The sequence below is a fragment of the Biomphalaria glabrata genome, chromosome 6 (assembly GCF_947242115.1).
Source record: "Biomphalaria glabrata chromosome 6, xgBioGlab47.1, whole genome shotgun sequence".
Lineage (NCBI taxonomy): Eukaryota > Metazoa > Mollusca > Gastropoda > Planorbidae > Biomphalaria > Biomphalaria glabrata.
Window position 1 is genome coordinate 27,133,342 of NC_074716.1, and position 60,948 is coordinate 27,194,289.

Sequence of the window (60,948 nt, forward strand, 5' to 3'; positions counted from 1 at the left end):
GTTTCAATCTTTGGATAACTGTTTTAACATGGTTCAGGAAGACAATCTGATTGTTCTGCGTACACGGGTGGTTTACTAGCGTGGTAACTGCTACCTCTTGTTCTACCCGTCATGCTCTTTGGCTGTCAGCTGCAATGGACTTATATATTTTGCTCTGTTGTACATGTCGCGGGTGATCCTTCCGAATTGAAGAGGATTACATTCTAACCCAAACCTCCTGCAGGATGGCAGAAGAGAGGGTTCGAACCCTGGACCTTCCAGACGAAGAGACGACCACCCAGAGCGCATATCACACGATCAGGCATTGATGGGCTCATGGGGCATATATATAAAGGCCAACTTTCCATGGCCGAGGGCTAACATGGGTGGTCATGGGGGCAAGACAACGACTCGCAGCCTATACTTCCCAGGCCCGATAGATTATCTCAATTTACGTATCATGTAATGCTTCCTACGTAATTAAGTTAAGATCAATTAAAACTCGATACTATAAAGTAAAGTTCCCAATTGAGCGCCCACCTGATCAAAATATCCCGCCTTTCGATCGACTCTTCAAATCCAGGTCCGGTAATTCCAATAAGTGTGAGTCCGCCATTACTACCCAGGTGTTAAAAGATTTCGGGAAACGGATAAGGACTGGGCTATTGGTCGCGCTGTGCAAATTAGCCTTTCTCAGTTCAAGTAGTAGCCTCAAACAAGACCCCCAAATTAGCCCTGAATGGCCTGCTTGTGATGGCGCTGTTTCTCCCCGCTCACACCTTGAAACATTTTCTCCCTAACAATTCAGGGTATCAGCTATACTCTGCAGTGGGGCTAAGCAAATAGGAGCCGGTGAAGAGGCGTTATTTTAAGGGGGAAACGCGTTTTTTTTTTCGAGATGGATGGTGGAGAGGGGGGGGGGGGAGTCTGAGCAGATGGCTTCAGGGAAATCTGCTTTCACCTCAAGTATGGGGACCAAAAAATAAAGGAAAGGGGGGGGGGCGATGTATGTATCATGACGACAACAGACATTGAATGTGCAAGGTGGGGGGGGGCGCAGGATGTACGTCGACATCGAGGCTCTAAGATGAAACACAAGTTTGTTGAAAACTTGAAGAAACAAGGAACGCCGAGGATTCAAAATTGAGTACATTACAGATATATGAAATCTCGACTTGCCTAATGCTACAGAAAAATGTCATTAAAAATAGTTTGAACGCTCAAAAATTTTGCCAGAAAAATGGAAACTTTAATTAGCACACCTTCATTTATTTATAGTTATTTATAAACTGCTTGCAAGAATCATAACGGTTGCTCCTATTAGATGGGGAAATTAGGCTACTAGAAGTACTAAAAATAACAATAAACTTGTAAGGTTGAGATCTAAATGAATAAAAGCTCCATTATGATATGCTAGCGTCAACAGACTTAGGACTAGCGCTATGAAATACGTAACGACCGGGAGGAAATACAGATATATTTGGACGGCACCGTACAGATGCGAGAGAGAGGGAGGTGGGAGGGAGGGGGAGAGACAGAGAGAGAGAGGGGGTGGAAGGGAGGGGAAGAGACAGAGAGAGAGAGAGAGGGGGGAAGGGAGGGGGAGAGACAGAGAGAGAGAGGGGGGGAAGGGAGTGGGAGAGACAGAGAGAGACAGAGGGGGGGGGAAGGGAGAGAGATGTGCCCATTTCGGTTGAAAAGACTAAAGGGCAAGTGACATACTGGGCGAGATATAAGAACGTACTCTATTCCTAACACTACCATGAAATAGAAAAAAGATGGCGCCTAATTCTTACAACATCAGTATAGGGCACATCTATTTATTTGTGTTCTAATGACTACTTAGAGAAGTAGAAGAAGGACACACAGAGGTGCGTGACTAACAACTTGAACACAACGTATTGAACTACCTCAGACACCATCAATGTTACTCGGTCTCCTGGCAATAGATATTGTTAGGTGTCTGTAGTGCCTTGTGGTATCACTTCAGACTGTCGTTACGGTAATCCCGAGTTCAAATCCTGCCCAATGTTATAACTTGCACTCCTGCAGATGGTCTGGGCTAGGACGTAATCATGTCTGATGAGACAGAATTGTTCTGGACATGAAGTCTGTACACAGTTTGACCATTTTCTGTTTCGATTCCAATCTTATTAAGACTGTGTTTAGAAAGGAAGTTTCTTGACCTTTCAGCAAGGGAGAGTGCGATAGAATCCGGGGAGTGGTGGGCGATTGAGAGAGTGTGGGAAATAGTGAGAGTGGTTGAGAGAGAAAATGGGATAAAGAGACTAAGAGAGTGTGTGTGTGTGTGAGAGAGAGAGAGAGCTGTAGTGAGATAGTAAACAAAATAATAGTGAGAGAGAGAGAGAGAGAGAGAGCTGTGGTGAGATAGTAAACAAAATAAGAGTGAGAGAGAGAGAGAGAGCTGTGGTGAGATAGTAAACAAAATAAGAGTGAGAGAGATTGAGAGAGCTGTATTGAAATAGTAAAAAAAATAAGAGTGTGTGAGAGAGAGAGAGAGAGAGAGAGAGAGCTGTAGTGAGATAGTAAACAAAATAAGAGTGAGAGAGAGAGAGAGAGAGAGAGCTGTGGTGAGATGGTAAACAAAATAAGAGTGAGAGAGAGAGAGAGAGAGAGAGCTGTGGTGAGATAGTAAACAAAATAAGAGTGAGAGAGAGAGAGAGAGAGCTGTGGTGAGATAGTAAACAAAATAGAGTGAGAGAGAGAGAGAGAGAGAGCTGTGGTGAGATAGTAAACAAAATAAGAGTGAAAGAGAGAGAGAGCTGTGGTGAGATAGTAAACAAAATAAGAGTGTGAGAGAGAGAGAGAGACAGAGAGCTGTGGTGAGATAGTAAAAGAAATAAGAGAGAGAGAGAGACTGTGTGTACTAAAAACGAACCACTTGTATTATAATTAGTGGTTGTTCCTTATTATCATCACGTTCCCCCACCCCCCAGGTATCAACTGTTAAAAGTACATGAGGGACGACATCACAGAACGTCTCAGCAGGTTACCAAGTTGGTGTTGTTGTTGTTGTCAGTTTGTGTACACACCCACCGCCCCCTCCACATCATCAGCTTCGTGTTTGTCTTGGACGGTGAGATTGCAATGTAATAACAACCATCACGTCAAAAGTAATGGATGAATGCAATTTTTAGAACCGGCGCTAGGGCCTGGAGCAAGTCAAAATGTAGGGCCTGGGGCAAGTCAAAATGTAGGGCCTGGAGCAAGTCAAAATGTAGGGCGTTGGGCAAGTCAAAATGTAGGGCCTGGGGCAAGTCAAAATGTAGGGCGTTGGGCAAGTCAAAATGGAGGGCGTTGGGCAAGTCAAAATGTAGGGCTTTGGGCAAGTCAAAATGGAGGGCGTTGGGCAAGTCAAAATGGAGGGCGTTGGGCAAGTCAAAATGTAGGGCGTTGGGCAAGTCAAAATGGAGGGCGTTGGGCAAGTCAAAATGTAGGGCCTGGGGCAAGTCAAAATGTAGGGCGTTGGGCAAGTCAAAATGGAGGGCGTTGGGCAAGTAAAACAGTAGCGCCTTGGGCGAGTCAAACCGCTGAGCCTTATTCAAGTTGAACAGTAGGGCCTTTTGGTATTTTAGTGTCCTTATCCTATATATATAAAGAGATAGATAGACAGATAGATAGATAGATAGATAGATAGATAGATAGATAGATAGGTAGATAGATAGATAGATAGATAGATAGATAGATAGATAGATAGATAGATAGATAGATTGATAGATAGATAGATAGATAGATAGATAGATAGATAGATAGATAGATAGATAGATAGATAGAGATAATGATAGTGATAATGATATAGATATAGATATAGATATAGATCGGTAAAGGTCAGTGTCTTGTCATGCACGATGCCTGGGGCCGTTACCTCTTACCTATCACTCATTTCTCTCTCTTTCTCTCTCTCATACACACACACACTCACCAGCTCTTATTCCAACACACACAATTTCATTTTTCTTTTGTATGTCTCTCCTCCTTTCCCTTCATTCCCCTCCTCTCTCTGTCTCTGTTTCACCCACTTTCTTTCTCTCTGTCTCTGTTTCACCCACTTTCTCTCTCTCTGTCTCTGTTTCACCCCCTTTCTTTCTCTCTGTCTCTGTTTCACCCACTTTCTCTCTCTCTGTCTCTGTTTCACCCACTTTCTTTCTCTCTGTCTCTGTTTCACCCACTTTCTTTCTCTCTGTCTCTGTTTCACCCACTTTCTCTCTCTCTGTCTCTGTTTCACCCACTTTCTCTCTCTGTCTCTGTTTCACCCACTTTCTCTCTCTGTCTCTGTTTCACCCACTTTCTCACTCTCTGTCTCTGTTTCACCCACTTTCTCTCTCTCTGTCTCTGTTTCACCCACTTTCTCTCTCTCTGTCTCTGTTTCACCCACTTTCTCTCTCTGTCTCTGTTTCACCCACTTTCTCTCTCTGTCTCTGTTTCACCCACTTTCTCTCTCTGTGTCTCTGTTTCACCCACTTTCCCTCTGTCTCTGTTTAACCCACTTTCTCTCTCTGTTTCACCCACTTTCTCTCTCTGTGTCTCTGTTTCACCCACTTTCTCTCTCTGTCTCTGTTTGACCCACTTTCTCTCTCTGTTTCACCCACTTTCTCTCTCTGTCTCTGTTTCACCCACTTTCTCTCTCTGTCTCTGTTTCACCCACTTTCTCTCTCTCTGTCTCTGTTTCACCCACTTTCTCTCTCTCTGTCTCTGTTTCACCCACTTTCTCTCTCTCTGTCTCTGTTTCACCCACTTTCTCTCTCTGTCTCTGTTTCACCCACTTTCTCTCTCTGTCTCTGTTTCACCCACTTTCTCTCTCTGTGTCTCTGTTTCACCCACTTTCCCTCTGTCTCTGTTTAACCCACTTTCTCTCTCTGTTTCACCCACTTTCTCTCTCTGTGTCTCTGTTTCACCCACTTTCTCTCTCTGTCTCTGTTTAACCCACTTTCTCTCTCTGTTTCACCCACTTTCTCTCTCTGTCTCTGTTTCACCCACTTTCTCTCTCTGTCTCTGTTTCACCCACTTTCTCTCTCTCTGTCTCTGTTTCACCCACTTTCTCTCTCTCTGTCTCTGTTTCACCCACTTTCTCTCTCTCTGTCTCTGTTTCACCCACTTTCTCTCTCTCTGTCTCTGTTTCACCCACTTTCTCTCTCTGTCTCTGTTTCACCCACTTTCTCTCTCTGTCTCTGTTTCACCCACTTTCTCTCTCTGTGTCTCTGTTTCACCCACTTTCCCTCTGTCTCTGTTTAACCCACTTTCTCTCTCTGTTTCACCCACTTTCTCTCTCTGTGTCTCTGTTTCACCCACTTTCTCTCTCTGTCTCTGTTTAACCCACTTTCTCTCTCTGTTTCACCCACTTTCTCTCTCTGTCTCTGTTTCACCCACTTTCTCTCTCTGTCTCTGTTTCACCCACTTTCTCTCTCTCTCTGTCTCTGTTTCACCCACTTTCTCTCTCTCTGTCTCTGTTTCACCCACTTTCTCTCTCTCTGTCTCTGTTTCACCCACTTTCTCTCTCTGTCTCTGTTTCACCCACTTTCTCTCTCTGTCTCTGTTTCACCCACTTTCTCTCTCTCTGTCTCTGTTTCACCCACTTTCTCTCTCTCTGTCTCTGTTTCACCCACTTTCTCTCTCTCTCTGTCTCTGTTTCACCCACTTTCTCTCTCTGTCTGTTTCACCCACTTTCTCTCTCTCTGTCTCTGTTTCACCCACTTTGTCTCTCTCTGTCTCTGTTTCACCCACTTTCTCTCTCTGTCTCTGTTTCACCCACTTTCTCTCTCTCTCTGTCTCTGTTTAACCCACTTTCTCTCTCTCTGTCTCTGTTTTACCCACTTTCTCTCTCTGTTTCACCCACTTTCTCTCTCTGTTTCACCCACTTTCTCTCTCTGTTTCACCCACTTTCTCTCTCTGTTTCACCCACTTTCTCTCTCTGTTTCACCCACTTTCTCTGTTTCACCCACTTTATCTCTCTGTTTCACCCTCTTTCTCTCTCTGTTTCACCCACTTTCTCTCTCTGTTTCACCCACTTTCTCTCTCTTTTTTACCCACTTTCTCTCTCTGTTTCACCCACTTTCTCTCTCTGTTTCACCCACTTTCTCTCTCTGTTTCACCCACTTTCTCTCTCTGTTTCACCCACTTTCTCTCTCTGTTTCACCCACTTTCTCTCTCTGTTTCACCTACTTTCTCTCTATGTTTCACCCACTTTCTCTCTCTGTTTCACCCACTTTCTCTCTCTGTTTCACCCACTTTCTCTCTCTGTTTCACCCACTTTCTCTCTCTGTTTTACCCACTTTCTCTCTCTGTTTAACCCACTTTCTCTCTCTGTTTCACCCACTTTCTCTCTCTGTCTCTGTTTTCCCACTTTCTCTCTCTGTCTCTCACCTTTCCTCTCTCTCACTCTCTCACGTGCACACACAGACACACACACACACACACATTGCAAAGCTTATATCAACTCAAGTGTCTGTCTGGATGGAGTCTTGTACACGTTAGTTCTCTCACTTCCCATCATGTTGAAACTTGTGCAGTTATTCATTGTCTCTAACAATACAAGAATCAATCGAAATATTGACCAATAATTCTATCAAATAGTCATAATTAATTAATTTCATTTTGTTTTGTTTTTTCATATAGAGGCAGTACTAACTTAGGGGGAGATAAGACTTGTGTAGAGAATTAGGTCGTCGCCTAACAACTTAAAACTAAGCACTTTGCCAGCTCAGTAGCTAGTGAGTCAGCTTAAGGAGACGCGAGCTCAAATTCAAGTAAAACAACTTTTAAAAAAAATTTCTTTTAAAAAGCCATCACGGAAAATGTTTCCCCAGATACCTCACTTCTCCACCCCACCCTCAACTGGTCCACACAAGTGGTTGGATCATTGCGCATTGACCATGTAAAGCATGACATTGCACTAAACAAAAACAAATAGTAAAATATCTCAAATCGCACAGATTCATGATTGTTAGTCTAGATCTATTACAAATTTAATTACATGATAAATTTAAATTAATTCATATAATTACACTTAATATAAGCTTTTTTAGCGGCCCCTGAAAGGGGAATAGACGCTATTAGTTTGGTGTGGTCTGTCTGCATTGACAAAGAGATTTACCCTTTACAGAACAAGTAGATCGATTAGATAATTATTATGTGACATCAATTAGGCCAGGTTCACATCGAACTTCTCCTTCACTTTCACCTATCCCTTGGTCTGCTGGGCCGTTGGGGCACTACATAAGATTTCCCAATCTTCTTTCTCCATTTTTCTCTGTCGTTTGTCTTTGATAGAATTTTATTCTGATGTTCTTTCTGAAAATATTAAAACCTGCCTTTTTACCTGCTTGGACGGACCACTTGGGGGGCAGATTTTGAGTTTGTGTTTCCACACAAACTGTCTTTCTAACCTTTTTTTTTTTTTTTAAGTATTAGAATTTCCAAGCCAATAAATGCAGCTCTTTAAGGGTGAACTCTATCTGGTTTGGAGAGGACCAAAGATTTGTTTGTTTAATCCACAAGCATCCCTCGGAAATAGTCACTCAAAAGTCTATTTCCCAACTGCTATAATATACCACTAGACAACAATCCCGCCCCCGTCACTATGGTCACCTCCCCCACACATCTACCGCACACACACACACAGACAACTAAGCCTCCCCCTCCCTACAACCCACGTCTTGCTATTCAGTGGGGATACTAATTGTGAACAAATGTTAGCTAACCCAATTTCAAAGCTTTTGAACTGCTGGAAGCTGAGACTAGATGAAGTTTCGAATAAAACCCTTGAGTCTAACCAAAACATTGACAGAGCAGACAATTCCAAATACAGGGGGACTGAAAGAAAGAGAGAGAGAGAGAGGGGGGGGGATGAACAGGCAGAGAATGAGAGAGTCTGGGTGGCTACTTCTAGTTGTAGAGGCGTTGTTATGAAACAAAGTCCAAAATAACTGCTGTAAGAATTCAGGGGCGGTTCTGCAGATGTGGTGGTTTAGTGGTTAAGCGGTAAAGCGCTTGATTTCCGAAACAAGGAGTCCCAGGTTCAAATCTATGTGAAGAATAGGATTTTGAATTTCGGGATTTTTAGGACGCCCCTGAGTCCACTCAACTCTAATTACATAAATTAACTTATTTTGGGAATTAAAGGCGGTTGGTCACTGTGCTGGCCACATGACTCTCTCATTAACCGTCTGTCAAAGAAACAAATGACCTTAACATCATCTGCCCTTTCTATGGCAAGGTCTGAAAGGGTGTACTTTTGTCTTGTAAAAACATACACTTCATGTCTTGTTCTAATGTGTATAGAAGCTAAGACATCTCATTCCTTTCTTTTCGAGATTTTTGTTTTTTTTTTATTTGTTGTGTCTCATATTTTTGTTTACTGTCCCCTGACTTGCTAAACTACGTTTTGAGAGGTCTGTGAAGTCACGTGATCGTGCATCGTGCTACAACCGAAGGTTTTTGTAGGGGGGGGGGGCGAATAAATCTATTGCCCTTCCCACCTAAACCCTTTGAGGGGGGGGGCGGTCCTATTTTTACGAGAAATCATAGTTTGCGAACAAAATTAGTTGAAAATACTAAATCATTTTTATATTATGTCGCTTTCCTCTGGTATCTTGGCCGATTCGGTGGAGTGGGGTGGGGCTATTGCATCTACTGCTCTCCGAACTCTGGCCTTTTGAGTGGGGGGGGAGGGCGGTCCTATTTTTATGGAGAAATCATAGTTTGTGAACAAAATTAGTTGAGTATTTATGCAATATAAGCTACTTATTGACATTTGAACCCATTTATATATTATGTCTTGTGGTCACAAGATATTGGTCTTGCCTACAAGTGGCGACGTCGTAGGTCAATGCTGAGGTCTATAATAACGATTGGTTTCGCCAAATTCAATCATATGAACAAAATCTTTTCAATGGTTTTATATTTAGACCTACGACCTTAATGTTTGTTTTGTACCTGTTCTTTTTTTGTTTTACATTTTCTGTTCAGTTCGTGAGTGCCTCTACAGTTGCTAACAAATTAGAAATGCTTTTCCTCCTTGTCCTGGTTTCATGATGCCCTAAAGACACCAACTCCCCCCCCCCCCCCAACAAGAGGCGGAAAAAAAAAACTCTGGTTGTTGCACTAAAGGTAAACCTATTTGCTTTTTTTTTTAATGACATATTACGAGTGAACTAGAACTGAAAAAGTCATGTAATTGTATACAAGGTAAGATGACTGATAAGGTTTTCATGGCTAACAGGTTGAGCTGCACCAGACAATGGTTAGCTGACACCTTATACATCAGGCCGCTCTCAGCTGAGGTGGTCCCGAGTTGAACTGGCAGACGTCTGCGGGTTTCTTCATGAAGGTTCGATTCGGTGTTGTTTTTTTTTAATTTTTTTTTTTATTGCTTTTTTTTATTTTTTTAATTTTTTTTTTATTGTTGTGTATCTAGGGGAGGTAATAAAGTCCAAGTACAATGATGAGCAAAGTAACCGACAGTAAAGATTAAAAGGGGGGGGGGGGGATTCTAACTGTTATACAGTTGATATCTGTGTCGGTCATGTTAGGTTTAAGTAAGTCTGGCAAAACTAATCGCCTGGACATCAGTCCTCTTAGTACCTTGTTGTTGTTTTGTTTATCTCAATAAGCCAGTTTAGTCTTCTAACGCGATCAGATGGAAGCCCTATGTTAATCAGTCCCCGGATCAAGTGTACACATGGGACGACAACTTTATAGAGACGATGTCCTGAATGGAGTCACCTGTCGCAGGCAATGTTGTAGGCATAGATCTATTCAACACACAGAGAAGGGGCGGGAGAGAGAGATACGGGCTAGTACCTCAACCCTCTTTCCCTCTTGGTTGACTATCTAACACTTCTAGCCATGGGAGTATACGGGCCTTGCTCTTAACACCCTAGAGACACCTGGTGGTGGGCAAGTCAATGGGTTATGTTATGACTTTGTGGAGATCTTAAACCATAACTTGCAGGCCTGCTAATTAATATTTGCATGATTTCATCTTTCTCTTTAATTCCATTCGTTTAAAGTTGGATGAAGAAGGCAGCTGAAAAGCACGTTCTGGCTAAGGTCTAGGTTTAAAACCTAGCTCTCATCATAAAAAGAGACTTTCGATTTCAATTAAGTATTGTCATTAGTCACAACGACCACTTAGTGAGATGTGCTGGATGAGTGGCCTAACGCCTTGCTGTTGAACTGTGGGTATTGAGATTGCTACTCAAGGAGAGACTATGAATTTGAAATTCGGAATGGGTTGAACTGTTTCTGGGTCACTATCAAACAAAGGTGCACGAATACAATATAGGCTAGAGGATGACGTAGTATTTGGGAGACCAGCATGTTATAATAACTAAGGGAGACCAGCGTGCACTAGGCTTGTTATAGTAACTGAGGGAGACCAGCGTGCACTCGGCTTGTTATAGTAACTGAGGGAGACCAGCATGTTATAGTAACTGAGGGAGACCAGCGTGTACTAGGCTTGTTATAGTAACTGAGGGAAGACCAGCATGTTATAGTAACTGAGGGAGACCAGCATGTTATAGTAACTGAGGGAGACCAGCGTGTACTAGGCATGTTATAGTAACTGAGGGAGACCAGCGTGCACTAGGCTTGTTATAGTAACCGAGGGAGACCAGCGTGCACTAGGCTTGTTATAGTAACTGAGGGAGACCAGCGTGTACTAGGCTTGTTATAGTAACCGAGGGAGACCAGCGTGCACTAGGCTTGTTATAGTAACTGAGGGAGACCAGCATGTTATAGTAACTGAGGGAGACCAGCGTGTACTAGGCATGTTATAGTAACTGAGGGAGACCAGCGTGTACTAGGCATGTTATAGTAACTGAGGGAGACCAGCGTGTACTAGGCATGTTATAGTAACCGAGGGAGACCAGCGTGCACTAGGCTTGTTATAGTAACCGAGGGAGACCAGCGTGCACTAGGCTTGTTATAGTAAAAGGTGAGACGAGAGTGCACGAGGCTGTTATAGTAAAAGGTGAGACGAGAGTGCACTAGGCTTGTTATAGTAAAAGGTGAGACGAGAGTGCACTAGGCTGTTATAGTAGTTGGAAGATCAGGGTGCTTTAGACTTGCAATAGTTACACAGTGACCTGAGTGCACTTAACAAGTTAATACAAACTATCGAGAATAGTATGCTAGCCTGAAGATTGAAGGCATGAAAACGAAAGGAAGTAGAGTGATTTCAATACTTTAAATATGCGTCCAGTTTAGAGAAAAGGACATCAACATATTGATTGAGCTATTAGACATTTTGCAGCAAATGTTTTATAACTTTTAGTTACTTGACATCACTTCAATGTCCAGAAAATGTTCACTGTCTTAAAGGATAATTTAATGTGTCTTTTTTAGATTCTAAATGCTAACAAACTAATTGTCTACGTTATAATGATTGTGTTAGAGATTAAGGTTGTTGTTTTTTTTTTCAAAACAAAAACAATGCAACTATAAAGTTTCGGAAAATACTCAGAAATCAACCATCAATCTATCATTTTCAGCCTTATTTAAAAATTTTGTTTAGTTTTGTTTGTTTAAACAGATCTATGACGTAGCTGCTAAGGTGGAATATTTCAAACTGAGGATGGAAGCAGATTCTCCACGTCTGTCAGTCGAAATAACAACAACAACAAAACATGTGCCCCTCCCTCTTTTTCCTCTTTGCTTCCCATCGATCCACGCGCCGGAAGTGAGATAGCTGCGTGCCTGACTGGTAGCGAGCGGGAACGCCTAATGAAGGTGTGAACATGTCAACGAAACGAATCATTCGACGCCATGGGTGGAGGGGAAAAGTGGGGTGCCAAACTACCACTGAATACATTATCTTTGTACATAAAATGGATCTAATATTGTGAAAATGGTAATTGGCGTTGGCCGAGGCGGAGAAAGTCTACAGTTTGTGTCTTTAGCCTATGGCCAAGGCATTTGCCTTGTATCTTACATATGTACACATTTGTGGGAATACCAAATAGAACATTTATTCAACACACAAAGACAGAGAAGTTTGAGAGCACAGTTGAACAGAATATTGCTTGAGTGCAATGCTGCATGTAGTTCATCAAACCATGGTTTGACAGTTCTAGTGCTATACATTGTCTTCTGTTTGGATGAACTTTCTAACAGGGCGCAATACATCTACACCATTGGCCGATGAGAAGGATTTTTCTAAGAGGGCAGCAGTGGGCCGGGAGCTCTTCGCCCCGAGTCATTTCTGAAAGTTCCACATAGTGACTGATCATTACTGGATTGGGTCACACAATATAATGCTGACATCCGGAAATAAAAATAGCCAGGGTGCTCTGTATCATAATGTTAACAGAAAAGGATGCTCAGCAAGCTTCTGTAATGTTTTGTTTTACCTGGTTTAAGGAGGGCTTCAATCGGGATCCGGAATAATGTCTGAAAAAAACCTCTCTGGTTCAACGTGCTATTGGAATGAAGGAAATCAGTTCCTTTTGCAATGTCCAACTGAAGATCTTTCAAGTTTTTAGTTCCTATGCAAGATATTGCCTTAGCAGAAAATAGTTGATCATTTAGTCTTTTTTAATAAATATGTCTATTCATTCATACGCTACTCCAATCTCTATTTGTACAGATGTACTAAGTATTTATTTAAAAGTGAAAACGTTTCTAAATAATTCTTTTTGTAATTCAAAACTTTCTGTCAATAGAATGAAACGTCACCACCAAAAGGCAAAATACGAAAAAGTTTCTCCCGTTTCCTACTTTGCTTAGGCATTCTATCCAATAATTAGATGCATGGCAAAGTAGAATATGGCTTTTTAAAAAGAAAGATATCTATACATAAATTTAAAAAAAAACAGAATGAATAAAAATATATTTGCAGGACCATTTGTCGTCTTTAGTCTAAATTAAGTCTTATTTCAATTTTTAAATAATGAAATAACGAAACGTAATCTAAAAATAGCAATTCACATTCGAAATGCGAGGAGAAATTCAAAGATGCAGAAACAGATAGATAGATAGATAGATAGATAGATAGATAGATAGATAGATAGATAGATAGATAGATAGATAGATAGATAGATAGATAGATAGATAGATAGATTAAGTGACTCGGAACACCTAGTGTCATGCTCAGCCATGTCCGCATTATAAACTAGACAGATTGACAAACAGATTCCAAAAGCTTCTAAAGTTGAACTTAAATCATCCCTAAAAACGCTTCACAGAAAAAATTTCTTTTTAATCACTAATGTTATATTGTCTCTTGATGTTTCGACTATGTAGCAATTAATGACACTATTTACAATTCCTGAACACATGCTGTTAGCCCACTACCAATCCATTCATTGGAGGAGCACAGAACCGGTTCGATAAATTACTGAAAAATAAACATTTTTAATGGCATAGTCCCAGCTATTCGTTACATAAAATAAGAACAAAGGGAGACTAAAAAAAAAAGCAATTAATGTCGTTAGTTCAAATAGTCTTTTAAAGTTTGAAATTCGATGTCTCGCCGTTAAGTCGATAACTAAAGTTGGTTTGTTTTTCTACTTTAGTGGACGCGTTCCTTAACCATTGGTACTTACTTTCAGAAAAAGAGGAGTAAATCATAAGAAATTAAAATGCATGGTATTGGTATCGTAGACGAAACCAATATTTTGAGCAATGTAATATATAAAGCCAATAATAAATAGTAATGGAACTTTACTCTCAGTATGTATATCCCACATAGAAATCAAAACCGTTTGACCAACTTTGATAAACTTGGAGTATATGTACTTTGGGTCATGGCAGAGACCGTAGTTTATCTTTAATGTCTCCCCACAATAATAATACAAGAAAATACCTAAATTTATCTCTATTTCAGAGCCAAACTTTGAAACAAATCGGGTAAACCTGGCCCGCAGGCCCCGTGTCATATTTGGCTAGTAAATAAATAAAAATATTTTTCACATAATTCCATAGAAGAGGCCTAAGCTCAGCTATGCCGCTATGCCAATCTTAACCTCCCGATAAAATTATTAGAGAAATGCAATAGTTAACACTATGTGAAAGATCAAACAAAGAGAGAAGATACGCGTGGCTCTGTGCTGACATTGACTGTTAGTTTGAAAAATGCCTTTCTCAGCTCTTGTTCCCCTTCCAACTGGCTACAGTCGGCATACAAGGCACTATCATCATTCACAGCTTTCTGTGACCATAAGAATAGCAAGGACACGATTCCATTGACACTGCTGTCAGGCCTCCCCTCATGGAGGTAGGAAAGTGGCGAGCCCCCCTCCCCCTCCCCTCCCCCCTCCCCCTTATCCTTTTTTTTTTCTGCGGGCCATTTCCGTTCTCGACACGGTCTGTTGGCTCACCGTGTCAACAAAGAACTCTCGCTGACTGGAGATGGCCAGACGGTTACGGAGAGATACAGCAGACGTTAAGGTCGTGGTGTGTACTGGCGCTCTAGTCAAGTGTGTAGAAATGTGTTACGTGTGTTGGTGTTAAGGAAATGCACTTTACAAAACATTGTCAAACAAACTTTTTGAAAACCTGATCAATAAATTCAGTGAACTACTTTGACTATAAAAACGTGATGAATAAATGCATTTTGAGATAACATTGTTGAGTTATTATCATTCAATCTTAGTGCAGCTATAACGTAAATCTATAGGCTGCATAAGCCATAACCAAAGGACTACATCCCCCCACCCCCCCCCCCCCGGTAGGTTTATAGGCTACACAAGCCATAACTTAAGGATCGCACTTAATTGGGGTTCCCCCGTAGTTACTAGGATATACAAGTCATAACTTTAAGGACCCCACTCTCTTGTGGTTCCCCAAGAAATTGCAGGGGTGAGTTTTGTTATGAATTGTAATGATTTTGAGCAAAATGTGTAATATCTTAGTATCCATATACTTCTTGTCCGTATATCTAGTTTACCCTGTTAAGTATCCATAAGTTATATATTGCACTGACATATAATATCTACACTTAGAAATGGTTGCTTTTCTCAAATTGCTTAGGGCCATATCAAGTGTAAATCCGGCCCTGTTCTTAAGTAAAGTGTTCGTCAAATAATTGTATAAGGATTATAAATAACAAGTTCAAGACACGATCAAAAGTAGTAGAAGTCTCGTTCAAAAGTTGTATTCGAAAACAAAACAACTTCTCGTAGCTACTGCACACTACAAACATCAATAGGTTCATAACTGTAGAAAATGGGTGATTTAGATAGAATTCTTATCCAGTCTATATACATGTAGATCTACGGTGTTCATAAAATACATTCAGTACACTGGCGTCTAAAAAGCTGCTGTTGAATCATCCTTTAATGCGTTACTTCTTAACAAGCAATGTCTCAATCTCTGGGCCTACTACAAGTGTAACTTGCGAGTACTTTGAACATTCAAACTGTCCATCTCTTTTTAGTTTTGGTTAATCGCTCATCTATCCTGCTTAGAGCTGGCTTACTGCGTTTGGTCCAGTCTCTTTTGTTGGTTTGGGAGTGGGAGAAGGGGATTTGTGAGAAGGTTTTCACGCTACCTTTAGGTGCTCAGCAAACACAAACCGTCTCGAGGAGGAATTCTAACTCAACCACCCCACCTTGATAGGTTGCGAAAAGGTTTATGCCACTCTGACATATGCGATGCAAACAATGACAAAGTTAAGCTTGAAAGTGAACTAATCAAGTCAGCGGCTCTAAGGATTTCTCTAGAAATTTGATAGTTTATGTATATTTTAGGGTAAAAAAGTCTCGCTTATTGGCCTCACAGTGCTAACTCTGGTTTCACAGTTATAATTATTCAAAATATATTCATCCTAAAATTAATTTGTCTCTTTTTGAACGCGCATTCAGCGGGTATTTCCGCACTCGACTCAAGTGTTGAATAGATAAAAATACTCGTTCATGATAATTCTGCATAAAGTTTTATGTAGAAATACGCTGGACAGTACAAGGAAAAAAAACATGATTTTGCAATTTTATTGCCAAGATCTCTTGCAATACTGAATTATTACATGATATAAAGAGAACGAGCAATAACAACAATAACAGACCATAATCAACTTCATAAAGAAGAAATAGGTTTTTAAAAAAAATGTTTTACTTGTTTGTTTGTTTTTTAAGTGTGTGTAATTAATGAAATGGCAATGATAGGGCGCCCTCTACTGAAGCATAATGTTATCCTATAGATGACTTACACTTTTGTTTTTTAGTTACAAAGTATATATCACTTTTTTTTATTGTTACAACGTGGCTGAGCGGTAAGGCGCTTGGTTTCCGAACCGAGGTACCGGGTTTGAAACCTGGTGAAGACTGGGATTTTTAATTTCAGGATTTTTGTGTGCCTCTGAGTCCACAGAGCTCTAGTGTGTATCTGACATTAGTTTGGGAAAGTAAAGGCATTTGGTCGCTGTGCTACCTACATGACACCCTCTGTTAATCTGTGATCCACAGAAACAAATCTAAAGATCGCAAGGTCTGAAAGGGGAATTAAAAAAAAAAATGTATGTGTCGTTTAAGATAACATTAAATGACTCCATTCGACTCTATTCACAGCTGATAGGTCGAGAAAAAGACAATGCTAGAAGTCCTCATTTTGCCTTACCTCAGAGCCACCAGTACTGCCTCCATTAAGTTTGTGGTGATTTAAAAAATAGAAATAGTGTTTTTGACTGAAACGTTTTTTTCAATTAAAGTGATAATTATTTTTTTAAACACATAATTATTTATAATAAACAGAAAGCATTCTCACCTGCAAACAACCACACACACACACACACACGCAAAACAAATGGGGAAATCCCTGTCCAACAAAATGTGTTCAACAAATCAAATGCCATGAAAACACCGTTTATAAATCCTGACACTCAGATCGTGGCGTAAACCCTTTGAAAACAAAGCTTGGCGCATAAATCTTAAAGCGAAGAATAGAAGAGCTATTTGAATGGGGAACGAAGATCCGTGAACCTTAATCACCATGAAACCCCCCAGGTCAATTTGCTACCCATTGTCTTAAAGTCCCCCGTCGAAAGCAGTCAGCTGATCTGTAATGACACTGTCTAAATTCCACGATTTTCATTACAAGAGAAAAAAAACAACACAATTTTTAGTAATTTTTTTTTTCAATTTTAATTCATTTTTTTTTTGTACAAATTAAAAATGGCTGGTTTGGAGGTCTGTAATGTAAAAGTGGACTAACCCGATTTGGGGGAAACAGGTTCATGCCAGAATGAGGTGAAGTCGTTAGTAAGGAAGAGGGCGTGAATTCAATATTTGATTTTTAAAAAAAGGCCATATAAATCAAGAAACAACATTTCACTTCGGTCTGGATTTTAACCAGATAATTAATACACCCTTGATTTTGGCAACTAACTTTTGATGAGATATTTTTCTTTTCTTTGGTACTATTGGTTTATTATATGACTCCTAAAGCTTCTCATCGATTATATTCTATTTTACTTGTGTATATGTTTATAACATTGTTTATTTATCACCTACCCGTGTCATTCAAGAAAAGATTGTCAAAGTCTCAGGCTTGTTGAATTGTGCTATGCGTCTGTCCCTGTACTAGTGGATGAATAGTACATTTACAGCGACCAGAGAAATACAATCGTGTTAGAATGTAAACAAACAAAGCGTACTTTGTCAATCAGCGTTTTAAAATATTTTTATAGTGTTTGATTTAATTAAGTACACACACACACACGCATCCACACACACACACATATATATATATATATTGTAGGCAGACCACGAGTACTGTGACTTGATGCGTGACCTCCGAAGGCGCCGCTTGATGACGTAGAGGCAAATCTATAACATCTAAAAGTCCGGGCATGGAGACGCAAAGCAAAGGATAGACCAGAATGGAGAGATGAGCTACATGAGGCCAGGGCCCTCCATAGGCTGTAGCATATACAGAGAGAGAGGGGGGAGAGAGAGAGCGAGAAAGAGAGATTCGGTTAGAATGGCCAGAGAACAGAAATGGAAGAGACTCCAATAAAAACCAAAGATCACCAGGTCATAGAATCCATTATGTTTTGACTTGACTTAATGTATAGCTGAACTAAAGAACACTTTTAATGTATTTTTGTTTCTTAGTTTTGTAAAATGGACTCTAGCCAGCTCCGGATTAGTAATTGTACAATTATTGTAATGGCTTCCAATTTGATCAGTCATTAACTTGCATTATAGTTTGTTTTTAATGACATTAGAAAATTATCATGCAGTCCATCTAGAGAAAAGGAAGTCCTCGGTAAGTTTACGTGTACAAGATACTCCAAATGAAACGTGGGTTTTAACTCCAATTAACGCATTGGACAGTAGCATGACACTTCCGGTTGATAAGTGTTGACCTTTCAACCCTAGCACGAATCAATACACTGAAGAGTTGTACTTCACGACTAACTCGTGACAGCAGGTAGACTCACACGTTAGTGAGTAATAAGTCGAACATGTTTTAGTGGCGTGTTAATGACTATGGTCACACATTGAACTGTTGAGTTAGTGTGTGTGTTGACAGCACTGAACATTTCTTTTTTGAATGTTGCGGTAACCATCAGACAATCTTCAAATAAGGCAAGAAGATTTGGACAACTTTGGAATAGGCAACAAAAAAATTAGTCCATCTTCAAAAAAGGCAAAAAGATTTGGACAATTTCGGAATATGCAAAAAGGTTTAGACAATCTTCAGAATGGTCAAAAAAAAAATTGGAAAATCTTCAGAATAGGCAAAAAAATTTGGACAATGTTCAGAATAGGCAAGAAGATTTAGATACCCTTCAGAGTAGTCTAGCTTACAACAGCAAACTCTAATAGCAGACAGGTAGATAGATGAATGATAATCATACATATGGGCAGTTAGAATGTGTTTTATACACACGTATCGAAACATGGAGGAGATGTACTAATCAAAACATGGAGGAGATGTACTAATCAAAACATGGAGGAGGTGTAATAATCAAAACATGGAGGAGATGTACTAATCAAAACATGGAGGAGGTGTAATAATCAAAACATGGAGGAGATGTACTAATCAAAACATGGAGGAGATGTACTAATCAAAACATGGAGGAGGTGTAATAATCAAAACATGGAGGAGATGTACTAATCAAAACATGGGGGAGATGTACTAATCAAAACATGGAGGAGGTGTAATAATCAAAACATGGAGGAGATGTAATAATCACATCATGGAGGAGATGTACTAATCAAAACATGGAGGAGATGTAATAATCAAAACATGGAGGAGATGTAATAATCAAAACATGGAGGAGATGTACTAATCAAAACATGGAGGAGATGTAATAATCAAAACATGGAGGAGATGTAATAATCAAAACATGGAGGAGATGTACTAATCAAAACATGGAGGAGATGTACTAATCAAAACATGGAGGAGGTGTAATAATCAAAACATGGAGGAGATGTAATAATCAAAACATGGAGGAGATGTAATAATCACATCATGGAGGAGATGTAATAATCAAAACATGGAGGAGATGTACTAATCAAAACACGGAGGAGATGTACTAATCAAAACATGGAGGAGATGTAATAATCAAAACATGGAGGAGATGTAATAATCAAAGATGAAAACAAAGAGAGAAGGACAAACAAACAGACACAGAAAATGCCCAACTGAAATACAGAGGTGTGTGATGTCGCAGACAGCCTGTGTGCAGGGGACTTGTCTGTTATAATATTCATACTCGTATTGTTACCTACCTTACTCATGGGACCTACATAGAATATACAGAAAAAAAAATGCGTCTGGTATTGAAACAGTTTTCATTGGGGATATTTGGCGGAGCCCACCCACCAGGGCGAGATCAATGGCGGACTACGCTGATCAGACCTGAACAAAGCGCCCCATAACTTCCTCTCTTTCTGCTAATCAATGAGCTTTTCATACCCGCCTCGTCTGCCCTCCTCACTCTCTCCTCTCCTCCCACATCTCACAGCGCCCCCCCCCCACATTTCTCTTACACCTGTCCTGTGCTTTTTTTTTTTCTGTTATATGGAGGTTGGACTTTTTCCTTTTCTATAGCCAAACCCATGGATTCAGTAGAAATTCAATAGCGTATTTTTTCTTCTTCTAACTTGCAAGTCTCATGGATTCTGTATAGATTGAATTTATCCATTGTCTATATTAGAAAACCAATCTCGCAGATACAATCATTGATAATATATGGGCAAGTGAGACACACGAGGTATGATGGGATTAGTTCGTAAATACTTACTTCCGGGAATATATGTCCTCTGTTTAGACAAACAAGCGAGTCAATCATCTGAAGAACAAAATCTCTCAAAATTACTGGCCGATGAGAAGTATTCATGTCTTTGATCAGTTTATAATCTATAAATCAAAATATTTATAAATTTGCGGAAGAAAAAACAATTATATGATAGATGTTGTAGTCTGAATTCAGTTAAAACTAGGTAAAGAAAAGGATTTTAAAATATAGTATGTAGTTAAAGTATTACTTTAAGACCTTGCAATCTATAGGGCAGATGATGTAAAGGTCATCTGTTTCTATGTCATGTAATGAGGGTGTCGTGTTTCCAGCACAACGATCAACTGCCTTTACTTTTCCCCAGCTACTGCCAGCTACTTCATAGAGTTTGGTGGGGAACATCTGTTCATTTCAACGTGACATTTAAAGAGGAATCATAAAAGACAAAAACAATATTAAAAAAAAAAAGCTTTATATGTCCCCAAAATAAGTTCTAGAAAAAAGAAAATAGATGAGACCCAGATATAAGAAAATAATGACCCATATTTTGAGCAATACTCTACACGCTCGTAACCGAAATCTTAAATCGAGCGTGACAAAGGAACGTAATAAGGAGTATATATCTGCCTTATCTATAGATCTTAATGTATCCTTATTTTATAACAATAGAATGGCGACAACATTGCTACCAGGTTATACAATCTAGATCTAGTTGTAACATTTGTATTTCATACTTTTTGCTCACAATGCCCCACTGGCTTTTGTGGGACAACTGACCTCGCAGACATCTTTGAGGCCCTGAACAGACCAAAGAAGATTGGACAACTGACCACTGACCTCGCAGACATCTTTGAGGCCCTGAACAGACCAAAGAAGATTGGACAACTGACCTCGCAGACATCACAGGGCAGTACTGCTGCAGACCACATCGCCAAAATTTCTCAGTGGACATTGATCAAGGGAGACTATAATCCATTATGTTTTCCCCTTATAAATTTTGACCATGGCATTGTTTTCGAGACCGAAAATTTAAAAACAAAATTGCAGTAAGAAGACCCACATGTGACCTACATTTTTTAGCAGTTAATGCCCGCCATAGGTCGATTTGAGTTCTCTTTTCACAGTCTGCGCCTTTCTTCTGGGTTATCTTATACTTAAGTCTAAAAGTTCTTGGAGCATATGATTTCATATTTTACAATACATAGCTTAGTCGGAAAAGTATATACTTTATTAAAGTACGTTATAAATATACTATCTTAAATACGTTACAAATTATATAATGTCTAAGCATTATTGAGAAATATACATTATATAAAGTACTTTACCGGTAGAATGCCTTTCAGCAGCTAGAATTACAAATGTTATTGAATTAAAACTTTAAAACCACCAAAAACGGATCAATAAAAAGAGTCAGCTTACCAATCATCTTGACATCTTAATCATCTCAAGGGAGGGAATGTGCAGAAACATTTATTCTTGCTTGCGAAGGCTGCTGGCGGTAGATGTATCCTCAAACACCAGGCAGACTCGTTGTGCAGGTTGTCTGACGTATTCCTAAGATCCTTTCTGGTTCTGAAGACGTTCCTGAGAGTAGCCTATTCACAAGCATCGTTCAATGACTTCAATCGCAAGATTGTTTTATGTTCATGAAGGCGGTGTTTGTAATACATGTGTTTCTGTGTGTGTGTGTGTAAGCGTGTTTGCGCCTGTCTGAGTGTAAGCGTGTGTGCGCCTGTCTGAATGTAAGCGTGTGCTTAAGTCTAATATCTGTGCTATTTACCTTCATTAATTCCTTGGCACGTTGTCTAGTTGTACAACTCTGGACTTTATGAATTGTGACCTAAAACTTTATGAATTGTGACCTAAAACTTTATGAATTGTGACCTAAAACTTATGTAGTAATTAACCCTACTTCCACTAACTATTTATTTACCTGATGATGGTATATTCAAGCATGTATATTAATTTCATCACCAGACATGCTGACAGAAGCTACTCCATGGTGAGATGTCTCTCTTCCTTATTTATGCATCTTCTCAACTTCCATCTTGCCATTCTAATGGAAATGTTCTGCGGTACATGTCGCCTTTCATACCATGAACAAAGTAAAGCTCATTTTTTGTTTACTTCCATCTAGTTCCGGGGTCGGCAACCTGCGGCTCGCGAGCCACATGCGGCTCTTTGGATGTGAAGCTGCGGCTCTTTAGTTCCATACGCAAATACTATTTATTTTATCTAAACATTTTTTAAAGAAGATTAGGCGCCGATTCTATCTCTCAGCCTCTTGTACTCGCTTTTCACCACACCCCTCCCCCATTACATGCGTCGTCACTGTTGTCAGTCCGTCGGAAGCTCTCGGCCGTCGTCGGTTGCTTCTATGTAGGTTTTAATTTGCTTTCGACGCAAGATGGATTGGTATCTTAACCACGAGCTTTGACTGGGACGTATAGTTTGTTGTTTCAAGTAAATGAGTTGGAAGCGAATTATCTTCTCAAAGTTAGAAGCAATTTACAAGTATTGCTAATCTGGCAAGCTTTGCGGTACCATTAGAAATTGCACAAAAAGACAAACCATTTACAGATGGTATATCTAAGACTGCTTCCTACTTGTATCTGAAGAACTATTTCGTGATTTCACAAACAAACCAGAAATCATGAAAAAAAATAAACAAACAAAAAGATTTGCCAATATCCGCTGAAACAGTACAAAATAGAAGAGCTTAAATGTCTTCAAATATAACTTATTTGCAGGTGGAAGATATTCAACTTTGGTCTGCCGTATCACTTGCTATAGATGAGTCTTGCGACACAAAGACACGGCACAAGTTGCCTTTTTTTGTCAGGTATATGTCATTCCTAGGATTGCTACCGCTCTCGGGACGATAGAGCGAATGCTTTTAATAAAATCATTTAAATAGCAACTGATAGAGCCAGAAGTATGACATTAAAAATATAGGGGCAACAACGATTCGTCGGAGCAAAATAAATCAAGAAATTCTTATGTTTATGCCCAAAACGATTCCGACCGAAATAGATGATGTCATGAATTTGTAATCAAGATTATTAACAGCATCTTGTCAAAAGCACTCTACCACTTAAACGAAATAGAGACTCAGTAATCCGATCTCTTTCTTTCCAAAAAAGTGCTATGACTTTCCATAGGTAAGGTGATGAAACGTTTTGCTTTATGCTTGAATGAAATAAATACATTTCTAAATGATAAAGACATATATCACACCGAATTAGAGAACGCCAAAAAGTTGCAAAATTTTAATTTTATGATTGATATAACAGCGAAAACTAAAAACAGCGAAAATTAAAAGAGCTGAATCTAAAACTGCAAGGAAAGGAAAACCCAACCTATGTTTTGGTAGAGGAAATGGTTTGTTTTGAAGAAAAATTAATTCTTTTTGCAGAAGATAGTCAGAGCGGTCAATTACTTCATTTTGAATGACTAAAGCAGTATCGCGATAAAATCAGTGCCACTTTGGACACAAATTACTTCAGCACAGTTATAAAAAAATCAAAGATGAATTTCTTGACAGATTTAAGCAGTTCAAAACCAACAAAACCATTCTAGCATTCCGAGTACACCGTATCAACACAAATAGTAACGAAATCCACCTTGATTCATTTGTTATTGATACTGGATTACAGAGTTCAAAAGCAAGTTGGAAGAGTTGTAGGTACAGAAATGTATGTACGTAACGCAACAAAAGTGGACAGCTTTAAAAGGAATGCCGCGAGTAGATTCGACTCATGGAATAATCTTCCACATTACTACAGTGAGGTGAAGTTGGCATTCGAAGTGATGACTATCTTTGGATCGACATATTTGTGCGAGCAAGCGTTCTCTTGCATGAATATAATTAAAGTAAAGTAAGAAGCCAACTAACAAATGAAAATTTGAGTCGTGTTTGAAACTAAAAATAACAAGTTATGAGCCAAATGTATCCAAACTTTCTAAAACCATACAAAGCCAACGCTCTCACTGAATTTGTTTGCTCAATTGTTTGTTAGTGAAGTACAAGTAAATGTTTAATTTCTTTAGGTGTTACCAAAATTTAAAAACATAATTATATATATATATATATATATATATATATATATATATATATATATATATATATATATATATATATATTATCTAATTTGTTGTGGCAAACACTACTTATATATTAATTCGTTGTTTTTTTTTATTTAAAAAAGTTCATTGTTGGAGTACTATTTATAGTTGGCAAGAAAAAAACTTTGTGGCTCTTTAAAAACTTAAAAATTTTATAAATTGTAATTTTTGGCTCTTTCGACTCAAAAGGTTGCCGACCCCTGATCTAGTTCATAGCTAACAAGGGGCTCAACTCTAGACGAGTTTTATCTCGTAAGTTAAATGGTTGTTGTTTTTGTTAGTGTTTATTACAAATGTTGAGCCGTCTCAAGTGTCATTTTACTTTCCAAAATGCATACTATCACGTGACTTTGTGTTGCCTGACGTCCTGTTCCCTTAACGTCACTTTCTCAACCTTCACTCGTCCTCTGGCTGCCGCCTCTTCAGACGTTTTTTTTTTTTACTGACACTACCGAAATGTTTGGGTTGATCTAGTTGGCTGAAATGTGTTGTTTTTTTTAATATTTTAATTTTCTTCTAATTTGAAAGACCCAAGAATGGGTATAAAAAACTGAAATATTATCTTGGCGGGTGAAAACATTCTCCAAACAGAAGATGTTTTTTAAACTTATTGTATACTTGCTACCAACTAGGTCTAGGTTTATTTTGAAACTCGTCATCGAGCAGAACATGACCTACATAATATGACTTTCTATACTCACAGAACTTTTGGTTACCCTAGAGTTTTTTTTTTAATTTTTGTTTTGTTTGGTTTTTGTTTTGTTGTTGTTGTTGTTATTTTTTTTAGCTTTCTGTTCAGAACTAGAGACATCCAGTTTTAAGAAGACTAAGATAAACTTTAAGGTGTGGAAAATCGAGTTAGAATAAAGTATAAAAACAATGAAGAAGAATCTCTTATAGATTGCCGTTGAACTTAGAAGGCGCCTTATTTCTAGAGATTTAAATTAGCCCAAAGAGTATTAACCTTTTGTAGAGTCTAGTGTGTTCAATGTTGAATTCATAAGAGAAGGGGTGGAGAAGATTTTTATCTAATAATCTCATTTTACCACAGTTTCTTTTCAAACAAACACAGGGACAGACAGACAGACGGACAGACAAACACACAAACATATATATATATATGCTCCGTTCCTCTCCTTAGTCTCTAAACTAAACTGTAAATCAATCAACAAAAACCAGACGGCAAATGTTGAGGCAGCCATTTTTTCTTCATTAATTTTAATTCGCTTGAAGTGTTATAATATAAAAGAACATAAAATCATTGACGTAAAATAATAATAATAATAATAATAATAATAATAAACAATCAGTAGTTGGTATGCAATGAAATAATAATAATAATAGCGAATATAATTTGTTGGCTTGATCATAAATCAATAGAATAAAACCAATCCAATATGTGATTTGATCATACCTAACACTGTAGAGAAAGAACCATTAAAGGGAAAGTGATATAATATATGTACAAATCAGGACGTAGTCTTGAGATGTCAACATTGGCATAGTTCAGGCCGACTGACAAAAGTAAGCATACACACACACAGACACACACACACACACACACACACACTAAATCACATGCAACTCTTGGAGTATCGTATTGGAATATATTTCAGTCTAACCAGATACAACTCATAGAGTATTTTATTCGAATACATTTTCTTCTAACTAATTCAACTCTTTAAGCATCGTAGTCGAATACATTCCTTCTAACTATATTTAACCCTAAAGTATTCGAATACATCTACTTACAGCACTTAAAGTTGGCGATTCAAAAAAAAATATTTTTTTTCAAAGAATGGACAGTAAGTATGAAGAACTTTGATTTTTGGTTAGGGGTAAATAACAGCTGTAGGTAACCAGAGAAACTAGAATTAGTCGGGACATGATAAGGACGCAATTCTGATGATGTGCTGCTCCGATTGATTTTAAATATCTGATCTGTTACCACAAACTTGTTTTTGTTTTTTTCTTGGATAGTTATATTTGTACAAATCTGGACTACATTTGACCTTTCCATCAGCAACTCTTGACGTATACTAGCAGTGAGAAATTAATTTAACAGCAATGATGCTTTTATAAAGTTGATGTCTGACCAAAAATATAATGAAAACATGTTTTAAAAAAAAAATATTTTAAGTTTAACCATAAGGGGGGGGGGGGTACAGAAAATAGTGCAGTTTGAGTTATTAGGCAACCGAAAAAAATGTATTAAGTCTAAAGTCTTGAAAAAGAAAGTTGAATAGTGCTTTTTTCACACCATAATCACACATGTATAGGAGATATTTACATATATATTAATATACATAATAGAGAATATACATCTATTTAAAAATACATTTATTATGTATTTACATCATGAGCACATTTCAGTCACATTTTTGTTATGTAAAATGTAATTGGAAAAACAATTGAACATTGCAAAATATATGAAATGTCATTAATTATTTTTGTCATTGACAAATCCCATCACCATTGAACAGGCATGTCATAAGTCACGCATCACACTGTCACATTCAGTCATAAGTCACGCATCACACTGTCACATTCAGTCATAAGTCACGCATCACACTGTCACATTCAGTCATAAGTCACGCATCACACTGTCACATTCAGTCATAAGTCACGCATCACACTGTCACATTCAGTCATAAGTCACGCATCACACTGTCACATTCAGTCATAAGTCACGCATCACACTGTCACATTCAGTCATAAGTCACACATCACACTGTCACATTCAGTCATTCAAAACCAGTTATCAATACATCACTCTCTTTCTTGAAATGTGTGTGTGTGTGTGTGTGTAGGCTATCCCAAAACATTGGAGAAGCTGTATTTACTACATACCGTATACACAGTAAATGTATTAATGGTATTCTTATAGTCACCAAGTGTGTTTGATTTAAAGTATTTTGTGACATGTATGTACACACACACACACGCGCGCGTAAACACACACACGTAAACACACACATTTTCTGACATGATGTTCAAACATACAAAGCTAGATGTCACACTCAAACTATGGCAATAATGATAATAAATATATCAATAATAAATCAACCTTTTTGTTTCAAGCTATCTCTTTCTTTTGACATCAATATGATCAGAATACACTCTGCCACAGTCATACGTCATTAAACCAAAAAGAAAAAATTCATAAAATCAACCAACCAAAACAACAAAAGAAAACAAAAAGAAAGGGAAATGCAGCCAACCACTGGGACAACAATGTTTAATAACCTAACACACTTAGATCAGTCTAGCACTTGTACCCATAGAATCATTATAGTAATGTCTCCATGTAAAGTTCGATAACTCTGTAAGGCAATGATCTGAAATCTCAAGTGGCATTGGCTATTGGTGTGCGTCTTCCTTTATACCGTTATTATTTTCTGTTGATTTTTTTGTATCCTTTCTCCTTCTAGATGTGAGTGTGAAGGGTGACTCGCAATATATTGATTCCGGCGTCACTTCAAGAAACAAAAACATTTGCCACGATTGAAAGATAAAGGCTTATTCATTTTTAATATGCCGCGGAAAGACCAGATCATTTCATTGGACGATATTCAGGTTCTGAGCAACCAGAAATGAAGGGAGTGACCTAGAGGACTTTTAAAACAATAGTTTCTAGATCTCTGTGTGGTGTGTGTTTTTTTTTTAAAGTTTAAACATTAAAAAATATTGAAAAACTCAATATCTTTCTGGAGGCTCGATGGCTGAGAGGTAAAGCGCATGGCTTCTGAACCCGAGGTACCAGGTTCAAATCCTGATGAAAGACTGTGCTTTTTACTTTCGGGATCTTTAGGGCGCTTCTAAGTTAACCCAGCTCTAATGGGTCCCTGACATAAGTTGGGGAAAGTAAAGGCGGTTAGTCGTTGTGCGAGCCACATGACATTCTCGTAAAGCATGGATAGGAACATCATCTGCCCCATAGATCACAATGTCTGAAAGAGGAACTTTTTTTTTTAAATATCATTCTAGACCTTATTTATAAATAAGTCTTGAGTTGTTCCGGATTGTACAATCTGAAAGTGTGCCTAGATAGCTAATTCCTTCATTGGAGACGTCATCCTAGAGGGATAGATTTGAAGTTAGCGTTGAGTGGTACAAAGTCAGAGCAAGAAGGTTTGACTAACTTAGAAATCTTGGAACAAGAACAGAGTGAGCAATTAGACTGAGCACAAAACAAATGCCAAGATAAGCCTGCCAGTAGAGGTGGATGTTGCGAAACTATGAGTGGCTCATTGACTTTCAATGCACAATGTTACAAGAACTGGGAAAGTAACGAACTGAACAATTTTATTCACAAAATTTCATAGTCATTTTATTTGGTTAAGAATTAGACAAAACAGAACAAAAAAAGAATACATTTTAACCCCCCCCCCCCAAACAAAAAATAAATGTACTTTATTATAGTTATTACTGTTCACTTATTAACCCACAAAAAGACAAACTTTAGTCAGTTGCAAGTTTGTGTGTTTTGAAATATTAGCTTTAAAATTGTGTAATTTGATTCTATCCTCATGCCATTTTTAGGCAGTTATGGCTTCGTGTCACTCTTCGCTTCTTTGTGTAGATCAACCAAATGTAGCCATGAGATCTAGAAGGAATGGTTCAAGTACAAAATACAAATTCAATAATTCTATTCATTGCAGTATATCTTTGAAGACATTGTTTCATCCAATAAACTCATTTCAGCTACAATTACCATCTATGTAATAAAATAAGGAAGACATTGTCTTTCTAAAACTAAGACATGTTATAGAAATATATATATATATGTATATGTATATGTATATTAAAGGGAATATCTTTGAATGCCCGTTAAATACTAGTTATGTTTTTGTCCTGAACTATTCTTTTAGTCTGAATGACGCTAAAGGCAACACGATCAGTTAGTGTCTGGCACTATCACCAAATTGTTGTTTGGATTTATTACAGTAAATGATTGCCTCCCCCCCCCCCTTTACTGCCCCTTTAGCTTAAAGTTACAGCTTTGTAACATAGCTTTGTTACAGCCGTCATTAGAGCTCATGAAAGAATGACAAGAAAGTTTGTTTCTTCAAGACATGTACAGCGGTGTGGAAACCACGGTCAGGGTCCAGGCGGTATCAGAACGTATCAGATCATAAAGCAAGATGGCGGTGGAGGAGAGCGAAGGTCTAAATATGTTTGAAATTTACGGCGCCCCTGTGCTTGGAGGTTTATTGGCGAATGGAGACGTCGGCCCTGTGTCACCTTATGATTGATGGCGGCCGCGGGTGGCAACATTTGGAAAGTGGGGGGGGAGCCGGGGGAGAGAGAAGAACACTCGCGACAAAGGGAGAGAGAAAAGGAGAGAGAAAGGGAGAGAGCGTCGCTAAAGAGGGGGGTGGGGGTGTGATAAGAGAGAAAAGTCAGGTTCTGCTTTTAAATGTCAACTTCTGGACGATGAAATATTAAAATGATCTTAGGAGGGCAAGATGGCGAGTGTAGTGAGAGTGAAGGTGAAGGGGTGCTGGGGAGTGGGGGGGGGGGGGAGGGGGCGTTAGTTTCATTTTTTTAAAAAAAAAGCTGATTTGTTGCAATCTGATTTAACACAGTCACTTGATCAAGTCTTTAAACAAATCTGTCAACGATCATTAAAATTAAATTGATTTTTTCTCCTCTAAAGTTTGACTGTATATCTAGTATCAATTCAATGTAGCAGGTAGCCTCAATTCAATCTAGCATGTAGCCTCAATTTGTTTATTCTATATTAATGACGTTCCGGTATTTGAAATGTAGCACGAGTGTATGTTTGTTTGAAGCCTGTAGTCTAATTGAGTTCATAATTCAATAAGCCGATCATTGCTGTGTGAGAGAGTTATATTAATTGATCTTTTCATTTAAGAAATTCTTTGTTTTGATATATGCCTATATTTTTAATATAAAGCCGCATTTGAGAATCCAATATTAATTGGTTGGGCTTTCTTAAAAGTATATTTTAGTATTGAACTCATGTGGGAGTGGCAGATGCTCCGCATGTATTTGGAGACGTTAAAGTAGTAGATGTAGATAAAGTTAAGATAGGTTTCCTTTCTTTGCATATTGTCCGACATGTGTAAACATCTAATAATCTAATACAGTGATAGGAATGCTTCCTTATCTTTGGGATACTACCTGACGACAAGTTTAACGCTACAGAACTGGAACAGTAATTATTAATGAGCTCTCTCAATCTCTCTCTCTCTCTCTCTCTCTCTCTCACACACACACACAGACACACACACTCATACACATACATTTTCAACGAAGATTATTTGTTGCTATTTCTACCTCGCTACCACCCCTCACCCCGATTATATATTTACAATGTGTGTGTGCGGCGGGAAATTGTGTCAAACGGCAGAATCGAACACCGTAACCGTATCGATTCCACGTCCCTCTAACAAAGTGGCTCCTGTGCGCGGTAAATGAAGCAGAGAATAATGATGGCTGCAGAGAGGGGGGGGGGGAGGAATGCTTTAGTCTAGGAGGGGAGTAGACCACTGGATCGAGGACATGACTACTGGCTACGAGTGAAGGTCGCGGCACTGACCTTTAAGTTTAGGATCAGAGTGAAAGACCTTCAATTCCTCGTAGTATGCGCTAAGTAACATTTCACGTGTTTAAAGCAGTCAAATCTATCAGGAAAACGAATTCATAGAAATAGTCATTTATTATTATGTAAACATTTGAAGAACTAATTATTTCACATTTTTACATCGTTTTAGAACCCAGTCTTCATTCATCTGCTATATTATAGTTTATGTAAAAGTTCTTCGCATGCAGTTATGTTACATAAAATCACAAAGAATATCTTAGCATGTACGCCACGTAATATATTTTCATTGTTATTAATATTCTTATATTTACTATTTTTTTAACACTGTAGTGATGTCTATTCTACATAGACTATTTTCAAATATTATATTTTACATATTACGATTTATAAATCTATATTTAGGTCTCAGCTTCTTTGAATATATACGAGACTTTGTATCTGTTTAATTATGAGAGAATCATTTTCTTTAAATATAATGTCATGTATAGTTAATTTAGTATTAATTGAAAAAATGCTTATTAATAATAATAATAATAATAATAATTGAGAGGTGCTATTGGTGGTAGAACAAGAGGAGCCAAAAGGATCAAATGGACGAGAGAAATGAATATAGACATTATCAAATCGTTCTTCCGTGTAAACAATTGTGATGGTAAACCTCTCCCAGGTTATAGGCAAAAACTCTCCCAGGAATTCATCAAATTATCAAGGCCCTTAACATTCGTAGGAACATCCTCGTTGCCTGTCAGAGGGCGGTACTGCTGCAGACCTGCCACATCACCAGAAAATTCCTCAGTGGAAACTGTTAAAGGGACTACGATGAATTTTGTTTCTCTTGAACGAAACTCGACCCTGGCAGCGCCAGGGAATGACTACTCGTTCATTTCTAACATAATAATAATAAAATAACAAAGTATTAGTTTTACAACGTCCTTAATTAAACTCCTCAAAAGCTGACTCTTTTACACTTACTTTTCCTTCTATACGGGACTGTTGTTAAGAATGGCTCCAGTGGAGTCCAATTTTAATTTTGAATTAGAACTAATTCTTAGAATTCCGACTGATCACTTCGCCAGACCGACAGGAAACATTTGCGGGTCACACTTGATCAGTGATTTCTGTAATGTACCATCCTACTAGATCAAATGAATATTCCGTGGACTGTTTCGTATTGTTTTATTTACCTAGAGCCCTGAAACTGTCATGTAGATAGCGAAATGAAACAAAGGGAGAGCAGCGAGAGGATGTACAATTCTTGAAATCAGAAATAAGATAAATAATCTAAAAGTACTGTGCTGTGTATGGTTGTAGAATTAGAAGTATGTTGTTGATTTTGTATTTTTAAAGTACAAAAAAAATACCTTACTTAACACTCTCCCGTGCTACCTTACTTAACACTCCACCGTGCGACCTTACTTAACACTCCCCAGTGCTACCTTATTTAACACTCTCCCGTGCTACCTTATTTAACCATCCCCCTGGCTACCTTACCTAACACTCTCCCATGCTACCTTACTTAACACTATCCGTGCTATCTTTAATAACACTCCCCAGGGCTACCTTACTTAACACTCTCCCGTGCTACCTTACCTAACACTACAGTGCTACCTTACATAACACTCCCCCATGCTACCTTATTTAACACTCCCCCGTGCTACCTTACTTAACACTCTCCCGTGCTACCTTACTTAACAACCCCCCTGGCTACCTTACATAACACTCGCCCATGCTACCTTACTTAACACTCCCCCGGGCTACCTTACTTAACACTCCCCCGTGCTACCTTACTTAACAACCCCCCTGGCTACCTTACATAACACTCGCCCATGCTACCTTACTTAACACTCCCCCGGGCTACCTTACTTAACACTCTCCCGTGCTACCTTACCTAACACATTCCTGTCCAAATATACAGCTTCTCTCCCCCCGGCATTTAGGGTTGATAACTTTTCATGACAATTAGCCCCACGTGGAGCTGTCACGCGCAAGGATTGCACATTTTAGGGAGGGAGGGGGGTGCCTGGACACAATTTATCTGTGATCAGTAACAAGCGATAGTATCTCAGGCACGTTAGGATATTAGACTACGAGGCGAGCATTGATTTTGTGTGTGTTCGGTTGTGGCAACTAGTGTCTGTTGGTGTCATAATCACTCTCTTAATTATTTGCTTGTTAGGGTAACAGACGATATAGACCTGGAGAGATCAATTCATCAACCAATGCTCATTGCTGGGAGAGACTGCCGCTGATCTCATTAGTCATGCTGATGTTTAGTGTCTAGATCTAGGAACTATGTATTAATATCGTATTGCTATCTGTTTGTGTATATTAGAGAGAGAGAGAGAGAGAGAGAGCGAGATAGAGAGAGAGACATTGAGTCAGAGAAAGATGGAGAGAGTGTGTGTGAGAGAGACAGCACGTATGTGTGTTAATAACAGAGAGAGAGAGAAACTAAATTTAAATTCTAATTCAGTTATTCAAATTCACTTCCTGTTATGATGAAACAAGTAGTTCGTCCTGAAGTAACCTCAGCGGAAGATTATAGCAATGAACGCATGTATTCCTACGCATCTCGTTAATTAGAGCACTAATCTGTATGTGCTCGATTAGGCTCCAAATCATATTGTATTGTCTACCTGGACAAAAACCTCCTATAGAAGAAAAACTATATAGGGAACTGACTGATCTGGAAACCAATGCACAATTGACATGCAAAATGAGAACGAAGAAGACTACCAAAATAACATTTATAAGCTGTTTGAAATTTGAGGAAAACAGAGACTTGTGACAAAACTATGACTAGAAGATATCAAGCAAGTGTCTAGAGTAAAGACGTGTAAATAAACATAAACAACCCTACTTCAATCTTAGTGTTAGTATCAATTAATTCAATGTATGCATCGAACGAATAGACAATCTGGAGAATCATTGAATTCTACTGTACATAATATAACACGTAATCAGGCCTCAACGCGAACTTTTATTTCCAGCACAAGACAATTGCATTAGCAAGTTCATTGTTACGGGGCGCGGTGGCCTAGGTGTAAAACGCTTGGCTTCCGAGCTTGAAAATCTCGAGTTCGAAGCCCAATGAAGACTGAGAGATCTAGCTTCGAGATTGTGTGACCGCCCCCAAACTCTAATGGGTAAAGGAAGTTGGGGAAGTAGATCCGGTTGGTCGTTAGGGTGACCTTATGGTGACCTTATGAAACCCTAGTTAACCGTCAGCCCAGGTCTGAATGGGGTACATTATTTATACCTAGTTTATTGTCACGTCCTACGTGTGGTTAAAACGCGTTCATTCTCTAAACAGAACTAATAAACATTCACTGCATATCACGTGATCATATCAAAACAAATCTTTTAGAAACACACAAAAGGTTGAAACAGACTCAGCCACAAGGGAAGACTATATGTCTGTGTGTCGTATAATGGTACGGAATAACAGAGTTGTCCGTCCCCACGTGTGGGAAGTCGCTACGAGTCGGGCGCCCGCTGGCATCAACGACACCATCTCAAAGCTGTTGGTTTTTTCAAGAAATGACAGCAAATCATTGGGGAGTGAGCGTCCCCTTGCTACAGGCAATCAACTTGAGGGATATTTGTGTCAGAAACAGCTTCGATCAGGGCCGCGGCACATCACGTTCAATTAGCCCCAGAGATTGAATCATAAAGAATGGCTTACTAATCTTGTATGATGCCCAGTGCCTAACTGGTGGTCCCCTCTGCAGTTCAAGGGACACAATCAGTCAGTACGATGCATACATTTTAATGTTTAAAAAATACAAATAATTCCTAAAATAAATTGTTAGTGACACAGAAACAAAAAATATTTCAGACATTAATATTCCATAAACGTATTTTTGGTTCGGTCAGACATAGTTATAAATATTGCGAAATGCAACCTAAATTGACAGCTTCTTGTTCACTTTAAAAGGGCTGTTTTTTGTTAAATATTCATGTTGGCCCGTACCTAAATTCCATTACACAATAACAGTAACTCAATATCTCATAATTCTAAATTTCTAAAAGGCAACATAAGCCTCCTCTGTGGAAACTTCAGAATTTGTTTAAGGTGAGAAAAAGAGTATTTTTAACAATATTTTTTTATGAAACTCATTTCATTTTGTGTGTGTGTGTTTTGCCTGGTACACATTTCGTACACGTCATCTCTCCTACTTCACCTTCTCAGATCAAGTTGAAACTTTTGCACAATTATCCATTGTCGAAGACAAGAAGTTAATCTTTTTTTTTTAATGCATTAGTTAATTAATTACTTCTAATTAATTAATTTGTTTTATATAGAAAAATGAAATAAATCTTGCAGTGATTGTGTGGCTATTTCCCCGAGTGTTAAATCGCTTGGCTTCCGAACCGAGGGTCCTCGAGTTCCAATATCGGCAATGGCAAGGATTTTGAATTTCGTTATTTCAGGACGCCCCTAAGTCCACCAAACTCTAATGGGTATACTAACAAGTCAAAGTGGTTGGTCGTTGTGCTGGCTACATGACACCCTCATTAACCGTCGGCCATAGAAACAAAGAACACTTTACATCATCATCAATGCAAGGTTTAAAAGTGGTATTTTTTTCCTGACCAAGTCATTGGCCTACTTGTACTTCGGCTTATAAGGTATTCGGGGCCAGTTTTAACAGAGGGTGTGCCGCCAGCTCGAAAGTTACTGTCTCTCTAAAGTCAAATATTATTGTGTCCGTCCAGAAATTGATCGTTGAGTTTGTGGTCCCCCAACGTCCGTTGTCCACACACACACACACATACACACACTGACCCCCGTAGTGGAGCTCCGGACAAAGGGCAGAGAAATAAACAACTGTGTCCCGATGACACCCGCAGGACGACGGTCAGGTCAGTCGGGAAATTAGTGAATGGTACTTGAACTTTGAACAGTGCTCCTGAATCAACTGCTGGTCACCGCTGAGTCCGCGGGGTGAAATCGCCTGAAAATTTCTCCCTTTATAAAAACCTCCCAGGAAATTGGGCTGTGTGTTTTTCTGGAAGAAAATGAAAAGAAGAGAGGTGGCTGTGGATAAGGATCCGATCCCTGATGACAATGGGATCGACCAAACTGTCCACACTATTGCTGTGAACGTCTCAGCACGCGTACATATGAAAATATACACACGCGAAGTCATTGATCCAACAAAATATATTCACACCAAAGTGAATACTGTATCTCTTGGCTCTAGTTATTAGTTCGGGACCCTAGTTGGACACTTCTCAGCCCTAATATTGTTCGTTCTTGCCTGGACGCTAGGGGATAACAAAGGGTTTCGAACCCCTGAGCAACGGATGTCAACGTATGCAGTCATAATCATCTAACAAAAGGTGTGATCCATATTGTCGGGGAGGGGGGCAACAGGTAGCGGGCTGTAGTTGAGTTGTTGTTTATTTTATAAGGCACAGACACGAAATGGGTGTTTGATATCGCTGATAGGAATTTCTTCTTATAACCCAAAGGCGTTCTTAAAACGAGGCACAGTACAGGAAATGGAAGAGCTATTAATGCAGCATATTCTATGGCTCATTCCAATTCAGAATGTTTAGTAAGAATAAGATCTGTGGTTAAGTTCTTAGGATTAGATTGATGATAATATCGTGAGGATAAGACCTGATAATATGATAATGGGGTGTTGATTTAGGGTTTGGGAAGTAGCAAAATCTGCCCATGTGAAGTGTCACCAGAGAATGCTGACCATGTTTTTGTCAAGAGGCCCGAACAAGACACTGGCCCCAAAACACCCAAATAGAAAGAAACCTATATGGATAGCTCCCTGATTTGGAAACCACTGTTCATCTCATATATTGGTCTAGTCATCTGAACACTCCAACAGTTCATCTCATATAGTGGTCTAGTCATCTGAACACTCCAACAGTTCATCTCATATAGTGGTCTAGTCATCTGAACACTCCAACATAATCATCAGAACGGGGAAGAAGAAGAGTATATATAAAGTACTGAAGAAGAATGTCAGAAAATCTTCTAGTAGAACTTTATATCCATTAAGTTGTTACACTGTCAGATCAGGATCCTGGGTAACAAACAGTGTCTGTATCTCATACTTCTCCCTACCCCGACCTGCACACGATTTGAACCCTAGACCTTCGAATCTTCTTTGGAACTTTACAGCCCGCCACAAAGTTCTGACAGCAACAATTCATATTTACTCATTAACCGGCCTACTGTTGTTCAGGCTCAGTGACGTCACTGGGGTGGTGTCCTACCGTGCGGCCCGCACACCATCTCCCCACCCCTTATAGCGACGCCCCAGTTCAGGACCACGATGTCCATGACTGCTCGTCTTGTTCTTCTTACTGTATCAGAGTTATTGTTCCTTTTAACTTTATCTGGGTAGCATCAGTCCACTAGGACATTGCACTAGAATGAGTGCAGTCTTCAATTAGTTCGCACGACTGGAGCACCTCTATGGTAAACATCTCCCACTGACAGCGTTTGTCTGTGTATGTGTGTAGTAGAAGTATAACTCGCGTGTGTGTGTGTGTGTATGTAGAAGTAACAAAGTATTCAATATGTAACAAATGTAAGTGGGTCATATGAAAGTACATCAGAGATAGATCACTAACCACCATTTTGTTTTCTAAATTTAAACGCTGAATAGTTAGATCATCATTTTATTTTTTCAAAGCATGTTTGTAGTCATTGTCTTTCTGTTTGTTGTCTGTTTGTATGACAAATTAACAAAATATATCTGTTTGGCATCATGTGACGAGTATAAAAAGCCTGTTAGCTGTTTTGTGTTTGTCCAATATGTGACACTGACTGATAAATGACAGCGTTTTATTTTAAAACGAATGAATGACTAAGCACAAATGCTTTTAGATGAATTTGTGTTCTCATGTGTAGTTGTATAATATCGTTATAGCTAAGTTATTTTATATTTTGTTCTCAAATTATCTTATAATTTGTTAGTAAAGGTTTTTTTATAATTTGTCGGTAAAGTTAATTTATTTTGTAATTTTTTAAATCGGTTATTTTACATAGATGTTTAGGTAATGTTATACTTTGTTAAATATGGTATTTAATTTTTTAATTTGGAGGCGCGGTGGCTGAGAACCCGCTAGGCTTACGAACCGGGGGTTTCGGGTTCGAATCCTTGTGAAGGATTTTTTATTTCGGGATCTAGGTAAGGGTGCCACTGATTCTACCCAGCTCTAATTTGTACCTGACATTAGTTGGAGACACGTAAAGGTGGTTGGTCGTTGTGCTGGCCACATGAACCGTAGGCCACAGATACAGACGACCTTTACATCATCTGCCCTATAGAACACAAATTCTGAAAGGGGAACTTTTATTTTAAAATTTATTTTTAAAGTGACTTTCTTCTGGGGGTAATGTTCTGATTGACTGTTGGAATTCTGTTCTAATAATATTTGTTGAAGTTATGAAGTTGGAGTGAAGGGGATTGTTTAAAACTCGTTGTTTTTTTGTTTTTTTAAAGATTTTGGTAAAAGGCTTTACATCTCGAACCATTTAGGAATAATCAAGTAGTTCTGCGCTTAGGTGCCGAAACAAAGGTCTTAGATTCGAGTCCTAGGGAAACTAGAGTTAGTTTATTTTTAAACACACGGTCTTTAACGGCAATGTGACCTTAGCTTTGAACTCATCTCGGAAGAATCAAAATCAAGAAATACTAACAATATTTGTCGGAGGCAGTAGAGCTAAATAGCATCTTCCCTAAGGCTCTTAGTTCTTTAAGGAAGTTTGCCTTTATTTAATTGACCTCTCGTTACGACTAATTAATCTTAGTGCAGGGTCGGATTTACTTATAGGCAACACTAGCTTAGGGCCACCAATAATTATTTAGAACTGACATTTTTTATCTAGATTTATAAAGGACCCCAAAAGGGTCCAATATCTCCAGTAGATTAAGGCCTTTTCAAGTCTAAATACTGCACTGCCTAAGTGATATCTGAGTTAAGTTCGGCCTCATTTTGGGCCGCAAGCAGTTTGACTAATCCTTGCTTACGAATTCAAATGGTTACTCTGCGATGCGTATCTTAAAGTTTCCGCTATTCTTCTCGGAAGTTATACGCAACTAATGTAAAAACCAATGCCCACTGATAATGGTTAAATAGGTATAACACATAAACTAAGTACACCCATTGCAAGTCTTAGCTATGACCGGGTTTTCAGTATTTTTGCTCTTCGATTTGAGTTTAAGCAAACACTGTAGCCGCCCCAGCACCCACCTGACGCTCCCCCAACTCGTCACGCCATCACAAAGTCAGGGCAGCATATTGTGTTAATCCTAGCGACAATAAGTGAAAAGTGTTGCCCACCGACCCGACCCTCCTGCTCCCATTAAGTTACCTCCAAGTCCCGCATGTGTTGAGTTAGTCTAGTTGTCAGCCAGACAGTGTTCATGGACTCTATTTATCTATCTATCTATCTATCTATCTATCTATCTATCTATCTATCTATCTATCTATCTATCTATCTATCTATCTATCTATCTATCTATCTATCTATCTATGAATTGAGACCATTTCTATTTTTAGGTTCAAAATAGATCTACATCATTGTTATCTATTCCTACACTCCAGCGTAACGCTAAATATAACCATTAGTCTAAATGACCAGCTTTAATTGAAACACTTTCTGTTGACCTAAGTATCTGAGGTCGACTTAGCCCAATGGTTACATCTAAGGAGAGACAACAAAAAAAAAAAAAGAAGGGAGTGAAGTAGAGACGTATGGGAGATTAACACTAGCTTTTGGTGAACCTACTGGGTTTAGGGTTATCATTGAACAGAGGCGCCCGTGGCGCTAACGAATTGAAAATAGCTATCCCATCACCCAAGAAGATCTGGATTGAAACTGAAGGTTCAGCGCCCGGGGGAAAGGGGAAAGAAAAGGCAAGAGTTAAACACAAACAAATCTTTCAATCTAATTTATTGTTTGTTTTGTATCTAGCTTGGATAATTAGAAGTGGAAGTCTAAAATTTTAAAACACAATTATTTCCATATGAATTATGAAGTAGGTCTGGTTTTGGTACTGAGACTGTTGATATGATTGTCTGCCTTGGCAATGGAAGAGAATGTTTTAGAGTAGATAGTTTAATTGTGTAATCATGAAACCTATTTACAACAATGGCTACACTAGAGTTGAACTTGGCCCACTCCTTGATGCTTCTGTGTTTATCATTATCATATTATCATTTTGTTATCTGTGACTATCCCCCCCTTCCTCTCAATGTTTGATAACCCTGTCCAAAAGTGTTGCTTTTTTATGTTTATCTTTATGATCATGGTTACCCGTGTTATCTCTCAAAGAGTGTGGTATAGCCAGTGGTTGTGCTAGGTAGACATGAGACTGAATATAAATGTTTGTTCTAGTTGTTGTTTTTAGTATCCCAGCGACTTACCGAGTCAAATTATTGATAGAGTCTACACACTGTTAGCATGATAAGACTAACTCTCCGTGTGTTTGTGTACGTATGTGAAGTGCTACTATAAGTGTGTTGCTTTAAAAGCCTTTTACACTAAGGTATTAAGCACTTTGCTATTGGTCTAGAGATAGAAATGCTTCTCTGCGGTTGGGTGATCAGTTTAGAGGAGGGGCGATGGTCTGAAATTCCAATCACAGACCTCGTTATTTATCATTGATAACAAGGTGATGATACGTGTGTTGTCAAAACGTGTAGGATTGGTTGAATGTCTGTTGCATTGTCATGTCAGGTACACCCGTGTTCTTGGCTGTTATTGTTTGGGTCAACTGCCTGAGACTGTCACCAACAACTTCAATTCTCGGTTTAATACTAGTCTCTAAACGTCACCTATTCATTCTGATACGCTTTCTATTTCCATTTTGATCGGTGGTTTGTCTGTTGAGATACGCTCCTCATTTTGTAAAATGACAATCTTAAAGAGAGTTTTTCTTACAGTTTTTAAGGCTGTTGTTTTTATGTTTGTTGTCGAATATATCAAGAGTGTTTAATGTTTAAAGATAATATATATATATATATATATATATATATATATATATATATATATATATATATATATATATATATATATATATATATATATATATTTATATATAGCCTTATAAAATGTAAGCCCACAATCTAAAACTTAGGGTCAGAAGACTATTGGACGACCCAAATCAAATCAGAGGTCAACAATTAGATCCAATTCAAACATTTTTAATGGAGGTAAACTTGTGGCTTAAGGGCCACTTCGATCCCTTCAATATCATTTGTGGCACCAGAACTCTTTGAACATGATATTCAAGCGTTTAAAAGGTCCATTTTAAGGGCAGTTAGTATCAGATCTTCCTTACGCTGAGACCTCTCCCACCCCACCCCTTCTTGACCACCACCACCCCTCCCCCTTCAGAAAAACAATAAATAATGACTGCAACTAGACTTGTTGAGACTGTTAACTTTTGCATTTAATTAAAAACAGAACTCGTGAGGATATACTTAGATGATATGTCTAGTATGTATTACCGCCTCTTGAGTTGAGACACGTTGGGACAGACTCGAAGCCTCACTGAGTTAGATAGTATCTGTCTCTGTATCTGCCTCATGTGTTGGGACAGACTCGAAGCCTCGCTGAGTTAGATAGTATCTGTCTCTGTATCTGCCTCTTGTGTTGGGACAGACTCGAAGCCTCGCTGAGTTAGATAGTATCTGTCTCTGTATCTGCCTCTTGAGTTGGGACAGACTCGAAGCCTCGCTGAGTTAGATAGTATCTGTCTCTGTATCTGCCTCTTGTGTTGCTCTTTTCTTTTCACCTCTCGGATATCATCATATAGAAATATGGAATGAATAGAACTCAGGAGGTGAACTGGGACAAAAAGGAAGATAGTTGAAAGAAAAAGGAGAGAAAGGGGAGAGGGGGAGTGCTTAAAAAAAAAGGGGGGGGGTGTAATCTTCTATTTACGATTGTTCCGATGAAATTTGAACCGACCCCAGTAGAGCTGTGAATAGCCGCCGCCTCTTTTTCCCCCTCACATAAAACTTTTAGCCATACTTTTTTCCCCCTAGACGAGTCTAGAGTAAATAGGTATTCGGCGTGACAGTTCATGACACGCTGTTCTGTGTGTGTGTGTGTATGTGTGGATTTGTGTGTGGGGGATGTGTAAGTACGTGTGTATAATCCTGTCCTGTTTGGAACATCCTCCGCCTAGTCCCCACCCCCCTAACATAACAGCATGTACCTGCAGAGTGTACATAAGAGCCACGCTGCTTGTACCCGGGCCCCTGAACAGAGCCGTGAGACGAGCCCCGCAAAAGAAGATCATGATGATATCATGTTGCCTCGAAAGTCGCAGCTTAATTAATACCGACACTATTTGAACAAGCCATTTCATTTTGAGCAGAAGTAGAAGGGAAGACAGCAGAAGAAGCAAAGTTTCATAAATAAATACTACACGCAGCTATGTAGCTTTTATAGACATGCCCAGGTCAAAAGATTGATGGACATACACACTTTAAAAAGTTTTTTACTTGTCTGTGATTACACAATTTTAGACAATCAAGCCTTTTAGTGTTAAGCTATCTAGCATTCAAGTAGGTGGACATTGTACATTTCGTATTTCCTATTAGAAATTTCACATTTTAAAAAATACATATTTTGGGCTAGTAAAAGCTCAATATCAGTTGAAAGTATAAGCTAATCAGTTGAAAGTATAAGCTAAGATATCAGTTGGAAGTATAAGCTAAGATATCAGTTGAAAGTATAAGCTAAGATATCAGTTGGAATTACAGACTAAGACTAGGATTTCTAGTAGGCATATTTAAGCTAAAATAAAGTCATAAAAAGTTGTTTTCATTATTTAAATCGTGGCTACGTCATTCTTACTTTAAATGTGTGCCTAAAAACTATTGACGTTGATATGGTCACAAAGAACTTTTACGGAATACTAAAAAGTCCTGACTTCTAGTCTGAAGATTCAAAAGGAGTGAAAACGTACTTAGCTGGTCTGTAGGGCTGCATGTTGGCTATAGAAGAATCCATTTCTTTTTATTGATCATTTAATAAAAGAATTAAAATTAATACTTGCTTAGCCCCCGTCCCGACCCCAATATTTCCTAATTACACCGAAGTATATGTAGAACCCAGTTTGTGGATACCTGATAAATTGTTACGTACTTAGTTGAATAAATGTGGGAACAGTTGGGGGCGGGGGGACTCCAAAACTTCTTCCATAGGGGTGAAGCAGAGATGGGATGGCCCTGTTGGTTTTAGGGCTAGTGCCCGATGGGCTGGCCCTGAATGGGCCGATGGAGGATGACTGTGCCTAATGTTTCAGTGAACCTTCGTGTATTTATGTTTCGTACTTCCACGCACGTATTCAGTTTTCGGTGCGTTATTCAACATATTTTAAGAACAGACACATCATATACTGCGCAATTTGTCGGGCGCATAGTAAGGTAACACCAGGGCCGATTTTTCACACGCTGTTTATTGGAACTCCCACTGTATAAAAATAAGCAGTCACGACAATGCTTTTACAAAGTTGTCATAGTATTGATACTTTAAAGGAAATATTACATGTATAGGTGTATATACTACATAGCTGGTCAAAAATAGAGGAACTATATTAACACACAAAAAAAGAGTTTTGCAAAATTCTATTGTGAGTTAGTACTACTGAGATTGGGTGTGAGTGAGTAATGAGTCTCTAATTTCGACACTGATTTTCTGCTTTGACTTCTCCCTGGAGGCCCTAGATATTTATCGTTTCAGTTGGTTTTTTTTATTTCACTTGTTCATTTCGTTGGGCCACCATTGTTCATTTCCCCCCCCCCCCCCCACTAGGCCCGTGTGGCAAACTCTTCATGATAGAGCCCCGGGAGACATAATCCAAAGGGCGCCGGGATTGATACGAATCTAGATCACACATTTTTATACAGCCACATCTTGAGTGTTTTGTTGTTGTTGATGTTGTTTTTTGGAAATGTAAGAGTTTTGTCGTCTTCTGATTTATGAAAGTATAGAAATATTGTCAAAAAGAGTTTAAAAAGAAAGACAATAGTGAAAACTTTAAGGGATGTCACTATAAAGCAAACCCATGTTATTGTTTTTTATAAATAATAATTAATTAATTAATTAATTAATCGATAGGGCCACACAATATAGGAATATCGGGATATACAGCTTCAGAAATATTAAAAACAAAGTTAATTCTGAACATTTGCATAGTGCCAGGTCGTATGGTATGCGCTTAGGACAGTCGTGGCAATGACCCCGCGTCCAAACTAGGACCGATTCCATTCTCTGCTGACCTCTTGTACATAAGTATGGAGATATTGTACCTAGATATGGAGATATTGCACCTAGATATGGAGATATTGTATCTAAGAATGGAAATATTGTACCTAAGTATAGAGATAATGTACCTAAGTATGGAGATAATGTATCTAAGTCTGAAGATATTGTATCTAAGTATGAAGATAGATCAGTTCAAGAAGCTTTCACCAAAGAGACAAGCAAAACAAAAAGGTGCAGACATCATTTGCTCACTGTACAAAAAGGTGCAGACATCATTTGCTCACTGTACAAAAAGGTGCAGACATCATTTGCTCACTGTACACAATGAATAAACTGACGTACTGTCTAACATGTTTTGAAAATAGGTGTTACGAAATGTTTTCCCATGATGCTTGTCTCTTCTAAAAATAGATCGAAATTGGGTCACGGGGCATGCGCGCGCTCTTAGTTTTGTTCAATATTTCTAAGAAAAAAACAATAAAACCTCTTCTTATGTGAAGGGGACTGTCACCAGGAGGTACAGAACCATCTCGAACAAATACAACACGGATAGACGGGGGGGGGGGGGGTAACGGAGAGGGAGAAAGTTTTAAGTTGTCAGGAGTGGAGGAAAGCAGTGATACGTGACAGACTTAAGTTGTCTCACATTCAGACATCGTTGAGATGGTGAAACCATGGACACCGACATTTCAAGGATAGTTCAGGTCCCAGACCCGTCCAGATGGTCCACTCTGGAGCCACCTCCTAGAAGAGACCATTTTAAAACGTTTTTTTATCTCAACAACGCATGTTATGGGTTAATGTTAGCTTTGATGACATCTCTAAACAAAGCAACAACAAAAAAGTATTTATTATAATATAGAGTAGAGAATGGGTTAACCGTTAACAAAAGGTGGTCTACTAAAGTCTTGAAGTTGTGTTTGAATACGAATTTTGAAGAATTAAACATAGACTAAAATAATGTGTGTTCGTTTGTTTGATAAGCCCTAAGAGAGTTCCCACATCTCAATATTGATATATTTACATTGTCTGACGCTACCTTCTAATTCTGTAATTACATATAATTAATTACGATATCGCCAAAGCCAGTTTCGGTTTTATTTATATTAGGACTACATGTATTATGATGTAATTACCAGAAGTAAACTAGTCATAATATTTTAGATTCTCCTTCAGATGTTGTACATCGTGTGACTGGTGTTGAGGAATGAAAGTTTGTTCTAAATAAACTCTTCAATGAGACTTTGTGAAGGCAACCAAACACAAACACAGTACGTGTATGGTGCATGTTTATAGTAGAGACTGTACATTGCAACCTCCTCCAAGTTTCACACAAATTCCCCACATGACACAAACTCGTTCATTTTCAAGACGAAGGCCATTATGCCTGAGTCCAGAGACCTCCTGCACGTCGGTAGCTAGCAAAGTCATCATTCTACTTATAAAACAATTCGTTTGGGTGGACTTTGGGAGTAGTTTGATTGTACTGTAGCTATATTCATGGCAATGTCTTCGATTATAAAGATTAAGAATAAGTGTGCCTATATCTAGCGATAATGATGTAAATATTATTGATATTGATATTATTTCTAATCGTATATTATTTACCAAAAATGAAACAATGTCTTTTGATATACTGCAATAAATTTGTATTTTAATATAATATTGAATTTAAAGAAAATACATTTTTTGCATTAAAAAAAACAAAGCCAATGGAATGAATAATTTAAAACAAAAACAAACAAAAATATACAACAGAAACATCACCACGGGGTCCAAACAAAACAAATTGTGGAATAGAATTATGGCAAGGAATGAACTCAAGGGGCCGAGATGTAGCACAGCTCAAAGTGTAAGAATCAATAGTTCAACAGTAATGGCTAGTTCCAAAGGTAGCCCTTTGACTTAGCAGACTCTGCTCTGACTGCTGAAGTAAACAGCTCATTGAATGGAAGGTAGAAAGATCACAGAAAATGAAAAAAAAAAAAAGGAAGGGGTAGAAAGTGTCATTAACAGACACTGTCCGCCACTAGTATAGTGGACAAGAGCCCGCTCCATACTTTCAGATCTAGAGCTTCTATGAGAGGCGTTTGTCTCGAAGCTAACGGGAATTTTTTTCTTCTGCGTTTTTTTTAGTCTTATAATATTTTTTGTTAACTAAAAAGGAGACACAAAAACCTCAAGGTATTCCATTAGACCCGCAGTCAATCTTGGCCACTTGACATTAATGTGTTAGGACACAAGAAGTATGAATGATGTGTTCCTTTAGAATGTGTCAGCGTGTTTGTGTAACCGAGTGTCTCCCGAGTGTGTGTGTGCTGGAAGCATGCTACACATACACATTCATTGAAAACAAAAATGGTGGAGTACTTTAACAATAAGGGATAGTTCTAGTTTGTGTTTTTCAAAATAAAATGGATTTTTTTTAAAATTAACTTTCAAGAGTACTTTATTTGTGTTATTCCGCTTGACAAATGAACTCTAAAACATGAATATCTTATAAGAAATCAGACAGAGAAGCTATTTACCATCTCACAGAATTCTAGAAGCTAGTTTTTTTCAACTCGTTTCCAGCTCGTCAGCTCAGTGTCTGAAGCCAAACAGTTGTGATTGAAAGATCGTCTTTGGAATGTGAACATTTGTATGGAACACGAGCAAATAGAATAGAGAAGACGGTCTAACACAAACTTTTAGTGTCCTGAGCGTCTAGTCAAATAGTTGGACAAATATCTATTTATAAAAAAAAATTGTGAGCCAATCTAATGATTTAAAAAAAAAAAAAACAACAGTAACTGTGCAGGGTATTTGTGTGTTGCTGTGTAGTCAACTTGTGTTAGGTGTCTAACAAAATCATCACATTCAGTTAAAACCAATTGTAACTCCTTTACACACACACATACGGAGAAGATAACCCCTAGCCTTTTATCTTATTGTCAAAAATTTTTTAAAGTTAAAAAGTAAATCAACATTAAGAAATGCATTTTACAAAAATAAAAAAATTAAATAAACCAAAACATGACAAATTTTAAAACTGTCTCCCCCAGGTCTAGGTCTAGGCTAGAGCCTTGAAAGATTAAAAAAAATAATAATAATAATATAATTTTTTATAAAATTTGATAATATCTTTGTGTATACTGACTTCAATAAAAAAAAATATAAATTATATAAGCTCAACTTAGAGAGTGGACAAAAATGGAACATTCAATGGTATTGAAACAAAATATTTACTCGTTTTGCTGTCATTTACAAAGTAAATTGGATGAAATGAAATAGTTGTTACAAAATGTAACTGTACACAAAGATTGTTTTGAATCTGAGGTTTAATAAAATCAAAAGTTTGTAACTTGTGATAGTCGATGACTGCTAGAAATCTAAAGAAGTAATACATCGACATAAACCGAAAATTGTTTTTTTTTTAGGAATTAAACTAGATTTGTTTTATAGGTCACTGGAACCAGACTAGGATAGCCTCTAGTCCTCTCTTCTCTCTGTTTTTATGTTTTAGTATTTCCACTGTATCAAATAACATTTAATTTAGATGTTCCAATGGTTCTATATTTTTTTAATGATTTAAAAAATTAATTATAAAATATTACAGCACAGCGCAATGATTGGCATGTAAGATTTTTATTAATTGTACACGGGAATCAAGTGATCTTTAATTGTTTCTGTCTTGACAAATGTTTCATGAAGAGTGTGGCGGCATGTTATATCTAGCAGCAGTCTAGGTCTTCGTAGATGCAGCCTACATTCTAAATAGCTGTTTGTTTGCATTCATTCTTAAGTCTCTCGTTTTCCACCACGCCCCCTTCTTTTATTATGTTTGTACAGAGAACAAAAAAAAGCCAGAACTTTACAACGTAAATAAAGCGACGAACAGTTAGTACGTCCTGATTCGAGGCACATTTTATATTACGGCTTCTAATCTGTTCCTAAACTCAATGTCTTTACAGTGGGTCTGATGTACCGTCTCGCGGACTTAATAAAGACTAGATCTTACACCGCTAGATGAACTTTAAGAGTATCAGGTTTCTTGGTGCTGAATGTTATCGCGACTCCCAGGATCTTCAGTGGCCATCATCACCATCACGGTAGTTTCTCTTTTGTCCAGAGCAAGACGGAAAGATGCGCACAGTGCGAGTGATATCAGATGGACTGATATGGTGAACGCCATCTCACACATCCTCTTTTTTAAAAAAAAACCTAACCAGCGTGACAAAAAATAACTATTATAGTTTTCAGAAATGGCTACTGCAATGCTCTTTTTTTAATATCATCTTTTTTTTTAAAAAAAAAAAAAATTCTTTTCATTCCCTTGTTCCTAATTTCTTTCATATCTTGCCAACTTGAATTCTCTCCCTTGCCGTAAATCACACATCGTCTGCTGTTGTTGATATCCGACACGGCTGAAGACACACTCGGCTTTGAACGGAACATTAATTTTGGCGCTTCGGATTTCCGCTACGTATTATAGCGCTGTTTCGTCGCCGCCAGACCCCCATAAGCTTTTTCTTTTTTTTTTTTTTTTTAGATGGGCGCTGGTAAACTGGGAGATGTTTTTGGGAGGTGTTTAATAGATCGTTGAAGTGAGCATGTTGACCTGATCATCACCTACTGAAACTGTCTCTTTGACGGAGGATACTAGGACCTAACACAGAAACGGAGGGAGGATGCGGTTCCTAGGAATATAGCCATGCCAAACATCAAAATATATTTTTAATGTATTATATGAATGTTAGAATAACTTAAATTTAGGGTTAAATGACTGAAAAGTACAAAACTGATTTAAAAAATTGTTCATTATTACCAATTATTTTTATACAGAAAGCGTTAAAAAAAATATAGACAAATAATTTTAAAAAATGCGTGATCTTATAATATAATTAATTGAGTTGATAGTAGAAAGTTTATCTGTAGTTGGGTATAAATAATCAACAAGAAATAACACATCGCAGACACTCGCACACATGCTCCAAATAACACATCGCAGACACTCGCACACATGCTCCAGTTAATATTTAGGTTAACTCTAGTCATTCCGTTTGTTTTTTAAATGTCTTGAAATTACAGAATACACAGATAGAAAAACAAATAAGTGTCTTCTGGTGTTATATTAAAGTTTTATGTTTAACTGTCAAAGTTTGCTGTGAAATGTTTTCACCTGTATATGAATGATTAGTAGAAGTGTCAATTTAATTAGATCTAGGTGAGTTCAATTAAGTTTGACCTACTTACACAGTGTTGAAGATAAGGCCTGTTCATGGCAATGTTCCTCCTGGTGGGGGCAGTGAATGGGCACATATCAATATGTACACATCTCAGTTTGAACCGGAAAAGCGTTTGAAAAGCGAAACAAAATTCTGACTTTTATGACTTAGTGAATTTCTTGTTTAGAAATAGAAACAAACAAATTGACCTGGCGCCGTGAAAGCCAAGGCGGGCAACGGCATGTCGATCAGAAGAGAGAACTGACTATTTAGAGGTCAAAGAAGCCTTACTTAGTGTAAGGGAAGATTCTTTTTACCTTGGCGAGTATGGGGCGTAGTCGTCGTGGTGGTTTGCTCCACCGTAGGAGTCGACGTACCGATGATGGTGCGACTCCTCGGCCGCTAGTCAGTGGGGCGGCGGGGAGTGCTTGAGCGCCAGAGGATTGTGGTGCTGTTGGAGCTGGTAATGGTGTGGCACGGGCGGTGGAGGCGTGTGAGACCCCTGGTGGAGCTGAGGGTGATGCGGATGTCCGCCCATGGAGTATGACAACAGTGAGGACACCTGAGACATGGGCGAAGACCCAGAGTGGTTCATGGAGTGAGGCGGTAGCGAGCTGCCGTAGTTAGACATGACAGGGGAGCCGCCTCCTCCTCCGCCGCTGTGAATCGGGCTGCAAGAGTCATGTAAGGGACTGCCGTCGTTAACAGAGGAGTCGTCGTTCCCGTCGGGCATGATGATCTCCCCATTAGGGCCAATGTTGCCAGGAGGGGTCATTCTCTTCTCCTTCTGCCTTCGATTACAGAACCACACTCTTACCACTTCCTTCTCCAGCTGCAGCTGGTCAGCCAGATGAGTTATCTCGGGGGCCGAAGGCTTTGGGCACTTCATGAAATGACTCTCCAGCGCCCCTTTTACGGTGACTTCAATACTCGTCCGTTTCTTCCTCTTCCTACCTTGAGCGGCGATTTTATCAATGTTTGTAGGCGATCCTGTCGTAGAGTCCGCTTCTTCTAGCCATTTCTGGAGCAGCGGCTTCAGCTTGCACATATTCTTGAAGCTAAGCTGCAGGGCTTCAAACCTGCATATTGTCGTTTGACTGAAAACATTCCCGTACAAAGTTCCCAGCGCGAGACCAACGTCTGCCTGGGTGAAGCCGAGTTTGATTCGCCGTTGCTTAAACTGTTTGGCAAAGGCTTCAAGATCGTCAGAAGTAGGAGCGTCTTCATCTGAAGGTGGGTGTGGGTCGAGATCGTGATCGGGGTCTCTGAGAACGTGATGCATTTGGTGGGAGGGAGACATCATTCCATTCATGTTCATTGTGTATCCTTGGTGCTGCATCGGGTGGTTCGGGTTCTGGAGCGAGGACAGATTCTGAAGAGGTGGCATCTGCCAGTGCTGAGGGGCCACCTGCATTTGATGGTGGGGTTGCGGGCGGTGGTGCAAGGTGCCTCCGTGACTATCCATATTTCCCACCGGGCTGACCTTCATGTCCTGGTGGTGCAGATTTCCCATGTTCGCCCAGTGACCCACGTCCCCGTGGGGACTCGGACTCAACCAGGGATTGTGGTGCTGGCCGAGGTGAGAGCCGTGACCATTGGACTGATGGTGCTGAGAAGGTATGTACTTCATCTCGGGGATGTCCCGGTACTGTTGTCCAGACGGCACATGCATCCCGTGATTGGTCATCGGCTGACCGGTGTTGAGTGACGACGGCACACTAGACGGCAAATATAATGACGCGCTAGGTGCCGCCATACTGTAGCAATCCAAAGCTATGGTTTCAGTGGAACGCCCAACCTGAAAACAGAAATAATGGACCGGTATTTACACACACCGCGGCAACATCGTGTCCTGTATCCACTACTAGGTCTAGAACTATTAGAACATAATCTAGAATTAGCTTTTTAAATCTAAAGCTTGATCTAGGCTTTTTACAATTTATTTTCTTGGTATAGAAAGACAATTATATTAAGGAAATTAAATATTGAAGAGAAAAAAAAACGAAAGCTTAAAAAATGTATTTCTATGTTGATTTGAAACTCACATTAGCAAACCGCGCGTCTTAGCAATCACTTCTTTTTGTAACAGTAAAAATCAGCTGTCCACAGAATTAGAATTGGAGCTAATCTACTTCCAGACGGCAAGACACACACAAATAGTCAGCTGCGGTAAGGAAGGGGCGAATGTGTACACTCCACAATAGCGAGTCCCAATCAGACTTGCAAAAATCAAGCTGGTATCCTTCTGCGTTATTCATGCGTTGTGAGTCTTTCGAGTTCACCGCGAAGCATTAACATCCCTGATGAGGGGCCCTGCCTTCTGTTTCATTGGTCGACGTCTGCGATGATTGACAAATCATTAGATTAAATTACAGTCCCCCCAACTTCACATGCCGACTCCTGATTGGCCCGGCCTGGCACAGCGGCTTTACTGGCGGGGAGATGGACTCGCCTCGTGTGGCCGTATCGATCTTGCTCGAGGAACTCGTGTGTGTTCAGCATTCATGACCAATACTTGAAAATATTTTTACCGATGCAAAAATACGATTTTGTGTTCACTTCTTGCGATGAAAGCCTTTTCTAAGTTAGAGAATGATTTGGGAGAAGCAAGCGAAATATCTTATATCCAAATCTCGCCTTTTCAGTTTTCCTAGACACTATTCCTTCGTCTGTTCTCCAGGCTTTCAAAACTGGGTCACAGCGCACAGTAAACATAGAGTGGTGTGTGTCAGATTCCGGGGCGGGGCTATCATCTCCAAGGAGGCGCGGCTTAAGGGCTGGGCTAAGTGTTTGTTAAGAGAGTGACATGTGGAAACTGGTGCAAGCCAAGAAAGGTCGTATGCTGTCTTCTCAGACAAGTTTGACATCAAGCGAGAGTAACTTTCCCCTTCTTGCTAGGAAGGAACCTATTCCAACCATTACGTTCGCCCTACTCACCAAATCTAACTTGCTATTATATTCGTTCCTTCTCCAAAGTCTTGTTGCTCAAATGTTACTACCCCCCCCCCCCCCTTTTAAAGAAAATCTAGTGATAATCTGAGAGACCGAGCAACAACTATGAAATATAAACAAGAAAAAGCGTCGGGGAAAAAGGGGGGGGGGCATTTTCCTTGGCGTGTCTGTTTTAAAAACGAGAGTGTAATGGGTTTGAAAACAAAGTAATTAGTTGCAAATTAATAGCCGCTACAGCCTCGTTAGCTTGATCTAATAGGAAGACAAGATGGAGGCTGACCAGTGGTGATTTGGTCTCCGCTTATCTCCAGCACAGGCTAACTGAGTGGACCCGGTGTCTGATCAAGCTCAAAGTCAATGAGCTTATTGGCCGTCCGGAGGGGGGGGGGATGATTATCCAGTGGCGTATTTCGATAGACTTAATTTGGGTGTTTATGGGTTATTTTGACAACCTACAAGTAAGCACACAGTATGGTGGACCATTGAAGCCTTGTAATCTTGTAGGATCATTTAGAATAACCCGATTGTGTTCCTCATTTCTGGAACTCTAGGAAGCTAAATGTAGACTTTTAAATTTAAAGAAAATATGATATTCCTATCTACACTAAGCTTATATTCATAGAACTATACTAGGCCTGGCTTTATACAACTATACTAGGCCCGTATTTATATACTATACTAGGCCTATATTGATCATATTTGTACTAGGCCTATATATATATATATATATATATATATATATATATATATATATATATATATATATATATATATATATATATATATATATATATATATATATATGTCATGTATAAATATACTAGGCTTACATTTATATATTTATTATTATTATTCCCCTTTCAGACCTTGCGATCTATAAGGCAGATGATGTTAAAGTCAACTGTTTCTTTAGCCAACGGTTAACGAGCAGGGTGTCATGTGGCCAGCACAACGATCAATCGCTTTTACTAAAGTCAGGTACCCTTTTAAGTTGGGTAGACTCATGGGCGCCCTAAAAATCCCGAATTTGAAATTCCCGCCTTCACTGAGATTCGAACCCAGGACCCTAGGTTCGGAAGACAAGTGCATAACCACTCAGCCACCATATGCTTATATTTATATATCTATACTAGAACTATATTTATATGTCTTGACTATATTTATAAGTCAATATTAGGCCAATATTTTCCTATCTACTAATTAGGCCTATGTCTGTGTTCACTGTACTTGGCACTGAATGGCACATTTTGAACAAAGTAGAACTTGAGGCTACAACTAAAGGGAGACTATAGAGATCAGAGTTTACAATTCAAAGAAAGAAAGAAAAAAGATAGAAAGATGAAAAGTAATTTAAGGTAGCAAACACCTCAGGTACCCTAATTTTCTTTATTTTCTATTAATGATATATTTTTTTCTACATAATTGCATTAATAGACCTTGAAATTAGGTTGAAATTTAAAAAAAAAGCTTATTAGGTCCAATACGGCCACCACAATAATGAAAATATACATTTTCAACACTGGTTACTGAGCTTCTGTAAACTGTTGGCACTCACATTAGAAGTATAGCTTTAAACAGGATGTCCCCTAGCAAGCCCTAGCTGAATTGTCATGATATAATGATAACTTTAAAAAAAATAATTTTACAAAAATGTAGTAATGATAATATAGACATTTTGAAAGCACAATGATCAATTCTAAAAAGTATTTGAATCAAATAAAAGGTACAAATCTATTAGATCAAGGTTGAATAATTAGCTGAACTGTTCAATTCTAAGTATGTAAAATTACTGGAAATATTTAAATGTAGACGCTTATTCGTAAAGGTAATACTTTTATTTTTTATAAAGTCTTATTTCCTTTTCAGAATTTTATATAGTTATTTTAATATGCAACATTATTACGTTCTTACTTTGTGTAGCTGTGCTGATGGAAGGACAGTTAGGTGCTCAGGTTCACTGGTCACTTGGCAGTCTTGCAGGAGAGGGGTGAAGTATGGTTTATCAGTTTCTGTGGACCAGGGTTTACAAGGGAGATAGGTTTGTTTGACTTGTTGCTTCCGAATTGAAGATGACTACATCTCAGCCCAAACCTCCAGTGGGATGGCGGCTGGCTGGGTTCGAAACCCGGGGCCAACGAGACGACAGTCCAGAGCGCATATCAAACAGCAGGGCAGCTATTGAGGCTAGCACCAAGACCATTCATCTTCATTACACCGAAAGAAAAAAAAAGTCAGTTACTATTTAGATTTGGATGACTCAAATCCGTTATTATATTCTGCATACAAACCAGACCCACCTCCAGGATTCATACTCCTGACCCTCGAATGAACAGCCACGTACTTCACCTCTCGACCACTCAGTCAACGATTAAGGTGTTAAATCTAAACGAGCACAATTCTAATGGTTTGTGTTCAAAACCCGTCTCTATATTTCAATGAGTAAGCGAGACCTAGTTCACTTGACTTCCAATGACATTCAGGTGTAAAAGAACATTCATTGACCTTCAATTAGTCAAGCCACCTTCAGATTAGATTTAGCCGCCCCCCCCCCCCCACTCCCTCCGGTCATGGGGTTTGATCTAGATTGTCAACAATATGATCAAGAATTTAAGATTGAATTTCAAAATGACTGTAGCATCATCCTTAACTAGGTCTTGAGCTATACAGTACTAGATAGATAGATAGATAGATAGATAGATAGATAGATAGATAGATAGATAGACAGATAGATACATAGATAGATAGATAGATAGATAGATAGATAGATAGATGAAAGATAGATAGATAGATAGATAGATAGATAGATAGATAGATAGATAGATAGATAGATAGATAGATAGATAGAAAGATAGATAGATAGATAGATAGATAGATAGATAGATAGAAAGATATATAGATAGATAGATAGATAGATAGATAGATAGATAGATAGATAGATAGATAGAAAGATATATAGATAGATAGATAGATAGATAGATAGATAGATAGATAGATAGATAGATAGATAGAAAGATAGATAGATAGATAGATAGATAGATAGATAGATAGATAGATAGATAGAAAGATATATAGATATATAGATAGATAGATAGATAGATAGATAGATAGATAGATAGATAGATAGATAGATAGATAGATAGATAGATAGAAAGATAGATAGATAGATAGATAGATAGATAGATAGATAGATAGATAGATAGATAGATAGATAGATAGATAGATAGATAGATAGATAGATAAAGAGTGAAATCTTACATAGTCTTAGAATATCTCTATCTCACCCCCCCCCCCCAACTCAGCTTCTACTGTTGTATTTAGAGTCTCTAGAAATGAGGATCTGGTTTCTATCAGTTAGGTGAATTAGGCGATCAGTTCTGGAGTTAATAGGGAGTGCGACTTTCGACTCTTACAGAGATACATTAATGTTATCATGACTATTATTACATTGTTAATATTCCTATGCATTTGATGATCTGATTGTCTTAAACTCGTGCTACGTTCAGTGACGCCTGGAATGTTGAATGTCATGGAACAAGTAAGTAAAGTAAAGTTTCCCTTTCAGACCTTGCGGTCTATAGGTCATCTGTTTCTGTGGCCTACGAGAATGTCATGTGGCCATGCACAACGACCAACCGCCTTGACTTTTCCCCAACTAATGTCAGGTACCCATTAGAGTCACTCATTAGAGCTAGGTGGAGTCAGAGGCGCCCGAAGATCCCGAAATAAAAAAAATCCCGGTCTTCACCAGGGTTCGCTCAGCCACCGCGCCTCCTGAATGTCATGAACTGATCATGTAATGGATGGTTGAGGAACAGTCAATGTTATTCATGTCCTATTGAAGTCCTTCCCTTGGGTCAAGTGTCTAAAGGAGCCTGTGGCCATGTAAGATAGTACGATATATTGTTTATTCAATCTTCCATTAAAAGATGTAACATCGTAAGACTATAGGCCTATCAATAGTCATTATTTCTTTTTAAACAAAACAAAAAAAAAAGTATTCAGTGAATTGCTTGGTAGCTCGAATAAGAAAAAATACATCAATTATTATTATAAATATTTTCAAACATTATTTTGGAAAATATAATAGATATTTGCCTAACTGTCATACCAGTGTAGAGAAGAACGATAGTGGTATTTATACTGCTATATGTACGTATGGTGTTGTCCTATGCAATCCGCAAGAAATAGCTATAAGAAAGGTGTTGTTTTTTTTAACTTTTAATTTAAGAAACCAAGTATTTTGTTTTGAGAAGACAAAAAAATAACCGTTGCACCAAAACTTGGCAAAGTGCGAAATGTAATGAAATATCTTTTCTAGTTTTTAAGATCTAAGCGTGACGGACGGAATGACTGAGAGACTGACCACAGAGAACTAATACATTCTTTTCCCCCTTCGGAGCTTCTAAAAAAAAAAAAAAATATTTGTTTAGCTCTTTGCAACAATTGTCTTAGGTCTCTGCAATCACACAATTTCGAGTCGTATGAGTGTTTGTTGTTTCTGCGTTTACAGCGTAGTTTGTAGTTTGTACCATCACAGCTGTTTAGAAAGTCCTGCCACATTTATTGGTTGTTTTGAGGATCAAAGTAAGGATCATATAATACGTATGTATATATATATATATATCATGGATTCCCCCCGCCGCCCACCCCCGGCGGAAAAAAATTTATATATGTGTGTGTGTGTACATAATTAATCTTTATTACATTCTGACCCTTTCGGAAGACGTTTATTGTTTATTGTAGACTCCCCGCCCTTGCTAGCAAAGGGGTCTGAGGGAGCTCGCAGCGCTCCCAAAGCGCGGGGCGAAGTCACGCCGCCGAGCAGTATTTTCTGGTACTGAAAGCCAACAAAATGCATATTCTGAGGTATCTACAGTGCATTATCTTGCTATTAAAAAAGTTTTATTTCAAAAACCTAATGTGCTATTCTTACTGACTTAGACCCTCCTGCGCCGTTCGGCGCATTTTCCGGCAAGCTATTTCCGCAACTCTTATTTTGCGTAATTCATTTTGTCGGAGAACATGTCCCGCAAAACCTCATGCGACGCTCTGTCACAACCTTACTAAGGATTCGACTCGGCATATGATTTTTTTTTTATTTAGACCTGATCTCTATGACTGACTCCTAAAATCTGTCTTAGCCATCTTTGTTGAGCCACATTTAATGTTTTTCACTTTCGGCAGAAGACTATTCACACTTTATGAATGGAGCCCAGCCACTGGTAGAAATGTGTAACCTTTCTTGACTACGCTTTTGGAATTACGTGCCTGTATTTTGCTTTAGATTTTATATCGAAATGGAAAGTTTTTTCGTCAAAATCATCTGTTGAGGGGTTTTAAACTAAAAAATCGCTGGAGTTTTTTTGTTGTTTTTTTTTAATTCAAAACCCCATTTAACTACGATCATAGAATTTGGTTTAAAATAATATTGAAGAGAGAGGTTTTCAACTCTAAACGCTCTGTAGGGGAATTTTAAACTCAAAACCATCTGGAGGGGTTTTAAACTTTAAAGAAAAAGCCATCTGGAGGAGGGGATTTAAACTCAAAACCCATTTGGCTACGCTCATAGATTTTATAGTGTGTAATTTGCTTTTTTTTTATATTGAAGAGGTACTTTTTAGCTTCAAACCCCAACTGGAAGGGGGGGGGGGTTAAACTCAAAATCCCATTTGAATTAAACCCCTCATAGAATTTTGAATGTGTAATTTGCTTTTTTATACTGAAGAGGGGGTTTATCGTAAATTTTGGAGGGGGTTTAAAATCAAAATCTTCCTTAACTGTGCTGTTGGAATTTGGGGATTGTTGTTTGCATTTTTTTTTGTTTTGTTTTATAGAAGGGGGGGGATTTAACTGCAAAAACTCTGGTAGGGGGTTTAAAATTCCAAACCCCCTGTAGGGGGTTTAAAACAAAACCCCCTGTAGGGGGTTTTAAACTCAAAGCCCCCTGGTAGAGGGATTTGTTTCTCAAAACCCCCTGATAGGGCTTTTTAAAATCTCAAAATCCCCTTGTAGGGTTTTTTTAACTCAAAACCCCCTGGTAGGGAGTTTTTAAATTCAAAACCCCCTGGTAGAGGGTTTTTAACTCAAAACCCCCTCGGCTGTGCTGTGGTAAGTGATGATTTAGTATTAAAATCTCACCTAAAATAAACAAAATGAAAGCAAAAATCAGTCACTTAATTCCGTTCCCCCCCCCCCCCCCCCGCAGCTTCAGGGGGGGGGTTTGGGGTTGAACCCCAAGAAGCCCCCCCTCCTGGCTACGCCCATGATATATATACTAGCCTGACATTACCCGCGGCCTTCGGGTCTAAGTTTGTGTTTACTAATCTAGTAGATTGGATTTAGATGTAGGCCTATGTTAAAACTTAGCTAATGATCCTTTCAAGTTTTTTCTCTTTCGCTACGAAAATAAAATTTGTTTTGCAAAAATGGGTTTACCCGAAGTCGATACATTCATATCTATTAAAAACGAAAAGAGCGATAGCTTTGTTAAATGAATGGGATTATAAAGTAAACAATTAAACGAAATAATTTTTAGTACGCGATTCATGAATGAACATAGGCCTATCTCAAATCGGCTTCGCAGCTTTCGTAAACGAATGAGTCGAATGTATTAAAAATGCTTTAGAAAACCAAATTTGAATGTTAATTTGATCGAAATATGAAATGAATGGACTATAATTAGTATGTTCATGTGTTAAAGTATAAAACTATCTGTGCGAAGAGAAATTTTATCATATTAGAGTTGAATTAGAGTTTTAGATCTAGGGATGGAAAGATGTGTAACATTACGCCTACGGTATTGTCTAATAAAAGAATGTTCGTCAGGAAATCTGTAGTCACAGATATAAGGAACTAATTTATGTTTAAAATGGTTTTGAAGCACAAATTTGAATGTTAAATTTATTGTATAATGAAATCTATTTACCTTCCTTTGTATTTTCATGTGTCAAAGTAAAAAACTATCTGCGCAAAGTGTAGTTCCTAAAATTATATCTAGATCTAAATCCTTTCGATCTTTTCTCATGCCAACATTGTAAACATGGCCTAGATTCATAAATACTATAGCTTTAATAGAGTCGGACATCTTTATTATTTTTTGAGGGTCTTAAGATTGTTTTAGGGCTACAATACATACACTACGGTCTAAGTTAGTAACCAAGGAACGGTTTTGATTTCTATTCGTCACATACATACATACATACATACATACATACATACATACATACATACATACATACATACATACATACATACATACGCCTTACTTTCTGCTTTATAGTATATATATATATATATATATATATATGTGTGTGTGTGCGTGTGTGTGTATGTTTGTGGGTTAGGAGCTTGTTACTGCTAATTTTCGCGACCTACGACTTCTGGTAGTATCATTACACCATCACCGTGCTGCAAGCTCCAGGTCAGACAGGCGTTGAGGAGACAGAGGTGAAGGTGTCAAGTGATGACACCTTACACACACACACACACAGGCACGTCCATTCGCCTTAGCATTCCGACGTCTTTAGTGCAAACTCGCTCAATTTCTAAGTCAAGATGTTCACATCTTTTTTTATTTTTTGCTGTCATTTTTAGTACTTATTTATTTATTTATTTACTATAGAAAGAAATTAATTTTCATTCTTTGGCCCTGTGAAGGTCAAGCTTTGTTAAAGAAACAAAATTCTTTGTCGTTAGTCCCCTCAATTATTATTAGTATTCTTACTATTATTGTTATCGCCATCATCATCATTAGCATTATTATTATTTTTCAACGTCATAAATATACTCTTTTATCTACAAGTGCCGCGGAGTTCTTTGAGGTTTAATTTAACAGCATCTATTATTTATACCCCTGCAGACAGAATAGTCATAGGTAATATTTACTTATTAACTTATATGCCGAAAAAAGCTGCTCTGAGGAAAAAACAAACGAAACATCGAGGCACACACTATAACACATTTATTGCATTCGGAAGCAAAAACTAAAGTGCAGACCTTAATAACTAAACTATATATATATATATATATATATGGGTGTTGGCAAGGGAGACAACTCACTGAAAAATCTTTTAAGAATAAGCTCCCTTTACCAAGTGATGATCACATAGTGGCTACATTTTCATAAGTGTTTCATTTATATTTAAAAACACACCTATAGCTCTACATGTATACAGATGTACTCTGCACATGGCTTTGGTACTACTATGAGTTGAATAGATTATTTGTAAAAAACTGTTTCAAACAAAGTGAAAGATCGAATGCACTCCATCATGCCGACTGTATTTTGTCCCATGTGCAACTTTCTTTTCCTAATGAATCAAAAGATCACCCCTTAGTTGTTCATCAGTTTCCAAGGATCTACCTCAATTCGCCCCCCCCCCCCCACCCCGTGGCTTAACAACCTTTTAACATGTCTCGAGGACATGCAACTTCTCTCCCCTACTCCTTGCGTTGTCTCCCATGTTTATGTCTCCCCCCCCCCCCTCAACCCTTGTGTTATTCTTTTCTGTATCGCTGCAGTACCCCAGGCGAGATCCCAATGATCCCAAAGAGATCCCTATATCTTACAGCTTAGATCTACCTCGCTGACATTTGTCATCTTTGTTAAAAGAAAAAGTTTACTGTAAGCACTCTGATTTTGTGGCTATCC

General features: G+C 38.5%; 1 protein-coding gene and 1 long non-coding RNA gene across 3 annotated transcripts; one reads left to right on the forward strand and one right to left on the reverse strand.

The window, feature by feature from the left end:
* The first annotated feature begins 20,032 nt into the window (after positions 1-20,032).
* Positions 20,033-28,697, forward strand: LOC106070607 (uncharacterized). The gene is made up of 3 exons (XR_001218272.2): positions 20,033-20,387; positions 22,160-22,257; positions 27,739-28,697. It is a non-coding gene; the product is annotated as an uncharacterized LOC106070607 (long non-coding RNA).
* Positions 28,698-43,671: 14,974 nt separating this feature from the next.
* LOC106070608 (POU domain, class 3, transcription factor 1-like) lies at positions 43,672-51,649 on the reverse strand. Of its 2 annotated transcripts, XR_008778583.1 has the most exons (3): positions 51,392-51,649; positions 49,375-51,144; positions 43,672-46,729 (listed from the first exon to the last, which is right to left on the reverse strand). XR_008778583.1 is itself a non-coding variant. In XM_013230551.2 (2 exons), exon 2 carries the CDS (start codon positions 51,100-51,102, stop codon positions 49,753-49,755), a length of 1,350 nt encoding a protein of 449 aa, XP_013086005.2. In that variant the 5' UTR covers positions 51,103-51,144; positions 51,392-51,649; the 3' UTR covers positions 43,672-49,752. The 2 variants fall into 2 exon arrangements, 1 of the variants encoding a protein (XP_013086005.2); XM_013230551.2 differs by having other exon boundaries at positions 43,672-51,144.
* Between the last annotated feature and the right edge of the window lie 9,299 nt (positions 51,650-60,948).

What these genes read in the sequence shown, in the direction of transcription:
- LOC106070608 (XM_013230551.2), bottom strand. Translation starts at nt 51,102, where the DNA reads ATGGCGGCACCTAGCGCGTCATTATATTTGCCGTCTAGTGTGCCGTCG.